Source organism: Hippocampus bargibanti, linkage group LG04, assembly GCF_051943395.1.
Source record: "Hippocampus bargibanti isolate YZ-2025 linkage group LG04, ASM5194339v1, whole genome shotgun sequence".
NCBI classification, from domain to species: Eukaryota; Metazoa; Chordata; class Actinopteri; order Syngnathiformes; family Syngnathidae; genus Hippocampus; species Hippocampus bargibanti.
This window is the reverse complement of record NC_142737.1, coordinates 29,483,333-29,555,421: the sequence shown is the minus strand read 5'-3', so window position 1 is coordinate 29,555,421 and position 72,089 is coordinate 29,483,333. Positions and strand designations below refer to the sequence as shown.

General features: G+C 43.8%; 1 protein-coding gene across 5 annotated transcripts; it reads left to right on the top strand.

Annotated features, from left to right (window-relative positions):
• The first annotated feature begins 13,620 nt into the window (after positions 1–13,620).
• lmo4lb (LIM domain only 4-like b) lies at positions 13,621–22,811 on the top strand. Of its 5 annotated transcripts, none has more exons than XM_088995068.1 (6): positions 13,621–13,796; positions 13,881–13,949; positions 14,603–14,859; positions 15,506–15,602; positions 16,396–16,554; positions 22,140–22,811. In XM_088995068.1, exons 3-6 carry the CDS (start codon positions 14,645–14,647, stop codon positions 22,146–22,148), a joined length of 480 nt encoding a protein of 159 aa, XP_088851194.1. In that variant the 5' UTR covers positions 13,621–13,796; positions 13,881–13,949; positions 14,603–14,644; the 3' UTR covers positions 22,149–22,811. The 5 variants fall into 5 exon arrangements, with proteins under 5 accessions (XP_088851194.1, XP_088851193.1, XP_088851196.1 ...); XM_088995067.1 differs by having other exon boundaries at positions 14,600–14,859; XM_088995070.1 differs by having other exon boundaries at positions 13,881–14,013.
• The last annotated feature ends 49,278 nt before the right edge of the window (positions 22,812–72,089 follow it).

Here is a 72,089-nt window from a genome sequence, read left to right as displayed (position 1 = left end):
CATAGTTTATGTGGGTGCAGTCATTCGAAAAAAGGGAAAAGGCATCATGAATGTTACACACAAAGGCCAATTATATAAGCTATCCTTCATGATGCAGAGAAGGAAGGTAGACATACTGTTGTGTAAAAAAGGAAATCACATGTTAAACTTGACTTTACATGCAGTAGAGACTTGAAAGGGTTAATCCGATCAGCCGGTGAGTGGGTGTGGCTGTGGAGTTAAATGCTGTCTGAACCAGGTGGCTCTTGTTAGCCAAGGGAGACACGCCGCCGGTGAGTCCACATGTTGCATTTCCATGTCTACCTTTCTGTTGATTTAAACTCAAATAATGTCAAAGTAGTGATTGAAATGATTGTGAATGAGTTGCATTCATGTCCTGTGTTTCTATTTGTAGGTTTATGACCTACTTCACTGCTCGTCTACCAAACAAAAAGAACCAATGTATTCAAAACTCAATCAACAATAAATAACGAGAGTGAGTTGAGTTGTATCAGTGTGTCTCTCTGGCATCCCTTTCGGTGGGAAAACGTGGAAACGTAAATTGACCGAACAGTCATAAACCGCCGCTCACTGCACTGGACTGGTGCAGCAGCAGCTTGCTCACCTGAAAGGCACAGCCAACCCAGCCCTGGCCGACCTAAAACTCCAGTAACTGACTGCAGCCGACCTGGAACTGCTGGTTAAGCTTAACCCCAAGCAACCAACTGTGCGACCCGGTACAGTAGTCTGTAACTGGGTTTCAGACCTCAAAAACAAATCAAATCAATTCATCTTTTGAAATTCCGGTTGATCTGGGGTAAAGGAGCCAATTGCACCAATAAAGTGGAACAAAGCCCCTCAACGAGGTCCCCACTGGTCAAACAGTCGGCTCTCCAGTCAACAGAAACGGAATTGAGATGGATGACTTGAAAAAACTCAAGAGTGCACGATCAAAAGCACAGGCCTCATTCACCAGAAAAGGAAATGCTTTGACGACTTATGTGGCGGCTGGACTCCTGGATCCAAGTGATGTTCCAAATGAATGGAGGAGCTTCAAGATGGACTTCTCTAAAGTTGTTGATGCCGGGCTGGAGTATGCCAACGCCCTAAGAGAATCAAACGATGAAACGGTCAGAGAGTCTGCAGTGGAGATCGACAGGCTGACCGCTGAGTGCGAGGCAAAGTTCCTTGAGGTGAAACGAGCCACACAAGAAGCCTTTTGGATTGGATATGGCAATGACATGTTCTCTGCCCAGTCTAAAATCGCTGAGTCTGCAGTTACTCAGGCTGAGGCGGACGAAGTCAGCCCTCAGCAACCAATCAAGGACCGCAGGCTGAGGAATAAAGGCCTACACAGAGAAGTCGCCGAACTCAGTGACATGTTGGGGGAATGGAAGGAGTTGATTCCTGCCTCTAAGGTAGTGGATCTAAGAATATGCTACCGAACGCTGAGTAAGAGGCTCCTGGCTTTGTCAGATAAGCTGGAAGAGGAGGAAAAGGAGGAGCCAAGTGGTGCAACACTGGCCTCCAACTTCGGAGCGGGAATGTCCAGCACAGACACCCTTTCTCTCCCAGTAGAGCCTGCGGAACCAAAGCCTGAACACAACACCAAGAAAGCGCTAACCTCCAACCTTGGAATGGGAATGTCCAACACAACCACCCAGCCTTTCTCACCACAACTCAGCCCCAGAACTGTGCAGCAAGGAGCATTTGATTTCAAGCCTCAAATCAGCCTTGAAAGGGCGCGGCTACCCACTTTCTCCGGCGACATGAGGGACTACTACAGGTGGAAGGCCGAATGGGTGGACCTGCAGCAACTAGGCAACCCACAGGGAGCAGAAGCTGTGAGAAAGTTTCACCTACTAAGCAGCCTGCATGAGAAGGTAAAAAGGGAACTTGTTCTCTCCAGCTGTGGTTCCGCAGATGACGTGTTCAGACTGCTGGATAACAAGTATGGGAACAAGCAGAAGATTGTCTGGCTAATCACAAATGAAGTCCAGGCTCTTCCCTCTCTTAAAGGCAACAGCCCCAGGAAAACCATTGAACTGATTCAGGCTGTGGAAAGAGCACTTTGCAGCCTTCAGATCCTTGGAGAAGAGGATGCCGTCAATAATCGGGTGGTCTGCCAGTCTCTGGAGAGCAAGCTTCCCAGCACACTGAAAAAGGAGTGGATTGTGCACAGAACTAACCCTGCTAGCGGATTCTCTCCATCGAACCACTTTGACTGCCTCCTGGACTTTCTAAAGAAACAGGAAGCAATCCTGGAAGAATTGGACCAATTAGAGCCCACCTCCTTAGAAAAAGATGCAGTGGAGAAAAGTTCACCAGTCGTGAAAGTGAAGAAAGCCTCCACTAAATCTGCTGCTGGTCAAAAGGACGATCCGACTAACTGCACTGTGTGTGGCGACAACGCGCATGCTGGCAGGCTATTTGTGTGCAAAACCTTCAAGGAACAAGACCTTGCTGGAAAAAAGGCTCATCTGAAGAAGATTGGGTCATGCTTCAAATGCTTGCGGCCTCACACCAAGGATGGCAAAGGTTGTACCTCCAAATTCCTCTGCACAAAACCAGTCTGTCAGGAAGCAGGGGTTTCGGACCACAACTATCTCCTCTGTCCCGAGTCACCATCACCAAAAAGAAACAATTGTGAGAATCAAAGCAGCGAACAAGATGGAGAAAAGAGAATTGGCTTGACTAAGAGGCAGGAGGAGTTTCTGGCGGAACTCACACCAGAACAAAGAGAAAAGTGCAAGAAGGTATTCTCGAACAAAGTCTCATCAACTGTATGCACCAATGCTGGAGATGGACTGAAGGAATACCCAGTAGTGATGATGCTGCTGAAAGCAACAACAAACTCAGGCTGTCTAATTGGCACCCTCATCGACCTCGCTTCTGATACAAACTACATTACTTATGAAGCAGCCAACCGCCTTGGTCTGTCAGGTGAGAACATTAAGCTGATCATCCATGGGGTTGGGGGCATGAGTAAGACAGTTGTGACAAAGAGATATTCCCTCCGCCTGAGGGTGAAAACCCCCAAGGGAAAAGTGGATGAACATAAGATTCTCTGCTATGGACTAAACAACATTGCTGAGGTGAACCAGCCTGTCTCACCCAGGCAATTGCAAAAATTCTTCCCTGACATTGCCGCTGATGAATTAGTACGGCCAAAGAAAATAGACCTCCTGATCAGTCACCGCGAGGGTCGACTTGTTCCCCAGCCAACCAAGATTGTGGGGGACCTCGTGCTCTGGGATGGCCCACTGGGCAAGACTGTTGGAGGAACCCACCCCAACCTGATTGAGAGTATCGACCTGGCTGTGTACCGCTCGGACACTCACTTTGCGAGGACTATGAGGTCTGTCTCGATGGCATGTAAAGAGACAGTCTTTGTCCAAACAGCGGAGGAGAGAGCACTTGCCCAAAGCCTCACAGCTACAAACAAGGAGGTCCTCGAATGGTTCAAGTGGGACAACATTGGAGCAGCCCGTAGTCCTTTATGTGGTGGCTGCAAGCGCAGCAAGTGTTCCCTAGGAGGGAAGGAAATGACTCTCAGGGAAGAAAAGGACCTGGAGAAGATAAAGGACCGCCTCACTTGCGTGTTGGCTGACAAACACAGTGATTCCCCCCACTGGGACGCAGCGTATCCTTGGAAGGGTGACCCAGCAACACTGCCAGACAACCGTCAAGCAGTTGAGGCGACCTTCAGGAACACTGACAGACGTCTGGAGAAGGAACCTGTATGGAAAGCCGCACACAAAAAACAAATTCAAGAAATGGTTGCCAGAGGAGCTGCTGTCAAACTCTCTAATGAGGAAATCAATAGCTGGACCGGACCAACACGGTATAGAAGTCATCTGGTTGCACCTGATCCTCACTCCACTTCAACCCCTGTGAGAATAGTGTGGAACAACAGCCAAGAATTCCGAGGGATGATAACCAACAATCCCCTGTACAATGGTCCCGATGTCCTCAACCCAATACGGGGAGTGCTTCTGAGGTTCAGGAGTGGACAACACGCTGCACTGGGAGATGTGAAAAAAATGTATAACTCAGTGTGGCTGAAGGAAAAGGAAGTCCACCTACACCGCTTCCTCTGGAGAGACCACCCAGAAGATGAAATAGAGGTTTTTGCAGTTGTCAGGGTAAACATCGGTGACAAACCAACTGGTTGTATCGCCCAAGTCGCCATGAGGAAAACCGCCAAACTTCCCCAGTTCACTGACATTGTTGAAGGATGCCGCGTTCTAACTGAGGATAGCTACGTGGATAACATCTTGACATCACATGATGAACCTGAAACCCTGCAAAAAATCACCAAAGAGGTGGAGGACATTCCGAGAGCGGGGGGTTTCTTCCTCAAGCCATGGGTCCTGTCACACCAAAGTGGGAGGAGTAGTGCACCTGCTGACATCAGGGCCAAAACAACAACTCCACGGACCTTCGTGCTGCCAAACCAAATGAAGGATGAGGAGAACAAAGCCCTGGGTGTTGGCTATGAACCCGAGACAGACAAGCTTCGGGTGATAACCTCCATCAACTTCGCCAAGAAAAGAGGGAAAGTGAGAATGTGCCATCAGATTATGAGCGATTTGCTACCAGAGCGCTCACAGCGTGCCAATCCATTCAAATACACCACGCTTGACCTCTTTGGTCCTTTCAAAATCAGGGATGCCGTCAAGAAAAGAACTAGAAAGAAGGTCTGGGGCATAGTGTTCTGCTGCATGGCATTAAAAGCAGTTCATGCAGACCTTGTTGAAGACCAATCATCTGAAAGCTTCCTCCAAGCTTACTCTCGTTTCGTAGCCCTGAGAGGCCATCCAAAAAGACTCTGGTCTGACCGAGGAACACATTTCCTTGGAGCTAAACCTGCCTTGAACGAACTATACAAGCGCCTGGCCAGCCTGCAAGGAGCTTCCATCCAGTACAAAGCTGCCGAGAATGGAACAGAGTGTTCATGGGAGTTCCACCCGGCTGACGCACCTCATCGCAACGGAGCTGCTGAAGCCGCAGTAAAGCTCTTAAAGAGAGCCCTCTTGAGCCTCGGTGGGACAGTAGGCTCATTCACCTGGAGCGGACTCCAAACCCTCTTTTATCAGGCAGCTAACTTAACAAATGAAAGACCAATTGATGCGAGGGCACAATTACAAGAGGATTCAGAGTACATCACACCCAACAGTCTACTCCTCGGACGGACCGGACAAGGAGGCGATACAGGAGAAGTCGACTTGTGTATCCATCCCTGGCGCCGGCTCAAAGCCATTCAGATCAGCGTGGACATGTTCTGGTCAAAATGGCGTGAACTTGCTGGACCAAACCTATTTGTGCGGCCAAGATGGCACCACACGAAAAGGAACGTTGAAACCGGTGACATTGTGTGGATCGCTGACCAGAACGCTCTACGAGGGCAATTCTGGCTTGGACGGATCCAGGCCGTATACCCAGACAAGAAAGGACATGTTCGAACAGCAGATGTGAGGATTTGTGCCGGCCTGCCTGCCCCACTGGCAGTCAGGCAACGCAGGAAGGACTTGCCGCTGCAAACAACCGTAATCTTACGGAGAGACGTCAGGAGATTGGTGGTCCTCCTCCCCGTTGAAGACCAGCATGGCCCAGCTAGGCCTGACACTGGTTTCCCTGACTGACATCACTCTAGTTCTGCAGGCACTGCCCCAACGTCATTGCCCTCACACCTTCAGGGCTGGTAGGTGCAAGCCTAGCGCTGCCACCAAGTCCCATACTTGCACATACACGAAGTAAGAAGATGAAAACACGCACATAACCATACCCTGACAGTACACCCGCTTTGTCAAGGTAGGCGCCCGGACATTGACATTGACATCATCTCCTTCGTGTGCAGTAAATAAGAATGGACTTTTATCTGATGTGAAAAAAAAAAAAAAAAGTAATATGATTTAATGTTGGGTGACCTCTCTGATTCATCAGTCGGTCAAGTGGGAGGTGTTGTGTAAAAAAGGAAATCACATGTTAAACTTGGCTTTACATGCAGTAGAGACTTGAAAGGGTTAATCCGATCAGCCGGTGAGTGGGTGTGGCTGTGGAGTTAAATGCTGTCTGAACCAGGTGGCTCTTGTTAGCCAAGGGAGACACACCGCCGGTGAGTCCACATGTTGCATTTCCATGTCTACCTTTCTGTTGATTTAAACTCAAATAATGTCAAAGTAGTGATTGAAATGATTGTGAATGAGTTGCATTCATATCCTGTGTTTCTATTTGTAGGTTTATGACCTACTTCACTGCTCGTCTACCAAACAAAAAGAACCAATGTATTCAAAACTCAATCAACAATAAATAACGAGAGTGATTTGAGTTGTATCAGTGTGTCTCTCTGGCATCCCTTTCGGTGGGAAAACGTGGAAACGTAAATTGACCGAACACATACTGTGTGTCCAGGAGACCAGGTGGAAAGGGAGCAAGGCTAGAAGCTTAGGGTCAGGGTTTAAGTTGTTCTATCATGGTAAAGACAGAAAGAGAAATGGAGTTGGGGTTATCTTAAAAGAGGAGTTTGTTAGGAATGTCTTAGAAGTAAAGAGAGTATCAGATAGAAATGAGTCTTGCGCTAGAAATTGAAGGCGTGATGTTCAATGCTGTTAGTGGGTATGCTCCACAAGTAGGATGTGAGCTGGCGGAGAAGGAGACATTTTGGTTGGACTTTGAGGAAGTCATACAGAACATCCCGAGAAGTGAGAGGGTTGTAATTGGTGGACTTCAATGGACATGTTGGCGCAGGAAACAAAGATGATGAAGAGGTGATGGGCAGGTTTGGACTCCAGATGAGGAACGCTGAAGGACAGATGGTGGTTGACTCTTCTAAGAGAATGGAAGTGGCTATTGTGAATACTTTCTTTCAGAAGAGACAGGAACATAGGGTGACCTATAAGAGTGGAGGCAAAAGTACACAGGTAGACTACATTTTGTGTCAACAGCGCCATCTAAAGGAAATCAGTGACTGCAAAGTCGTGGTTGGTGAGAGTGTAGCCAGACAGCATAGGTTGGTGGTGTGTAGGATGACGCTGGCAGTAAAGAAGATGAAGAAACCAAAGGCTGAAGTGAGGACAAAATGGCGGAAGTTGAAAAAGGACGGAGGTAAGACAAGCACTGGGTGGGCAAGAGGTCCTTCCAGATGACTGGCAAACTACAGCAAACATAATCATAGACACAGGTGAGAAAGTACTTGGTGTATCGAGTGGGAGAAAGGTAGATAAGGAGATTTGGTGGTGGAATGGGGAGGTGCAGGAGTGTATACAGAGAAAGATGTTAGCAAAGAAGAAATGGGACACTGAGAGGACGGACGAGAGTAGACAGCAATACAAGATGCAATGCACGGATAAAGTAAAGGTGGCAAAGGCCAAACAAGAGGGCCTATGATGACTTTTATGCTCGGCTGGAGAGCAAGGAAGGCGAGACTGATCTTTACAGGCTGGCAAGAGAGAGAGACAAAGACGGTAAGGACCTGCAGCGGGTTCGGGTGATTAAGGATAGAGATGGCAATGTATTACCAGGTGCCAGTAGTGTGATGGCAGGATGGCAAGAGTACTTTGAAGAATTGATGAATGAGGAAAATGAGAAGGAACAAAGAGTAGAAGACGTGACTGTTGTGGACCAAGACGTAACAAACATTAGCAAGGATGAAGTGAGGAGGGCGCTGAAGAGGATAGAGGGGGGAAAGGCACTCGGGCCTGAGGATTTACCACTCGAGGTATGGAAGTGTCTTGGAGAGGTGGCGGTGGTGTTCCTGACTGGGTTATTCAACAAGATATTAGATGGTGAACAGATCCCTGAAGAATGGAGACGAAGTGTACTTGTGCCCATTTTTAAGAACAAATGAGATGTGCAGAGTTATACTAACTACAGAGGAATAAAGTTGATGAGCCATACAATGAAACTCTGGGAAAGAGTAGTTGAAGCGAGACTAAGAGCAGAAGTGAACATTTGTGAGCAGCAGTATGGCTTCATGCCAAAAAAAAAGAGTACGTCAGATGGAGTCTTTGCTTTAAGAATGCTGATAGAGAAGTACAGAGAAGGTCAGAAGGAATTGAATTGTGTCTTTGTAGATCTGGAGAAAGCGTACGACAGGGTGCCCAGAGAAGAGCTGTGGTATTGCATGAGGAAGTCTGGAGTGACAGAAAAGTATGTAAGAGCTGTGCAAGACATGTATCATGACTGTAAGACAGTTGTGAGGTGTGCTGTCGGTGTGACTGAGGAATTCAAGGTGGAGGTGGGACTCCACCAGGGGTCAGCTCTGAGCCCCTTCTTATTTGCTATGGTGATGGACAGGCTGACAGACGATGTTAGACAAGAATCTCCTTGGACCATGATGTTTGCAGATGACATTGTGATCTGTAGCGAGAACAGGGAACTGGTGGCGGAGAAACTAGAGATGTGGAGATATGCCCTGGAAAGGAGAGGAATGAAGATCAGTCGCAGAAAGACGGAATATATGTGTGTGAATGAGAGGGATCCAAGTGCAAGAGTGATGCTATAGGGAGAAGAGATAAAGAAGGTGGAGGATTTTAAGTACTTGGGGTCAACTGTCCAGAGCAATGGAGAGTGTGGAAAAGAGGTGAAGAAGTGTGTCCAGGCAGGCTGGAGCGGCTGGAGAAAAATGCCTGGTGTGATGTGTGATAGAATGGTTTCAGCTAGGATGAAAGGAAAAAGTTTATAAAACAGTGGTGAGATCAGCCATGATGTTTGGACTGGAGACAGTGCCACTGAAGAAAAGACAGGAAACAGAGCTGGAGGTAGCAGAGCTGAAGATGTTGAGGTTTTCTTTGGGAGTGACCAGGTTGGATAGGATCAGGAAGGAGTACATTAGATGGACAACTCATATTGGAGGTTTTGGAGAGAAAGTCAGAGAGGCCAGACTGAGATGGTTTGGACATGTCCAGAGGAGAGAGACCGACTATATCGGGAGAAGGATGCTGAATCTTGAACTGCCAGACAGGAGACCGAGAGAAAGACCAAAGAGGAGGTTTATGGATGTGGTCAAAGAGGACATGAAGGTAGCTGGTGTGAGAGAAGAGGATGACATTGATTCGCTGTGGCGACCCCAGAAGGGAAAAGCCGAAAGCAAAAGAAGAAGAAGATCCTTCATCATAGTTGCCAGAATGTGCAGGCAGTATTAGGATTGTCTGCATGTGAGAGACTACACCTAGTGAATATTTGTTGTCATGGACAGACAAAAGGAGACGGTATTTGAAGAAAAGTTATGAAGCAGTATCACGTTCTACTGGAAAAATCCAAAGAACTACTCATGGGACGCGTGCTGAGATCCACCTTGCCCATCTCAGAAAACCTACGAAAAACAAATGAAAGGGAGAAAGTGAGGAAGCTCAAAGAACAACATAAACAAAAACAGAACCAGGAAATCTGCTAAAAACAAAGGAAGGGGAGAAAATGAGGAAGCCCAAAGAACCACAGAAACAAAAACCATGACAGAGGAACACGGAACCTAGCTGAACTGGTGACCAAGTAAAATACAAACACAAAACAGACACATGGTCACAGAAACAGACTGTTCTGAGTCAGGTTCAACCAAGGTCATCCGATGCTCAAACAGAGGAAGGTGTCATTCCAAGGAGAAACCGTCAAGATCTTCTCAAAGAACCAGCCATAGCAAGTCAAAGAACAGAGACTGTTGGAACAGAGACTCTTGAAGGACCTCACAAAGCTGAGAGTCCATCCATTGTGAAACGTCTTATTCCAGGACATGCTATCCAAAAATTGTCAAGGACAGACTGTTTAAAACCATGTAACGTGTTTTCTTAAGTGATCATGTTGCTGGTGAAAGGATGATGTGAATGTTTCATTTATTGAAAATACTTTATTCAAGTTTATATTTGCTAATTACTGTGCACAAAAATACTGTGTGTTAACGTAACTAAATTCATTACATTTATTAAAAGTAAAGTATTACATTAAGAAAGGGAGATGTAATGATATGAGCAAATCGTATTTGCTTGTTCGACTAGCGATGCTTGACCATAGACCAAACGGAGCATGTGCTGCTCCGAGTCAGTCGTACAAGAGTCTACGAGAGGCTCACATGTCAATTGCCTTCTTCCTCCGATCAAGACGGCAGTCCTAATAAAGAACCTCAACTCTATTCAGAAATTTTATCATTTATCTAACCCACTTACACAAAGCAAAACATCCCAATTTGTCTTTTTTTATTGAAAATGTACAGCTCCATGCAGATCCAGCTAATACTTAAACAGTGGTAGAATGGCACACACCCTCTACCAGAAAATAATTTAAAAGGTTTCTGGCATATGCTAATTTTTACCATGGGTATATTAAGGATCACAGTCAGAAGACAGCACCACTAAAAAAAATGATCTCCAGCAAAACTGGTTTCCGTTCGAAAGACAAAACTGAGACCGCTTTTCGGGAATTGAAGGGATTATTCACATGTCCAAATGTGTCAACCCATCTTATTCCTAACCTGGCTTTGGTTGTTGAGGTTGACACTTGAGATTTGGGAGTGGGTGCGATACTTTCCCAGTGTTCCGCAGTCGACCAGAGAGAGACTCCATCCCTGTGCCTTTTTGTCCCAGAAGCTCACCTCGGCCCAAAGCCCAATACGACGTCGGGGTCCAGAAACTGTTGGTGATGGGAGAATCAAAATGGGGAATTTCGATAGAATTAATGGGTGCATGTTGTCTCCATCCTTTTCCTCTCCTCTTCCTCCTCATACTGTATTGTGGATGGTGACCTGGTAAATACTGTGCAAGAGAGATTGGACTCCACGTATCAGGGTATGGGGCTCTGGTATCTGGTTGACTGGGAAGGATACGGTTCTGTTGAGGGTCAGTGGGACCCCTGCTACTGGATTCTGGACCCATTCCTCCTCCGTTATTTTTATGCTGCTCATCCTGCGAAGCCATACAAGTAATCCAATATGGGGTGTCCGTTGTCTTTGTTTTGTTCTTTCAGTGTTTCAGCACCAGGTAAAGTCTGGGGCGTCACCTTCCGGCGGTGGGATAGTGCTGGATCTAAGTAATCATGCGGTACCTACTGTATTTAAGACATTGACCATGTGCCTCCCATGTCGGAATATTGCTTTTGATCACTGCTTTTTCCCAAGGTCTTTGTTATAGATCTTTCATTTATGTTTCCGGTCGCTCTCCTCTTCGTTGTCAATTCAGATTTGTGAGTATTTGTTTGTCAGAATCAGAATCAGAATCAGAATACCTTTATTCGTCCCACAATGGGGAAATTTGCAGTCCACAGCAGCAATTGAAAAGGGATGGGGTTGGGGTGGGGTGAAAGGATAGAAAACAAGATATTCTAAGCATAACAAAATAAAAATGTCAACTTTATACTGTGCAAATGTAAATGTGCAAAACCGTTCCATAAGAGAAAAAAACTGGTATTATTCTTAGTTTTGTTTGTTTGTGTCAACCGTGATTTTTTACTTTTATGTTATTCTTGGTCATCATTCTATTATTGTAAATTGGCAAGCGCTTAGTGTTCTCATTCAGTTTTTCTGGCTCTTTGATTCGTTAGGTCCTTTTTTGACCACTTAGTCTGTTCCTCACTTTTCCTTAAATAAAGTTTTTGTCATCACCATTAAACTGAATCTGCGTTTGTGGCATCTACATTACATTCAGTCTGCAATCAGACCCCAGCCTTGTCAAGAAGTTAGACCTGGACTGGTCAAAGCTGGCGAGTAACACAACTGATAGGGCGGCGAGTAACACAACTGATAGGGCTCAGAGTATGGTGGGCCTATCTTGGGGCTATAATAGGACGCATGATGGGAGAACGGAAGAACGGGGTTCCAAATTCATTGCCTACAACAGGGGTGTCCAAAGTCGGTCCTCGAGGGCCGCCGTCCTGCCTGTTTTCCAGCTCTCCCAGGAGCAACACACCTGATTCAAATGATCAGCTCATCAGCCTGCTCTGAAGCAGCTTCAAAATGGTCATGATTATTTGAATCAGGTGCGTTGCTCCTGGGAGAGCTGGAAAACAGGCAGGACGGCGGCCCTCGAGGACCGACTTTGGACACCCCTGGCCTACAACAGTACCTTTTAATGCGTAGGGACTCTCTTTTTCGGTTACAAACTGACCGTTGGGGTAATTCGCCATACAAACATCTCTAAACATCGCTCTTTAATCTTTGTTTACATTTTGGACTTCCTCATACGTCATATCCTGCCTTCCTTTACATGATGTCGCATATACATTACGTCACATCCTATCGCGTCTCACTCTCTCACGCTCTCTTCTCTCTGCCTTCCTCCTTCGCTGACCTCCGACAATGTCTCCGCTGTCTTCAAGATTAAACCAACTTTCTGTTCTACACCTGGCTTCCTGATGATTTAACCATCCTCTTCCATCACACCCGTCGAAGCAATGAACCAAGGGCGAACGATCAAAATAATCCAACGCTGACCTTGGAATCCCATCAGAGAAGCAAAAATTTATGTTGACCTCATAGCAAAAGGTTTGGGGGGGGCCACTGGTGTACACTGTTTACAGAATCAAAATGGGTGCTTGAACTTAGCAAACGTGACTTTGGGCGGAAGGTGGACGACGCCCCAAACTGGTTGCCAGGCAGTCGCTGGGCACATATTGAGACACTCAGTCATTCACACCCACATCCACGCTGTCACTGAGTGAGAATCAATGCTGCGCTGCCTGCATATAATTCAGTGTTCCATTGAACCATCAGACTTTAATTCGCATCTAGATGTTAATCCAAACACACAACCACGTGTTTGAATTCAAATCTGTTTCTGTATATACCTTTTAAGCTATAAATATCGTGCATAAATGGGCAAAAATAGGTCTTGCATTTCGACTGGAGCCACAAGATGCTAGTGTTGTTGCTGTTGAGCATACAACAAATCTATGGGGCTCTCCAGTGGATGTATTCGAAACTGCAACTATATTTGACAGAACACATCCATCTATCCTTCCATCCACCCACAAGTAATACTAAAAAAAAATAGAATGTCCTGAAAAAGTTCATTCATTTAAGTAATAAAACTTAAAATGTGAAATGAATATATTATTTCGGCACATAACATGCATTGCAAGATATTTCAAGGTTTTGTTTGTTAGAATTGTTATTATTATGGCTTACCACTCATGAAAAGCGCAAACTTGGTGTCGCAAAAAATCACATGAAATAAACAGAAAAATGAGTTTAATTAAATGAAATGTCAGCAATCAGAAAATTATAATTTTGCGGTTTTGGCACCCAGCATATTTTACAAAACCAGTAGACACTAATAAATTAATTTCACGTCTTGAAGTTGCTGGGGGACTACTCAAATTCTCATACTCACCGACGCTATCAAAAACTAAAAAAAAACACAGTGACTGCATTTGCCTCATCGTCGTGAAGCCTTTCCAGATGGACGCCGCTGGTGAGACCAGATCGTCTTTCAATGTTTGAGGTTGTGCATGAAGTAATAAAAAAAAAAATATTTTTTCCAAAACATAAACATACAAAATGTAACACATCAACCTTATATTTCTTTTTCATCGCTGAATGAATATGTGGGTAGAGTAATACGGACATGATCGGCCACGAGAAAACCATCAATCATTTGAGAATTTGACCACGCCCTCTGTTCAGCCATTGGTTGTTTTCCTTCCTCACGTCTCGGCGTCTACTGCAGCAATCGAAATAAACCCTTGCGCATTTTGATGAATCGGGTCCCTGTCATAAGCGTCAGAAACATTTGAAGGCGTGTAATCGGACGGACAACTGGAAGAGAAACTGGGAACCAAAGGAAGGCGCGTCGTGCCTTCTCCTCGTCTGCTTTGAGGAGTTCGTGCTCCAAGTGAGAGACTTTCCACAAACTATTTGCCGTCTACGCACCACCCTGCCCTGGGATTTTAATTCCTCTTTTGACACACTATTCTAGGGAGCAATGGACCCTAAAAATGGTCATGCCTAAATCAAGTTTCACCGACGTAAATACATCCAGATTTGGGTGAGAACCATTTTCTGACACGATTTGATTTCGAATGCAGTCGGAAAAGCTTTGGTTCGACTAGGTAACAAACACGACTGTTTCCTTTCTTTTCTTTCCGTCAGCGCGCGCGCGAGCTCTATAAAGTAAACCTTTCATTGAATGTGTGCGTTATCGTTGTCGCTGTTTTGTCCGGTTAAAAATGAAAAAGTTTCAGTCTTACACTGAGAATAGTTTCAGAAAGAAATGCTTTTACGTGAAACCTTTCTGCTTCAAAGGTGGCACGCTTCCAAAAGTCGCATTTGATTACTTTTCTGCTTTCTTTATCCAGAAAAAAACACACACTACTTTGAACATATTGTCTTTGTATAAATGCATTTTTTTCACTGAAAATGCCAAATTATACCACGTTTATTATACCGTGAGGCACAGTCTTGGGAAACCCACCAGTTGTTAAACTGCAAGCTATTTAGTATAATGGATTTGGATTGATTATGAAGTATAACAACATATTGAACTCGTAACTCCATTAACTATGAGAATCATCCACAGAAACGGAACTTTAATCCGAACATATGCTTGCCAACAAACTAAAATATATACCCCCATTAATCTGTCCATAATGGTCAGTTATGACACTGGTGTACACCTCACGCTTTCCTTACTTCCAGTAGGTGCTGTCCAGGGTCCAGGAGCCACTGAGGGCCCAAATCATTATGGTGAACAACCAAGCATCAGGCATAGCGCCGGCCCCAAGGTCATGTGCAGGATGTGGGGGGAACATTTCTGACCGTTTCCTCCTCTTCTCCATGGAGCGCTATTGGCATACTCGCTGTCTCAAGTGCTCCTGTTGCCAAGCCCAGTTGGGCGACATCGGCACCACCTGCTACAGCAAAGGAGGCATGATTCTGTGCCGCAGCGACTATATCAGGTGAGCTCTTATCTGGCGAGGTAGTAGCAAGAGGAGAAAGGAATTGGATTGTTTTTACAGGGATGAGAATTTTCCACCGATCAGCGGATTTCCGACGTTTTCAGACCAAAATGACCAGATAAAACTAAATACTTTATATATTCTAGCTTTTTTGCTATTCATTTCATTGGCTTGTGTTGGCGGAAAGCGCAATTTTGATTGGATGGTCTTGATTTAGGTGCCGTTGATGTCAAAACAGTTAAACGCCCCCTTTTGAATAAGTGGATGAGTAAAAACAAAATCAGATTGATTCGCCTTTGTGGAGAGAACATGTTGTAATTTGATAGATTCCAATTTGCAATGAAACAATACCATCAATGAAACAGTCGAATGTCAGTGGCACTCTGACAAGCTCCATGCTAACGTTAGCATCAATATACTTCTGTGAGAGGCAGCAGAAAGCAAGCGTGCAAGGTAATGAGCAGTGTGCAGGCTAGCTAGCAGTAACCTTGCGTATGTACCCGGCAAGTATATATATAGTGTGTGTGTGCGCCCCCCCCCCCCCCAACTTTTTTTTCAGACTTTTTTCTCATTTGTCATTCTCATCCCTGTTTTTAACATTGGGGCTGCATCAAACAATTTTCACCCCCCCGTTTTTAATTTGCAGGCTGTTTGGGCACAGTGGGGCATGCAGTGCCTGTGGCCAGTCAATCCCAGCCAATGAGATGGTGATGAGGGCACAGGGAAATGTTTACCACCTCAAGGTAAGTAAAGTCCCTTTGCTCCCACTTGAGCCTGCTTTGCCTCCTACTGTGTGTTTGACAGAAACCTCTGTGGTCTTTCTCCCCCGAAGCCTCAGACATAGACTTAGACAGGTCATTAGGTATGTTTGTGCTCTATCAATGAGACCAAAACGAAAGCCATATCCAAAAATTCTGCCATTGTGGACCATTGTGAAAGAAAATAATTGATTTCAGTTATGATGGACACTGTCTGAAATTTCCATTTCACACCAAACAAGCCCATTCATATTTTTTTTGTTGTTTTCATGCGCTTACCACTCATTTGTGTTTTTAATCTTGGGGTTATCTTGTTTGTCAACATGAAAAAGACTATACAAACATTCCTGACAATAATAAATGTGTTTTACATCACACCAATTATCCTTACAAGGGCAAACTACTTGACGTAGTTCTTGGAATGAATATTCTGGCTGTTTTTCAAATGAGATGTCAGTCGGCATGGCCACATGGCAACTTATATATCACCACTGCCCCCATAGAGCGTTTACACATACAAAGTTAAACCGGTGTAGCCCCTGAAAACAGCTTAAAATGGAGCAAATTTAACCCTGCTCAGGAGGTGGTTTAAACATTTAATCCGGAATTAATGGTTATTTGTGGTGTTATTGTGTGTGTATCATGATCCACTGAACACAATGAAATCTCACAATAGAACCAAACATTGATTGTACATGGCATATCGTTAAAGCTATTATGATGACACTGTGTTAATTTTATTGATATATGAGCCTGACATTTCATTTTTCTGCAAAAGTGTTTCAGCTGTGCCACATGCAGGAACAGACTAATGCCTGGAGATCGCTTCCATTACATCAATGGTACAATCTTCTGTGAACATGACAGACCCGGTGCGACCTTGCTCAACAACCACTTGCCACAACTTCAAAGCAACTCCGTGATGACGGATCAGAAGGTAAATTTATTCTTTACATGTCTAGCATATATATATATATATATATATATATATATATATATATATACACACACACACACAGTGATACCTCGGTTTACGAACCCCTTGGTTTACGAACATTTTGGTTTACGAACTTTAAATGTATGAAAATGTTACCATGGCATACGAACAATTTTTCGGGATACACACGGAGCTGCCACAATGAGTGATGTGTCGTTCGCGAACGAGCCCGTTCTCCTAACAAGAAAATGGCAGCCGGCTTGTTTTGGTTCTCTGTTCCCCGGCCCCAGTCGTCGGTTAAAGCCACGTGATTGGTCAAGAACGCAGCAGTGAGGGGAGGTGGTTTAAACATTAAAGAGACAGGCAGACGTCAGAGAGAGAGTGACAAAATGGATAGAAAACAGTGAAATTTGGACTCGTTTCAACTTTGATAGTTCAAAGGCAGAGTGTAGTGTAAATTCCCATCAATCAGGCTCCACAAATAACCCGCAGAAGCCATCTGTATACTTGATGCAAAAAGCTATCAACCCAGCTAAATAGAACACAATTGATGAAGAACTAGGTCAAATTATCACAGAGAAAGTACGGCAACTTCACTCGGATATCGTCAAGGGGCAATGTGGAAGTTCGTCATCCATTGATGATTTCAAGGCTAGCTCGGATGGTTTGAGAACTTTAGGTGTCGTACAGGGATTCATAGTGTCATTCGTCATGGTGAGGCAGCCAGTTCTGACGATGAAGCTTCCAAAGCTTACAAGGAATCATTCCTCAAGATGGTGGAAGAAGAAGGCTACGTTCCTCATCAAGTGTTTAATGCTGATGAAACCGGCCACTCCATTCCATCAAGCCATCAACGACCATTACAAAGGTAAATAAAACGACTTTATTATACTGTACAGTTTATTTATTTAATTACAATACCATAGGACATTTATTATACATAAAATAAGATATATTTATTAGTTTTAAGGCTTAGAAAATTAGAAAGTAGAAAATTATGTTTTATGGGCACCTGGGAACGGATTGTTCTTATTTTAATGGTTTCATATGGGAAATTAATGTTTGGGGTAAACACTTTTCTCCTTACACTGGGAACCAATTATGTTCGTAAGACAGGATATCACTGTTTTTACAAAAGGGCTTGTCACATGACACAGGAAACATTTAAACCAGGGGTGGGCAAACTTTTTGACTCGCGGGCCGCAATGGGTTCTAAAATTTGACAGAGGGGCCGGACCAGGAGCATTTGGAGGGAGTGTTTGGGCCGGAAATACTAAACCTGAAGCATTAAAGGACAACCGACGCCCCCGGACAAGTTATGTCCATAATTTGTAAAATCACTTCAAATGACTTCGACTGAGCGTATTTTAATAAGATTCCACCGCATATAGCTATAGTTTACGTTTTAAGACTCGCGCTGAATATTCATGAAGTCTTGTTTTCGAGTTGATGACGATCCCCATGTGACGTCACGTTTGGAACGCCTCTGACCGAGAAAGCGACACACAATGCATTTTGCGATACTTTGTTTGGTCTGAAAACTTCATGTTGATCCGTGTTGATGGCAAAATTAGAAGGAAAACACATAAATAACGCGATGGTGAATCGTTGTGTGTTGCACCAAGACTACTATTTGATACTAGTTGACACAAATTCCCAGCAGACAAATCAGCCCATTTCCAACGGAGCTTGGGCGCCATCTTCTGCATTTTCTGGGTGCTACATTGCTGTTATTGACGGCTCGAATTGAAATGGGAGGACTCCTGAATCAATTGCAAACATTTATGCTTTCCTCTTCAGAACGATTTGAATCCTATTCATTTCTGGATGAGTAACAAGAAAGCATCTTCTCCGAATCTGAAGCCATTGTTTTGATTCTCGAGCAAGGCAAGACGTCTTGGCGTGACGTCACGAACAAGGGGGTGGGACCTTCTGAAGCTGGCCATTTCCGGATTCATTTTGAAGTCATTTTATTGGTGTTTTTCATTTGACTAAAAATATCAGCCTGCGTGTTTTGGGTATTTTAGATGCTATGAAACGTTTTTCTGCGTTTTCTTCTAGGAAACAAAAAAAAAAAAATGGTGCCGGTTGTCCTTTAAACGGAGTGTGTACAAACCTCATAGCACAGTAAGAACACTACAACCCAATTTATTAACTGTCTTTCAAATGTGAAAAATATCCCTGATCAATTAATAAATTTGTCTCAAGGAATATGCAAGATATGGCATTTACAGACTATTTCGCAGATACTGGGAGGAGTATCTACCTCACTTTACATACGTCACTACCTCACTTTCCACACGACACTACCTCACTTTACATACAGAAATTACATGTATGGCATTTACAGACTATTTCGCAGATACTGGGAGCTGACTTTGGACTTTGAAATGGAAATAGATTAAAATAACATATGCACTGTGATTTATCAAGATTGCATCTGTTTTTAATAAGTTTCAATCGAAGGGGCAAAGTTAAGAAATCAACATTTATTGAAAAATGGAATCACTTTCAACATTCAAAACATATTATTACACAACGAAATATTCAAGCTCAATAATACCTACTTGTGTTAAATTCCGCCAAATCATAGATGGTTTGTCTTGACCGCGCCTCTACAAACTCGCCACGGACGCCCTCGCCTTCACGCGCAAACAATACATGTGTGCCGTCGCCAAGCACACAGACATAGGGTACCTGCAGTTGAAATTTGCATACTCGGCATGTGTATGTACGGCAGCCAATCAGAAGTCTGCTTCTTTCTTTCTTCCGGACTTTCGCAAACGTTCTAAGGTTGTGCAGTTGCATATCATTTTCCAAAATCGATGCACAGAAACTCAGCCCAGAAGAAAGTTTCAAAAGAAGCTAACAACATGTGTGACGCTACAAAACGTAAATTTATATCAAACCGTGACTGTAAAGTGTACGTGAGAGTTATGAAAGGGGCTTAGTGGCTCGTAGCAAGCAATGCAAACGTTGCATTGTGCGCCATGGTGACAAATGACTACTGCACTGAAATCTCCAGCCTTGGACATTTGCCGTGAATTAAGCAAGGTAACATTAGTGGTAGGTACAGCCTGAATTAATATAAAAAAACGTAATACTTTGTGACGTTTGTTTTTTTGCGATTGCTGGTCTAATCGTGTTTCAAGTTGTGAAAAGCGGGGCAGTCAACTTTTCAGAGTTGTCTGCCCTTTTGTCCGCTACCTTTTTGTCACGAGTTTCAGACACTGTTTTTACTATAATTTGGACAAGTTCAGCGGGACGGATTAAAAAGCCTAGTTTGCCCATGCCTGATCTAAACTATCAGTAGGACAAAATGGGCCTGATTACGCATTCATCAAATATTGTTTACCAAGTCGATAGAGAAGAGGGGCTCAGTTATGTGAAAACTGTGGCATAACAACAACTGTTGAGGGATAATTCAAGAAAAACTGTGCAAATTGCTAGATTAATGTGGATCTAAATTCAAGCAATCCAGCAAAAATCACACAATGTGTTCACAAGAGGTTGCTATGTGGAAAGTCGAGTTGACTTGGGGGAATGTTGCTGTGCCACATTCCACGCTGAGACAGCTTTTATTGAACGATTCCAAATATTTTAAGTTTGAAAAAAGCCACAGCACGCCGCCAAACAAAATTGTCACCAAAATTGCATGCCCATGTCAATTACTTATTTTCTGCTATTTTATTTGTTCGACTGTATCTTGTCATGAGCAGCTGGCATTAGATTGAGGGACAAGGATACATTGTTCATTGAAAATATATAGGTTTGATTCGCATATTTGTTTTGGCAATTTTTTTTTTACGTCTGATGCCCTTCCTGACACAACCCTCGCTTATTCCTCATTAGGGTCGCGGGGGTTGCTGGAGCCTTTCTCAGCTGTCTTCGGGCACGAGGCGGGGGACACCCTGAATTGGTTGCCAGCCAAACGCAGGGCACACAAAGACGTACAACAGTCACTCTCACACTCACACCTAGGGGCAATTTGGAGTGGTCAATCTGCCTGCCATGCATGTTTTTTGTAGTGTGGGAGGAAACCGGAGGACCCGGAGAAAAGCCACGCGGGTCCGGGGAGAACATGCAAACTCCACACAGGGAGGCCGGACTGGGACGCGAACCGGCGACCTCTGCACTGTGAAGCCGGTGTGCTAACCACTCGACTACCGGGCTGCCCCTATATATATATATATATATATATATATATATATATATATATATATATATATATATATATATATATATATATATATATATATATATATATATATATATATATATATATATATATATATAATGGGGAACAGAGAATGAGGTGCTGGAATGGGGAACAGAGGATGAGGTGATGGAAGAGGGACAATGATGGGAGGAAAAGCCCCTGCATGGGATGACTGAAGTGGCTGATCTCAAGAAGTCCTATCAGTGGCTAGAGAGGGCTGGCCTAAAGGACAGCACAGAGGCACTCATCCTGGCTGCCCAAGAGCAGGCCCTGAACACCAGAGCCATAGAAGCACGGATATACTGCACCAGACAAGACCCAAGGTGTAGGTTGTGCAAAGAGGCACCTGAGACAATCCAACACATAACTGCAGGGTGTAAGATCCTGGCAGGGAAAGCCTACATGGAGCGCCATAACCAGGTGGCTGGCATAGTCTACCGAAACATCTGTGCGGAGTATGGACTGGAAACCCCAAGGTCAAAATGGGAAACACCTCCCAAGGTGGTGGAGAATGACCGAGCAAAGATCCTGTGGGACTTCCAGATATAGACCGACAATGGCCAATGGTAATGGCCAACCAACCAGATATCGTGGTCATAGATAAAGGGGAAAAGAAAGCCGTTGTCGTGGATGTAGCGGTCCCGAGTGATGTAAACATCAGAAAGAAGGAACATGAGAAAATCGAGAAATACCAAGGGCTCAGAGAGGAGCTGGAGAGAGCCTGGAAGTTGAAGGTGACAGTCGTGCCTGTGGTGGTCATAGCACTCGGGGCAGTGACCCCCAAACTCGACGAGTGGTTGCAACAGATCCCGGGAACAACATTGGATATCTTGGTCCAGAAACGCGCAGTGCTGGGAACAGCACGGATACTGCGCAGAACCCTCAAGCTTCCTGGCCTCTGGTAGAGGACCCGAGCTAAAAAATGGGGGACAGACACCACCCATGGTGGGTGAGATGCGGATTTATTTATTTATTTATTTATTTATTTATTTATTTATTTATTTTTTAGTGTGTGTGTGTGTGTGAGGTGAAAAATGTGTAAAAATTAATTTCCCATAGGAAACCATTAAAATGAGAATATTCCGTTCCCAGGTCCCCCCAAAACATGATTTTCTACTAAATAAGCCGTAAAACTATACAAAATATGCCTTATTTTATGTGTAATAAATGTGCTATTGAGTCGGTGTGTCTCCCAAAAAATAGTTTGTATAGCAAGATTAAATTCTCGTGAATTTAACATTCGAAGCCGAATAGTTTGTTAGCCAAGGCGTTCATAAACCGAGGTATCACTGTACTCAAGAAATGGGTGAAATCCAATTACAGTTTACCTTAATGTGTCCTTACTCTTTTCCTGTCTTCTTTGCAGGTGTGCTAGGTAAAGTGTGTGCTGAAGCTTTAATTCCACTCTCCTGCTACTTTTGCCATTGTTGTGAGTGAATTCTGTTCACCACCACATCTTATTTGAGGAAGGGGAAAAATCCTTTTGTATGGGCTGGGAATGGGCTATAAGAATCGTCATGACCTTTCTCCTCCATATGCGGTCCCTGGTGTTCAGTACAAAAGTGGTAGATGCTTACACAAGCACAGACACTTCTGAACTTTGACAACAACTGTCATCAAAGAATGGAGCAAAAGATTGAATGATAGTTTGTTAGACTCCTGCAAATATGACCGTCAACATTTTGTGCCAAGCAGCATTACTTTCCCTAAGTATCAGTTTTAACTGATCTGTCTCTCTTATTCATCTGTCTGAGACCTTGTACTCCAGGTGTTGAATTATAAAACTGGATGTGTGTCAAGCAAGTGTATATTTCAGTCATAAAAAAAATGTATTCCTTCAGAAAAAAAAACTTGCTTTGGAAATAATGCTACAATCGTTTGAAGCAAGCACGATTGAAAAAAACCCACATAAAATATCAACTTTTTATTGTTTATATCTGTAATTTCTATCATGAATTGCATTCTTCATGATTTTCCTGGTTAATGTTTGGATGGTTTTATTGAGAGAAAATCCAATTAAAAAGAATTTCATGTCTGAGTTTAACGTAGCCTTTTGCAGCACCACAGTACTTCCTGAATCTGAGCATGTTGGGTGCAGCAATCTCTCTCTCTCTCTCTCTCTCTCTCTCTCTCTCTCTCTCTCTCTCTCTCTCTCTCTCTCTCTCTCTCTCTCTCTCTCTCTCTCTCTCTCTCTCTCTCTCTCTCGTTAGCCCGGAATGGTTAAAACATGGCTGATTACCCCGGGGAATGAAATTAAGGGGCTTGAGCTCTGACCATTTACAGAAGCAATTAAACATGAGCCCTGTATCTGTGCCGCTGGTGCTCCTGGGAGGCTGAACTTGGGGCATATCCTGTGGCTCGTTGGCTCCGTGGCTGACTGCCTCCCCTCTACCATAAAGACTCTTCTGAAAGCGGCCTAATTACAGGGGAGTGGTCCAGTCGAAATCTTGGGAATTTCCTCCAATCAGAGATATTTATTCATCATGCAGCAATTGTGCTCTTTGTCACCGCTCTGTACTGCACGACTGTTTGCTCAAATACTTTAGGCAATGTCCAAATAGCTTGAAGCCTGCGGAGGGTTTTAATAGCATGTACAAAGTTTTAAGTGGCATCCCAGTAGAGGGGTGAGGATAATCTTGGTGTGATAGTATGCAACGCGCAGCTAGCAGGAGATAGCATCTGCTCTACTTTTGCACCTTGCCCAGGAGCATCGCAGCCATCAAACTTGCAACTTAATGCGCTTAGCTCCTCGGAAAATGTACCACTTGTCATGGTAGGTGCTGATACGGCATCAATTATTTATTCCATGTCTCGATCAAGGGGCGTCATGCAAATTCATTAACGTATGCAAATGATCACAATTACAATCATCTTTGTATCGTGATGGCAAAGAACTAAAACCTCGGCACATTCTCTGCTCCCACCGCACCGCAAGTTACACTTTGAATTCAAACTAATAAAGGCTCATCTGCCTCTTCCTAATTAGCCCGAACGTTTTCAGATGCCAATTAGCAGGTCTCAAGAAAAGGCTGTATGCCATGAGGCGTTTTTATCAGAGCTTCTGCAGGTGTGGGGCTCACCATGTAGCCTGTGTCGAAGCAAAGCGTTAATTCCTGCTAATTAATCATATTAATACATGGAAATGAGAATAAATGCCTGAGCTCAACCACCGCACACTCTGTGAAGGCAAGAATGTTGCCAGGATATTATTATTTGCTCATAATGAAAAGTGTCAGGAGCCAGATACTCTTGTGACACAGTGCCAAGATGCAGTTTCAATGGCTCTGTCTTGACGGTGATGATGCTCTGCCTTTGCTTTGACCTTCAAGATGTTCGTTGATTGGGACCAACACTTAGCAGCACCTATGAAAGGAGCACAGGTTATTGAAAGACAAGGACACTTTACAGTCATAGACAAGTATAGATGCAAGAATTGATAAAATACAATTATAAATAGAATACAATAAATAAAATACAATTAGAAATCGAAACACGATATATATATATATATATATATATATATATATATATATATATATATATATATATATATACACACATATATATACACATATATATATATATATACAGTAAAGTCTCGTTATATCGATATCGGATATATCGATAGTCCCGGTTATATCGATACTATTTCTATGCACGCAGGGAGAAAATTACATGCAAACAGGGTCGGATATATCGATAGTCCCGGTTATATCGATATTTTTTCGTACTCCCTTGAATATCGATATAACGAGACTTTACTGTATATATATATATATATATGTGTGTGTGTGTGTATGTGTGTATGTATATGTGTGTGTGTGTATGTATATGTGTGTGTGTGTATGTATATGTGTGTGTATGTATGTATATATGTGTATATATGTGTATATATATATGTATATATGTGAATATATATGTGTATATATATGTGAAAGTTGATGGACTCGGCAAAACGACAGTATTTACGTCACAGCTCCGTTGACTCGATGCCGCCTGCACCCCAACCATCAACAAGGCCTAATTTCTCACAACCTATGCGTGTGAAATGAGCAGACATTTTGGGAGCTGATTTTAAACTGGCAGACGTCGTTTTTGCTGTGCTGCCATATATGCTGTTGTAACATGAGACATTGCTGCAACATGAAGGAAGTGATGCATGCAGGAGCCATAACTCGGCGCCTTGCGCATGGGAGTAGAGCTTGCACATAATGACAAAGAGTGAACAACTCCCCGCGTCTTGCAGGAATGTCAGTTAAGGGACAGCGAGAGAAGTTCTCCTGGCCAATCGGAACGCTTTGAATAATTAAAGTGATCGGCTTAATTAGCTCAATTACGTTAATTTGACCACGGAACACGGCCATATGGTGAAAGGAAACAAAAGAGGGGCGAACTAATTAAAAGTAAAATAATGAGGATTTTAATTAACTGGCTCCCCAGACAGCGGAGCGCAGGGATCAGGAGCCTGGTACTATAATTAAAGTGCTGTAACGCTGGCAATATCTCCTCCCTTTCATATATCTGTGAGGGCTCTATCCATTTAATTAAATCTGTAAATAAATTACCAACGTCGAGGGTTCCTGCTTGACTTAACACTGCAGACAATCCACCCACATCTTCTCAATAAGTGCTCACCTTACTCTAAGTGGACTATGCTAGTCACACAGGCATAGGTAGAGAAAGGTCACTCATAAACAATTTGTGTCAGTTGATTTCTATTCCCTCTCGTTTCCTCAGATCCTTTTCCTCCCTCCACCTCTGTGTGCCCCCCCCCCCTGCACGATGGGGGACAGAGCTTTCAGCTTTCAGCTGCTCAGCCCCCAAACTCTGGAACTCACTTCCTCCCAACATTCATAATGTCGATTCTCTTCCCACCTTCAAATTTCACCTCAAAACCCACCTGTTTAAAATTGCTTTCATGGTCTAGTTTAATCTCCAGTTTTCTTATTTGTTGTTTTATTCATGACTTTGTTGTTTTATGTATTGTTTTTATTGCTGGCTAGCTATTAGCTATCTATTGGCTTGCTAGCTAGCTTTCTATCTATTTGTCTTACTATTCTATTTGAGTTACTCCCGGGTTGAGTGAACGCTGGCGTGTATGGCTGCCGCTGCTCACCCACAGAAAAATATATCCCTTAACTATAAAGTGACCAGGAGTGGGCCAGGCAAGGATGACGCTGGCGTCAGTTCCGTGGGTGACGAGTTTATGCTATTCACTCTGTGAGATTCAACTTCCTCCATTGTCTGTCTATGTGACGGCGGCTGCCGTCTTTCAAGAAAAATGGTGTCAGAGTGACAGCTAATGTATTTGCATATCAAATTAATAAGCACTCCCATGTTCTGATTGAAGTGTTAACCTGTCAGTTGAAAGTCATTCCATTTACATTACCAATGGCAGTCAATATAGGAAACGTTGATCACTTCTTTCACCTCTTTTTCCCAGGATTTAGAAAAATGAAGTAATAATAATAATTAATAATAATAATAATAATAATAATACATGTAATTTACAAGTGCCTTTTTGAACACTCAAGGACACTTTACAATGAAAAGAACAATACACAGAACAATAAAACCAGACATTAAATGATAAACAATAAAATAGCTGATTAAACTAGACCATGAATGCAATTTTAAATAGATTAGGTTTTGAGGTGGGATTTGAAAGTAGGAAAGGACTCAATATTACGGACGTTGGGTGGAAGTGAATTCCAGAGTTTGGGAGCAGAGCGTAAATAATATTTAATAATCGTGAGGCTATTATCATAACTCATCTTGCTGAGAATGTAAAAGATCCTATTCATCCATTTCTGAAGGTAGAAGAGACAAGGTTGGCATGTCGGTCGACAAGTAAACACGGCTGTCTCATGTTGCAGGTTTCGATTCTGACTCTGGCCTTCCTGCGTGGAGTTTGCATGTTCTCCCCTACGGCTGTGTGCGTTTTTTCTGGGCACTCCAGTTTCCTCCCACATTTCAAAAACATGCATGGCAAGTTGATGGAACACTCTATATCAGGTGTGGCCAACCAGTCAGAGATGAAGAGCCATTAAATTTTTGTGTTGCACGCACGCACACACACACACACACACACACACACACGTGATCATACACATGCACACACACACGTGATCATACAAACTCGCAAATATGCATGCGTGATGAGCAACAGCTGTAGCGCCCGAATTTAAATGAAACCTAATAAACCACAAACACAAATATTTTGTTCCCCCCGTTTCTTCCTCTTAGTGCTCGCAGTTGACTTGGGACCAGATTGCTGGCTCTTGGTCAATTGTGATCGACGTATTGGGCACCCTGGACTTAATTCACTGACGAGCTTAGCATTTACAACTTAGCGCTGATGTCTGCGCATGAGCGGCGATCCAGTCATATGATTGGATGCCCTCTATGTGAATCAAGTAGATGGATTGATGATAGGCTGATGAGTTCGTTCTGTGTATTCAGAACCGTTGTTTGAATGGAAGCTCCATCGCTGAGGCGTGTGAGAAGGGCATGTGCCACATTAAACCAGCCAAAGAACCGCATGCGGCTCGCCAGCCACGGGTTGGCCACCACTGCTGTAAATTACCCTGAGGTGTGAACGTGGACGGTTATTTGTCTAGGCGTGCCTTAATGATGAATGAAATCAATAAAACTCAGTTTCCCTTGCCCGGACGGACGTGAGTTCACCTGGGCCCCATTCAGGAGCCAGGCCTGAAGGAGGGGCTCATTGGTGAGCGCCTGGTGGCTGGACCTACATGTAGGTAGAGGTTCCTTTTGTAGGTGGGATGTAGGTAGAGCTTCCCTTTTCACATGGGCTCACCACCTATTGGAGGGGCCAAAGGTGGAGACCCTGGTGGTCCTATATATGGCTACCGAAGGTAGCTCTAGGCATGTGGAATGTCAACTCTCTTGCAGGGAAGGAGCCTGACCTCGTGTGCGAAGTAGAGAAGTTTTGACTGTATCTAGTCGGACTTTGCATCCATAGACAGCCTGGGTTCTGTTACCAGTTCTCGTGAGAGGGACTCTCTTCCACTCTGGAGTTGCCCATGGTGAGAGGCATAGAGCAGGTGTGGGCACACTCATTGACCCAGTCTCTATAGATTGGGGTTCTCACCAGTAAATGAGAGGGCAAATGTACCTAACAGTAGTTCAGTACCCACCCTTTTTGAAGACCTTGGAGGACGTGCTGCAGAATACTTCTGCTGGGGACTCATTTTTCTGCTGGGTAATACAATTCTTACATGGGCAATGACAGTGAGTCCTAGAAGGGCGAGAATGGGAGGAACGCCGCACTCGATCACAACGCATGTGGTATTTGGATATTAGTCTTCTGTACTTGTCACGGATCGTCCATAACAAACTCCTTGTTCAAACATAATGGTAATCCATATGTGCACTTGGCACAGGACAACCTTGGCCAGAGTTCAATGATTGACTTTGTGGTTGTATCATCGGATTTGCGGCAGCATGTTTTGGATACTTGAGTGAAGAGAGGAGCGGAGCTGTCAACTGATCACCTAGAGCAGGGCTCGGGAACCTTTTTGACTAAGAGAGCCATAAAAGTAAAATATTTAGAAATGTTTTTCAGTGAGAGCCACACGCACGCACGCGCGCACATACAAACGCTCGCGCGCGCACATACAATCGCTCGCGTGCGCGCACACACACACGCGCGCGCGGCCACTTTTCAACAAAATATCAGAATGTATTATTTAAAATAACTTTGTGATAGTACTCACCGTTAACATGAATGGTTTTCCGTTCCTCGTGATTGGTCAAAATCCAGGCAAACGATCGGAATGAACCTGTTACCTGTTTCAACGTGACAGCCACTATCATCCAATCAAAATGGCGCTTTCGGCCATTCTAGGTCAGTGTCATCCAATCAAAATTGCGCTTTCCGCCAACTGCAGCCCCAACGGGAAATGAACGGCGAAAAAAACGACAATATGTATTTAGTTTTATCGGCGAGCCATATGCAATCATCAAAAGAGCCATATATGGCTCGCGAGCCATAGGTTCCCGACCCCTGACCTAGAGCATGGGTGTCAAACATACGGCTCGCGGGCCGGAACCGGCCCCCAAGGAGGTTCGATCAGGCCCGCAGGATAATTTAAAAGTGGAAAAAATGCATAAAAGACATGGAATTAATATTTTTATTTCGCTACAATTCATGGATTATCCGCTAAGGGGCGCACTCACACTGAGACAGACTGAAAATAGCAGATGGTATCAATGCGCCATTTGCTGCTTGTTACAACGTTAATACCTTGATCTCTAACTCTCCGCTACACCCTCATTAGCCAAAATGTCATTACCCAAATGAAGAAAAGTAGATAAGGAGTGTAGAATTTTCAAAGAAAAATGGACCACATCCTATTTATTTACAGAGATGCACAGAAAACCTTTGTGCTTGGTTTCGGTATTGAAGGAAGATAATATTCGACTCTACTACGAGACTCATCACAGTGAAAATTATGACGGGTTGCAAGGACAACTGAGAAGAGTAAATATTAACGAATTGCTGGCGGGTCTGAGGAAACAGCAATCAACTTTCATCCGGAGCCGAGAAGTCAGTGAAGCAGCGGTAAAAGCCAGCTACCTAATTGCTAGCGAAATAGCATTAGCATCGAAGCCGTATTCCGACGGTGACTTTGTTAAACGATGCATGATGAAGGCGGCTGAACTTGTAACTAAACTTGTCAAGTCATTTATTGCATTTTCCTTGGCAATTGATGAGAGCACTGACATCACTGGCCATATTTATTCGAGGAGTTGATGAGACATTGACTGTTACTGAAGAGTTACTTGAGTTGGTCCCAATGATGGACACCACAACAGCCGAGGACATTTTCGGCTCTGTTGTTGCTGCATTGGACAGAGTTGGAGTGGACCGGTCCCGCGCTGTCAGCCTGGCTACAGACGGCGCGCCATCCATGGTCGGAAAGAAAGCAGGTGTCGCGACAAAGTTCAAAGACAAAGTACAAGCCCTTAACGGAGGAGATCGTTTCTGGACATTTCACTGTATTTTGCACCAGGAGGCATTGTGTTGCAAGTCGCTGAAAATGGACCACGTCATGGAGGTGGTTGTTCGCACTGTAAATTTCATCCGGTCCAGAGGTCTGAACTATCGTCAGTTTGACAAACTTCTCAGCGACAGCAACATTACCCACAGCCTGCCATACCACACTGAAGTGAGATGAAGTGAGGCGCTGTGCTGAAGCATTTCTTTGATCTACGAGAGGAAATCGGACAGTTCATGGAGAAAAAAGGAAAACCGGTGTTGGAATTACAATCTCAGGAATGGCTATGGGACATTGGCATTCTTGGTTGATATTACTGAACACTTGAACAATCTGAACAAAATGTTGCAAGGCCGCAAAAAAGTTGTCACACAGTTTTCTGACAATATACATGCATTTAAGTTGAAGCTGACTTTTTGGGAGATGCAACTGGCAAATGGCAACCCTGCTCATTTCCCCTGTCTGAGAGATGTGTGTGTGACCAGACCTGATGCGGACATGAAACAGTACAACGACAAAATTGCAGGACTAATGCGGGAGTTTGAGAAACGTTTTCAGGTATTTGGTGCACTTGAGACAGAATTTTCAGTTTTTCGCTCACCTTTCACAGTTAAAGCTTCTGATCTGCTGGTCGAAATTCAGCTAGAGATAATTGATTTGCAGTCTGTGGCAGTTTAGAAGGGCAAATTTGCCTCTGTAGCTCTGGACAGATTTTATCAGTATCTACTACCAGGGTACCCCAAATTAACAGGCCTGGCTGCTAAAATGTTGTGCATGTTTGGGACAACTTACCACATTTACAATCACTCTCCTTAGTTTGTAAGGTGTACACAGGGATTACATTTAGATTTTATATGTGTATGTGTAAGTGGTTTAAAAATTCCTTTCTTTAAAAGTATCATTTAATCTTAAAGTGCATTACTATATTTTTCAGTACCAATTAAAGTTTTGCGCCTTTGTACAATCAGTGGGATCAGTTGCAATGCATATTTGTGAATGATAAAAGTAAATTGCACATTTGTCTAAGGAAATGTGAGGTGTTTCATGAAATGTTTTGTAAAAGGATAGTTAATTAAATTTCAATATTTTCCTAATGTTCTTGTGCTTCTTTACACCAAAACAAAGGAAAGACATGATATTTGTGTTATTTTTAGCAGAGTATGGTATAATTTTAATGGTCCGGCCCACTTGACATCTCCCTAGGCCGTATGTGGCCCACGATGCGAAATGAGTTTGACACCCCTGACCTAGAGAGTGGTGAGTAAGGTCCAATGGTAGTGGGAAAGATGCCGGTCTGACCTGGCAAGCCCAAATGTATTGTGAGGGTTTGTGGGGAGCATCTGGTGGAATACTGTCGGAAGCAGTTTTAATTCCCACCTCTGGCAGAGATTTTTCGATGTCCTGGGGGACATTGAGTCCAAAAAGGCCGCTACAGTCCTTCATTGTGGAGGCGATAAATCTGAGTTGTGGTCATAAGGCGATTGTTGCATGATGTGGCGGCCACCCCCGTACTTGTTGGTGCACACAAGCAGGAATAAATGCTGTCAAGCTGAATAAGGGATCATCTCGGTCCCTTTATAGCCTATGAGACCCTAGAAGCAGCTGAAGGATCAGGGGAGGCTATGGAAGCTGACTTCCGGAAGGACGGCTTTCAGAAAATTCTGGTCCACCTTGCAGAGTAAGGATGGGCGCTGCGGACCTCAACTTGGCACATTGTGAGTTGGTAGGAAGAGTACTTTCAAGACCTCCTGAACTGCACCAACATGCCTTCTTTGGAGTCCAGGAACTATGAGCTGGGCTCTCTTATCTCTGTGGTAGAAGTAACTGATGTGGTTAAAAAGCTCCCCAGTGTGAAAGCCCCAGGCTTGGATGAAATTCACCTGGAATTCCTCAGGGCTCTGGATGTTGTGGGGTTGTCCTGGTTGAAATGCATCTGCAACATCTATGGTCATTGGGGAAAGTGCCTCAATATTGGCAGAGCAGGGTGGTGATCCTTGTTTTTAGAAAGGGGACTGGAGAGTGTGTTCTGATTACAGATGGATCGCACCCCTCCCATCTGAAACAATGGGTGTCAGTCAGAAAACGTTGCAGTGCTCCCTCCAGGTCGGGGAGGCAATCTTGCCCGGAGTGGAGGAGTTTAAAGGACAACCGACGTCTCTGGACAAGTTGTGTCCATAATTTGTAAAATGGCTTCAAATGACATCTACTGAGCGTAACAAAGACCGCATATAGCAATATTTTACATTTTAAGACTCGCGCTGAATATTCCGGAAGTCTTCTTTTTGAGTTGGTGACAAGTCCTCACGTCACGTCACTGAAGGAACGCCCATAACCGAAAAAAGGACACATTGTAGCAGTCCAAGGCAAGACGTCTTGGGGTGAATCCACAAACAAGGGGGCGGGACCTTCTGAAACTGGCCATTCCGGGTTCTTTTTTTTTTTTGCAGATTTTGGACACTTTAAGTCATTTTTATTGGTGTTTTGCATTTTACAAAAAATATCATACTGCGTGTTTTGGGTATTTTAGATGCTATAAAACGTTTTTCTGATGTCAGTTAGGAAACAAAAAAGTGATGTTGGTTGGCCTTTCAGTATCTTGGTGTCTTGTTTGTGAGTGAGGGCAGGAGGGAAAAAGGAGTAGCTCTCAATTTACCGGTAATGACCAGCTACGATAATGACCTATGGGTCATGACCGAAAGAACAAGATGCTGGATACAAGTGGTCAAAATGAGTTTTTTTTTCCGCAGGGTGTCTGGGCTTTCCTTCGAGATAAAATGAGAGGCTCAGTCATATGGGAGGGGCTCAGAGGTGAGCCACTTCTACTTCATACCGAGAGGAGCCAGATAAGGTAGCTCGGCCATCTGATTAGGATCCCTCCTAGGCACCTTCCTGGTGAGGTGTTCCGGGCATGTCCCACAAGCAAGAGACCCCGGGTCGACCCAGGACACGCTGGAGAGACTCTGTCACCCAGTTAGCCCGGGATTACCCCGGGATACACTGGTAAAAGTTGTAACAAGTGCCTGGGTAGAGAGAGGTTCCTACTAAAGCGGCTGCCCCTGTAACTCAACCCCGCATAAACGTTGGAAATTAGATTTGATTTCTGTGTGGAGTTTGCATGCAGTCCCCTGTGACTGCGTGGGTTTTCTCAGAATACAGGCGAACAACCAACTATCCATGCCTAGGGACCATTTAGAGCAGGGGTCCCCAAACCTTTTACTGTGAGGGCCACATAACTTTTCCCTTCTGTGATGGGGGGCTGGTGTCAGTTTGTAACAGAAAAAGTGTGACGATCGTAGGGGAGCTTTAAAAAATTGTTTTCCAGAAAGCCACACATAACCAAATAACCCTTTCCAGGTTCTTTACAGAAAAAAAGTGAGGAAACAAATAATAACACTATTAATGAAATAAATAATAACTAAGTAACCCTCTCTGAGGAATACGTCTGAGGAAATAAATAACACTATTTATGAAATAAATAATAACTAAATACCTCTCTGTGTTCTTCATAGAATAACAGGAAATAAATAACACTATTTATGAAATAAATAATAACTAAATAACTCTGTGTTCTTCATAGAAAAAAAGCCATGGAACATTAACTTTCTGTTGTGTCATGCACAATCTCAACAGATAAAAGTTCAGCTCAGTTGTCAGAGCAGAATCTCTCTGACACATATGCACAGTCTCTTAAAGTTCTTGTGTTCCTTCCTTATAATCCTTTTGTGGGTTCCAGTAGGCTTGTAGACACCGCTGTTTGCAGCTCTCTCTCATCAACTTCCCTGTGAAAACCACAAAGGAAGCAGGTGGAGAAAGTGAACTAAGTGATACAGCACCTACACAGCACAATACATTTCACTACCTGTATGGCTGTAAAGATGGATTTTATCCCAGTAGATTTTATTATGATTATATTTGTTTATGCTCAGAATGACTCATTCAAGTCAGAAAAGTGAGCTTACCTATGTATGTTCATCAGTGTGAACTGTGGGTCTAAAGAGTTTGATGGTTCTCTTTATTTGTAAGTAGGTTCGTTGTCAGATCTCCCAGGCAGGTGACGCGCAGAGCTTGATCGTGGCGTGGAGTCGAGCAAGTCGTGTTGTGATGTCCGGCCGACACCCGGCGTGAGCCGGGCGTGCCTGTGCGGGTCTTTGCAAGTCTCTTTGAGTCTGTGAGTCCGAGATGAGTCTGATTCTCTCTGTCCCACGACAGCTGCTTATATACCATTTTCAAGCGTGTGATATGTGTCAGGGTGAGACGCACATCAAGGAGATCAAGGAATTGAAAGACATTAAAGCTGCGGTGCGCACCGGTGATGCCACAGGGCTCCCCTCCTGGATCCGAAGTCGGTGAAAGCGATGAAGGAAAAAGAAATAACAGCGACACGGAGAGGCCAGGCACGATGACGAGGCCAGGCACGATGACGGTCGATCACCGGGCATGGCAGTCGTCAGTGGGGAGGTTGCCGAGGAAGTTTCGGTGGTGCCTGAAGTCGTTGTATGGGAGCACGCGCAACGTGTGCTCTACGACTGCCAGTTGGAGTCGATCAATGGAAAATTTCCTCGCGGCCGTCGAGTCGATTCCGGAAGGTCTTCTCACCGCAGAGTCGTTCACCTGGGGTCGGTCGAGTCGGGGAATCGATGAGGGAGTGTGAGGACGAAGGAGCGTGGGGTTGGTCATGCTGCCGGGCACGGACAGGTCGGTCATCGGCGACGGTGGAGCTGATCGCGCTGCCATGGCTCTCTGCAGGACGCCGAGGAAGCACGCTGACGTCGGCGGCCGTGTCGGCCATGAAGCGTCTTCCCGAAGTCCGATCGTGGACATAAGCGATGTCCGACGATGTCAGATCGTGGACATATGCGATGTCCGATCGTGGACATAAACGATGCCGCGAGTTAAGAGTCGCCAGGCGAATTGGACGGTGTTGGCCATCAGGGTGCGGCAGGTATCACGGTAGGGTCGGGGCGCCCACGGGTGGTGGCGGCCCATCGGGAGCTCGGCTCGAGGGGTTTTTCTGTGAAGATGCCGGGTTCACGGGTGGCTGGGAAATCTGGGTCTTTCCATTTGGAGAGTTGATTGGGCTGAGGAGGAGGGAAAAAATCCTCCTGGCTGGCTTGCCAATAAAGAGTTTGATGGTTCTCTTTATTTGTAAGTAGGTTCGTTGTCAGATCTCCCAGGCAGGTGACGCGCAGAGCTTGATCGTGGCGTGGAGTCGAGCAAGTCGTGTTGTGATGTCCGGCCGACACCTTGCGTGAGCCGGGCGTGCCTGTGCGGGTCTTTGCAAATCTCTTTGAGTCTGTGAGTCCGAGATGAGTCTGATTCTCTCTGTCCCACGACAGCTGCTTATATACCATTTTCAAGCGTGTGATATGCGTCAGGGTGAGACGCACATCAAGGAGATCAAGGAATTGAAAGACATTAAAGCTGCGGTGCGCACCGGTGACGCCACAGGTCTGCATCTGGCTGGTGAGAAGTTGAATATCAGTTTCCATTCTAGTTACAACCAGTCTCAAGCACTGATGCAAATGTTTTTTCTGTCAATCTTGATCTCATCTGAGATTTCAGCAGTTTCATGCGAGAAAAGCTTTTCTCGCACCTAGACAAGCTGCCAAAAACTGTGGACATTTTCATTGCGTGTTTGTTCAATGAGACTGTTGGGCTTGAATGCGTCTTTCAGAACATCACAGTTCTGTAATTCTTCTCCAGGGTTTGGTCCACTTTGTGTGTAAAATATCCTCTCCCGTTGTAGTCCCTTTGAGACTTTGGAGGGCTGTCAGCTCCTCGCATATCTCAAAGTTTGCGCTAACTCCACTAATAAAAATGAGCAGTTGCGCTGTGTCTTGGACGTCCGTGCTCTCATCCAGTGCTAATGAAAAAAAGGCAAATTCTTTCATCTTCTGCTGCCACTGGGCATATACATTCATCCCGATTTCTTCACAGCGTCTGGTGATTGTAATCGCCGACAGACCTACGAGATTATATGTGTAACGGAGTTGTGCACAAGATTATTAAATAATGAAGGAAGTGATGCAACGGCGCACAGTGTGGCACCAGGTCCCGCCCATAGTTTCCAGAACAATCTGGATGAGATTTATGGTGAGTCACATTTCTCTAATGGTCTGGATTAACACGCATTTTCATGATAATATCTTATTTTGTTTCCCCTTTTGTACTGTCTAGTGTTATCTAATTAGTTCCCTTATTCATTTCGAGTCCAGATTACTTTTTGTGTCATTATTTAATTCACGTTTTGTCGAGTGGAACTTTGAAGCACATTGGCTTCATAGTGCATTTCTGTTGCGCAGTTAATCACAAGACAAAACCCATGCGACTTCACCCATCCCTTCTGCCATACTGTGTTGCAGGTAATAATTGTTTCATTTCGTTTTTATTGTACAATATTTAGTTTCTTGTGTCGTGTTTCATTTGCCCGTGAGTGTTCGTGGCGGGTTGAACTGTGCGCCATTACAAGCGCACCGCGTGTTCTGCCGATGTCTCCGCTTATGATGCGTTCAGGGACATCATGTAAATAACAGTGAACTTGTGTTGTATTCTCTTTTTCTGTAAATAACTACTATACGATCACACGTTGTTCATTCTGTATTGTTAGCCACAATGTTTTGCATATGCAGAACAATCTGGACGAGATTTATGTTAATCACAAGATGAAACCCATGCGACTTCACCCATCCCTTCTGCCATACTGTGTTGCAGAAATAAAAGAAAGAAAAAGACACATCCATGCGTCTGGTCTCATTAAGACGGCAGCATCGTGGAGATGAAGACAGTCACTGTTGCGACACCCGTCACATATGCATCTTTCTTCTTGGGACACAACTCCTCCGCGACAGCATCCATACATTCCTTAACAAACTCTCCGTCCGTGAAAGGCTTACTGCTGCTTGCTATCAGCTTAGCAAACCGAAAGCTGGCCCGAACGGATGCCTTCTTCAGCTGAGTTTGGCGTACAAATGTATTCTGCTGAGATAGTAGTCCACTTTTCGCTTTGAGAGTTTGTCTGCTCGTATTTTCCTTGCAAGCTATCGTACTTGTCTTTGTGACGGCATTCGTAGTGTCGGCGAAGATTGTATTCTTTGAATGCCGCCACCGCCTCTTGACAGATGAGACAAACAGCCTTTTCTTTGCATTGAACATAAAAATAATCGTTTGTCCACTGCAGGTTAAATACCCTGCATTCTGAATCATTTTTTCTCTTACCTAACCTTTTCACCATTATTCCGTTTTCTATTTGACAGGAAGGTATACAAGAGAAAACGTGTTTGGGACCAAATAAAGCGCCAAACTGAGCGCACCTGAATGTACCACCGGACCTCCCTCCACTTCCTCATACTTCATTTTCTTGTGTCGTGTCGCATTAAGACCGACTCATTTAGCGTTCTATTGTGAGCAGGCGTGTTTGTATTGTTCAATCACGATTATAAACAACATAAATTGATTATATTGATTAAAATAGGAACAGATCGAAAACCGACCATTGACTTGGAAAAAAGATTTTTTATTTTTCTGGAGGCTAAATAGGAAAAAAATCTGATAGCATATTGTTTAGGGGGCCGGTCCAAATGTGCTGACGGGCCGTATACGGCCCGCAGGCCGTAGTTTGGTGACGATTGATTCAGAGTGTTCAATTAACCTGCCATGCATGTTTTCGGAATATGGGAGAAAACTAAAGTATTTGGGGTAAACACACACATTATGCCCGGAATCAACCCCTTGATTTCTGTACGATGACGTGGACAAGTTAACAAAGTGAAGTTAAACTTTAATTTTCAAAAATGTTTGGTTTGCGAATGATTTGCAGTCTTTAACAACCAGAAGTTTCTAACTCTTGGACATCAATCACCAGACAAATGTATTTCAATCCTGCTGACACTATGCTGACTACTGCTTTCTTCATTTCATGCTTGTTCTTAGGGCATTTATTCTCAGTCCGATTCAGAGCAAACAACTTGACTTGGTTATGGCATAACTCAGTGATCCCCAACCACCAATCCATGGGTCATTACCGGGCCATGACCCATCTGGAACCGAGCCGCACAAAGATGAGGCTACGAGCTCCTGCGAATCATCTCCTGACATGTTTGTTTGATTGATTGCTATCATCTTTCTGATCATCACACTATTTGTTCTTTATATTATTGGATTATGATTTATATTTGTTGACATTTTATTGTTGTGTCTAGATCACATTTTCATTTTATGTTATGTTGCCTCGTATCACATTTTAAGTCATTTGATATATATATATATATATATATATATATATATATATATATATATATATATATATATATATATATATATATATATATATCTCATCTCATCTCATTTTCCGTACCGCTTATTCCTCATTAGGGTTGCGGGGGTTGCTGGAGCCTATCTCAGCTGTCTTCGGGCACGAGGCGGAGGACACCCTGAATTGGTTGCCAGCCAATCGCAGGGCACACAAAGACATACAACAGTCACTCTCACACTCACAACTAGGGACAATTTGGAGTGGTCAATCTGCCTGCCATGCATGTTTTTGGAGTGTGGGAGGAAACCGGAGGACCCGGAGAAAACCCACGCGGGTCCGGGGAGAACATGCAAACTCGAACTAGCAACAAGGAAAGCAGCTACGACCAAATACCTCCAGCGGGTGAGGCAAGTCCTAAGAAGCCAGCCCAATGGCAAGAACAAGACCCTGGCAATAAACAGCTACGCCCTGCCAGTGATCAGATACCCTGCAGGAATAATAAGTTGGCCAAAGGAAGAGAGTCAGACCACGGATGTTAAGACCCGAAAACTCCTCACCATGCACGGAGGGTTCCATCCCAAATCCAGGACCCTGAAACATTACACAAACCGTAAGGAAGGAGGCCGGGGACTAGTGAGTGTGAGAGCCACTGTCCAGGATGAAACATCCAAGCTCCATAAATACATCAAAGAGAAGGCTCCAACGGATGATGTACTCAGAGAATGTCTCAGACAATGGGGAACAGAGAATGAGGTGCTGGAAGTGGGAGGAAAAAAATGATGGGAGGAAAAGCCCCTGCATGGGATGACTGAAGTGGCTGATCTCAAGAAGTCCTATCAGTGGCTAGAGAGGGCTGGCCTAAAGGACAGCATAGAGGCACTCATCCTGGCTGCTCAAGAGCAGGCCCTGAACACCAAAGCCATAGAGGCAGGGATATACCACACCAGGAAAGACCCAAGGTGTAGGTTGTGCAAAGAGGCACCTGAGACAATCCAACACATAAATGCAGGGTGTAAGATGCTGGCAGGGAAAGCCTACATGGAGCGCCATAACCAGGTGGCTGGCATAGACTACCGAAACATCTGTGCGGAGTATGGACGGGAAAGCCAAAGGTCAAAATGGGGAACACCTACCAAGGTAGTAGAGAATGACCAAACAAAGATCCTGTGGGACTTCCAGATACAGACTGACAAGATGGTAATGGCCAACCAACCAGATATCGTGGTCATAGATAAAGAGCGAAAAAAAAAAGAGGAAAGCCGTTGTCGTGGATGTAGCGGTTCCGAGTGAGGGAACATCAGAAAGAAGGAACATGAGAAACTCGAGAAATACCAAGGGTTCAGAGAGGAGCTGGAGAGAGCCTGGAAGGTAAAGGTGACAGTCGTGCCTGTGGTGGTCGGAGCACTTGGCGCAGTTCCTGGCCCCTGGTATAGGACCCGAGATAAAAAAAATGGGGGACAGACACCATCCATGGAGATGAGACGAGGATTTTATATATATATATATATATATATATATATATATATATATATATATATATATATATATATATACAGTAAAGTCTCGTTATATCGATATCGGTTATATCGATAGTACCGCTTATTACAATACTATTTTCATTTCCCTTGCACATTTCTAGTCTTTTTATGTATAATTAGTACCGTTTAGTACGATACCCGGTTATTACAATAATCCGGTTATTACGGTGCTCCTTTTCATCCCCCGCCGGCCATTTTTGTTGTTTATATCGATATATCCGTCGCGCCATTGGTCAACTTGGTCACGTGTCTTGTTACGTGAGCCGCCATCGGTCGCGCCATTGGTCGACTTGGTCACATGGCCGCCATTGGTCGCGCTATTGGTCGACTTGGCCGTGTGACTTTGTCACGTGACACGCCATCGGTCGCGCCATTGGTCAACTTGGTCACGTGTCTTGGTTACGTGTCACGCCATCAGTCGCGCCATTGGTCGACTTGGTCAGGTGACTTGGTTACGTGCCCAGCACCCGTGTAGCAGAGCCATTTTCATTTTCAGACGCTAGCTCGTGTGTAGCAGACGAGATTGAAGTGTTTGTGTTAAAAGGTAAAAATAGGAAGCAGAAGAAGATTGATGACTTTTTTAAATTGTATACATAATACAGTAAGATGTAAGTGTTGCAGTTTCCCTGTTGTGTTATGTACATGCCCACTGTACTGTATATGAATGCAATCGTTTTTTGCAACAATGTTTCTTGTTTTGTCTGCTGAAGCGCGATGATTTTGAAAATTATTAACATTCCATACTGTGTATTAAAGGACAGCCGATGTCACTTTTTATTCAAATGCAAATAAAAATGACTTCACGTCAAGACGTCTTGCATTGCTTGTGAATCCAAACAATGGCTTCAGATTCGGATAATATGCTTTCTTGTTACACATCCAGTTATGAATATGTTTCAAATACACTGTAGTTCTGAAGATTAAAGCATACATGTTTACAATCATTAAAGAATTATATGTGCCATTTTGAGGCAACATTGGGGGAACATCTCTCACCCAAAAAAAAAAGGAGCTAATGGCCAGCTCCGTTTCTTATATGGCGCTTGGCTGCCCTCTTTTGGCGGCTTTTGTTTAATGCAGTTCGGCGCAGGATCGGATATATCGATAGTCCCGGTTATATCGATATTTTTTCGGACTCCCTTGAATATCGATATAACGAGACTTTACTGTATATACATCCCCACTGTCCAGACGTGGGAACCTGGGGATGTGGAAGTGAGGCGCATCACGCATACCAAATTAAGAAAGACCTGAATTTGACCATTGCCCTTTCACTAAAACAAATGATACAACCATTTTACATCAAGGGACTACTTTCTGTGACCAATCTGTCAGATGATTCAAGGATATGGCGATTCTGTGGAAAGAAAGAAAGAAAGAAAGAAAGAAAGAAAGAAAGAAAGAAAGAAAGAAAGAAAGATGAACGAGTAAACAAGGAAGTCACATTTCTAGTTGAATACTCTAAAAGACATGTTGATCAAATGTAATACATCAATTTAAAACTCCTTCCTAAGTAAACATTTGTCTTGTACCATTAAAAAGCTAATTGACCTCATTTACACTGCTAAGGATTGAATTCCTCCTCGAGCTTCCATGAGGGTCAGATTCTTCCTACTGGGAGATCGGGTGGGGGTAGGGAACGTGGTTGGCTTGGCAGGCATCACCGTGATCATTAGAGGAGATACCAACATTAGATTACCGTCTGGGGATGGAGCTGTTTGTCTTAGGACTGTTTTTTTTGTTTTTTAGCTGCGAAAGGCCAGGCATTCGTCAACCCCCCACTCCATCAAACCAGGTAGAACACACGTGCATTCATTAGCGCCCTTTAATGAGGAACAGATGCAACTATGTCACCTCTCACGCAACACTTCACTCCCCCTACCACACACACACAAACAAACACACACACACACACACACACACACACACACACACACACAAACACACACATGCATGCTTACATACATACATACATACATACGGCGCCGCGAGAGTGGCTGCCTTTCCAGCAGCTCCTATGTTTTGCTTTTCTACTTTCATTTCTTTCATAACTTTGCTGCTGTGAAATGTAAATTTCTCCACTGCGAGACTAATAAAGGCAAATCCAATACAATCCAATACATACATACATACATAGTGACCCAAAAAATGGCTCCCAACTCTAATTAAGCCCTGTTTCTTAGTGTTTTTTCCAAATGAAACGAAACTTTGGTCATAACTAGTTTATTATATTCAAAACATCACATCAAAACACTCGGGTCTTTGGCCCTTTTTCTCCGTTCTACAGCATATGTTCTAGATAGCCTGAATTTAGCTCTGTACATTTCTTGAGGCGCAGCACAAAGTTGTCCACGACGGTCTTACAAGCTGGGGGGCTTAGGTCCGGTCTATGGGGTGCCCACTCAGAATCACTGCAGAGACTGATCACTCAGCCTCCGAAGTTCTTTCTCAATGAATCTCGGGACAGGTTTGAGCCATAATATAAATTATGGCTCATTCAGTCTGTGCTATCGGGACAGGGTCTTTAATAGCTCAGATATGTAAGCCACATTTCTCCCATTTAGATGAATGACGAGGATCATTTATCATTCCCATTATGTTCACAGACAAGTTCACTGTGCTCTTGAAAGACACACCAGTTGTGTAGCGCATTTGAGAGAGAGAGAGAGCGAGAGACAAAGCGAGAGAGAGACCGAAAGAGACCAAGAGAGACCGAGAGAGACCGAGAGAGAGTCCGAGAGAGAGAGGGGCAGCCCGGTACTTAAGTGGTTAGTACACCAGCTTCACAGTGCAGAGGTCGTGAGTTCAAGACCTCTTGGTCATGAGTTCGAGACCTCCGGCTTCCCTGTGTGGAATTTGCATGTTCTCCCAGGGCCCGCGTGCTTTTTCTCCGGGTCCTACGATTTAACTCCCACATTCCACAAACATGCATGGCAGGTTGATTGAACATTCTAAAATTGTTCCTAGGTGTGAGTGTGAGTGAATGGTTGTTTGTCTCTGTGTCCCCTGCGGTTGGCTCGCAACCAATTTAGGGTGTCCGCCGCCTAGTTCCCGGAGTCGGCTAGGATGGGCTCTGTGTTGTGTCTGTGTTGGAGACAAAACCTCCGAAAGCGCATGTTTCCGAAACAACAAGGTTGATTGGTGTCCAATTTTGCACCATGTGAGTTTTCCTACTGCTTCTTACCAGAAGGCCAGGTTTTGAAGTCACTATCCACTTAGTGGCCGTTAAAGTTAACTCACAAATGCCCAACCTTGTTTTCTAATTGTAACCTCTAAAATGAGAGAACAGGAGAAGGCTGCTGTTGTGTTTGCGCACAGCATGGGACTGCATTTCCCCAAAACTGTTCATAGTTTGAGTTTATTTGAACATGTGTTTCCATTTCAAACAAAAACACAAATTATATATTTATTCTGCTGCTATGACTGCTACTACTAATATAATAATAATACATCTGTGTAAGCTCTCAGTCGTACAGGAGTGGTCCATCGATGAGAAGGTTTCTTCAGCCGTCATCTGTACAAATTTGAAGGTTTCGGACGTTTCACCTCCTATCCAAGAGGCTTCGTCAGCGAACTAAAGTCTGACTGGTCGTATAAATAGGGCCGATACGACCAGTCAGACTTTAGTTCGCTGACGAAGCCTCTTGGATAGGAGGCGAAACGTCCGAAACCTTCAAATTTGTACAGATGACGGCTGAAGAAACCTTCTCATCGATCTCATTTCTAAGGCCATTTCAAAACGCTCAAGGTGATTTTACAGTCACAGAAGAAGTTTTGCTTTGGGTGAGCAGCGGCAGTGTTCACTCAACCCGGAAGTCACTGAAATAGATAGAAAGCTAGCTAATATATAGCTAATAGCGAGCCAGCTAGATAGCTAGCCAGCTAGATAGCTAATATCTTTTAAACTGGCGGCCAGCTCTCGGAGGCCTGGTGCTTCAGAACTTCTTTAATTTACAGATGATGGAGGCCACTTTGCTCATTGGAACCTTGAAAGAATCAGAAATTTTTGTGTCCCCGACCCAAACTTGTTGCTCTCGACAGTCACCGTCTTGGAGGTCCCAGACAACACTACTAATACCACTATCAATCCATTTTGCTTATCCTCACGAGGTTTGCAGGTCGCTTCGAGCCAATCTCAGCCATCATCGGGCAGTAAGGGTGCTAACCCGTGAAATAGTTGGGAGCCAATTACAGCATACACACAGACCAACAATGCACTCACTATCACATCTAGGGACAATTTGGAGTGCAGAATCAACTTGCCATGCATGTTTTGGGAATGTGGACGAAAACCACAGTATCAGGAGTAAAGTGACGATCAAAAATTGGTGTCAATCAAAAATCTCTCCAACAATAAACTCCAACTAGTCCAAAATTCCTCAGCCCGGATCATCATATGTGAGCCACATTTCTCCCATTTCTCCCTCCTTTCACCACATCACTCCTGTCCGCCAGCAGCTCTACTGGCTCCTTGCCAAACTTCGTATTGAATTCAAAATACTTCTGTTTACGTTCAAAGCCATCCATAACCTTGCCCCCCCTATCTGTCTGACCTGCTTCAAATCTCCGTTCCCTCTTGGTCCCTTAGATCTTCATCCTCCCTTCACCTCTATGTCCTTCAGCCCGCCTCACCACGATGGGGTGCAGAGCTTTCAGCCGCTCTGCTCCCAAACTCTGGAATCCACCTCCACCCAACATCCGTAATATTGACTCCCTTCGTACTTTCAAATCCCACCTCAAAACCCATCGGTTTAAAATTGCATTCATGGTCTAGTTCAATCAGCTATCTTAGTATTTTGCATTTTATTTATGGTTCGATTGTTTTGTGTATTGTTTTTTGATTGTAAAGTGTCCTTGAGTGTTCCGTAAGGCGCTTGGAAATTAAATGTATTATTATTATTATTATTATTATTATTACAGTGATACATCGGTTCTCGACCATAATTCGTTCCAGGACCCTGTTCGAACACCGAAACCATCTCTTTGCTCCTGTCACTTGCGAGTTGACAGCGGGAGGCGGGGCTGCCTCTCCCGGTCGTTCTCCGCCTGCTGTCAATTCTCTAATCACGGAGACGGGGCATTTATACGGTTCGCGATCACCTCGCCAATGCCGGATGATTGACTCAACTCGCCACCGTACCTGGACTCTTCCTTTGATGCGCGAGTGTATCCGAGGTATTTTCCCTGCTTCCCGTAAATTTATGTCATCTTCCGGGATTGCGTAATTTTGAACCCTCGTGTGCCATTTGCTTTTTGGCGTAGTAAGCGCCTCGGATCACCCCCTGCCTTCTTACTCGCTGTGTTTTCTTTTATTTGTGAATAAACATCCTGCTCGGGTAGTACGTGTCTGCTTTGGGATCCCAAGCATTCCACTACGTTCCGACGAGTCAGCTGCCGTCACTCTCGCTCGGAACGTGACAGCTACGGATGACTCGGCGACAGGATGTTCTTTTCTCTTGAAATATCTATCCAATGACAATTGCTCTCACTCCCACAGCCACATCACTAGATTTCACAGCCTCCTTATTCTTTAATATCGTACTGATCGTAGATTTCGCCATGCTGTATTCCCTAGCCATATCAGACACTCGCACACCTTCATATTTTTCTTTCTTAAATGCAATAGTTGTACGCACTACTTTTCTTTTGTCACTTTTAGCAGCACATACTTTCTTTGGAGGCATGATTACGAAGAGTTTTAGCCCCTATATATAGGTGATATTAAATGCTAGAGCAAAACGCAGCACGTCCGCAAGCGACAACATTTGGTCACGGAGAGAGCGATACACCAGTACGCCGCTCAGCACCCGACCCTCGCGTACGCACTCACGCGCCGTATTGGCGTTCGAACACCGATTGGTGTTCGAACTACGAAGCAAGAATATCTCGAATATTTTGTTCGAACTCCGATTTGTTCAAACCGTGAGGCGTTCCAGAACCGAGGTACCACTGTATTATAAAATGTTTTTCTGGACCAACTATACAGCTGCTATCGTATTTTAATCACTTTAGCTCCGTTTGATACTTCTCACAGTTTTTCCTAGAGCGGTACCACTGCACAATGTTTCACTTACATTACAGGTTGTCTTTCCATACTTATTTCTTATGTCCTTGTTATGATACTAGTGCAGCGTGTTCTACCGTAGGTAAAATCCTTGTGTGTTCTACATACTTGGCAAACAAAGGTGATTGTAAATCCAATTCTAAAATAAAATAAATTAACAGTTATTTTATTTTGTCGTTTTACATGTTCATTGTGATTATCAATGTTGGTTCATTTTAGAAAGGTAAATTGGATTGGATTGGATTGGATTGGATATGCCTTTATTAGTCTCACAGTGGAGAAATTTACATTTCACAGCAGCAAAGTGATGAAAGGAATGAAAGTAGAAAAACAAAATACATGAGCTGCTGGAAAGGCAGCCACTCTCGCGGCGCCGTCTTGAAGTCAAAAGAAGAAAAAAAAACTAAATAACAAATAATATGACAGCATAGAGACAATATGACAAAACAAAGACACAGAGAGACATTCATTCTTCAGGACTTGCTGTACCCTCTTTGTGATGACATGAAGCAGTTCTAGATGAAAGAGGAGAGGATCAAAGCGTCTTTCCACCAGTGGATCAGGGACATCATGGTGGAATGTGCACGTCGACTACAAGCTAAATGTTGAAAGCAAACACACAGCTGTAGCATCCATTGACGAAAAGAGATTCTCTCACATCTCCTGTTCCACATAAATCTGCTTCAATTCCAAGCCGCAACAGTTCCACATACGCATCGGCGCTCTGCGCTGACGCTCCTTTCTTCTTATTGCGAGTTCCTCAAGCCATGCATCCATCCAGCCGCAAACTGTCCAACAGCACTGACCTTTCCGTTAAACAAAGCGGGGCTGTGAAGATGCTGCCCATTACAGGCGCAAAAAAGCACAATGGCCCCTTTGGTGTCCAGCGATGGCAGTCGAATGGCTCCGACATTCCTCCCAATCAAAAACAGTACTGGCATATCCATGCTGCCGAAAAGGCGCAACCGCTCAGCACAGTCTCCTCCTTGATGAATGTCGTGGTCAAAAATGCTGAAAAACAATCTGTATCCGTTCCACACGATGCACAACAACACAAAGTGACAAAAGAAAACACAAAACAAGACAAAAACAACCAAAAAAAGCAAGGCTCACGAGAGCACTTGCTGTGGCTGCCTACTCGGGCGCCATCTTGGACTTCTTACAGAAATTACAGTTTCAGTTGGGATTTTAAAATAATGTATTTTACTTTGTGATGAATTTTTGTTTCAAATCTAGGTTTAATTTAGTTAATTTTCATAAAATATAAGAACCTTGCTGCTGTGATCTGAAAATCGGAGGACACTCTATCCTTCTTGCTGTATATTTAAATTCAAAAATGAAAAGTGGCGGTCCACTCATATTACACGATGGCAATTTGAACCAAAAAGTGACATTTGCATTGTGCGAGTACAGTGAACTGATGTTATTGTCCTTTTGTGACTTATTTTTCAATGAAAATATTTTCTTTCTAGGCAACCAAAAACCACTCAAACCTCTCTGACTTACTGAGAGTCAACTGCACAAGCAGGACGTATGCGCTCATTGGTAGACGTCAAGCTGAAATGCCAGATGGTTTGTGTGTATGTGCCTGCATGATGTGATCGCACACGTCAGTGAGCGAGCAAGAGAGAGAGAGAGAGAGAGAGTGGTTTGGCATTTCAGACAGAGATATCATTGCAGAGGGTGATGGGTACACAGTGCACTTTCACAGAGGGCGGGGGCCATCTAGCCTCTCTCAAATACTGGCAGCTTATGGTTTTCCTGACTCAACCTGCACACCTGCCATGAGACAATATTAGACGAGATGATGGGGAGGGTGGGGGACTGGGGTCAACAGCTCCGCCAGGTGTCTGTTCCTGGTTTCCTGGCTTGATAAGCGTGCCTGGTTCTGTCCTCATCAGTAAAACTTTCGCCTTCTGAAAATGCCAGTGCGAGGCTGAGGGCAGATGGTGCTCAATGCAGCTTCACCTCAATGAACCCCGGGAGAGCACATGCTTTTTATCAGCACCCGTTCACCTGCACAGTCAACACAATAGGGAACCACCGATGTGTTTCTGAGGTTGAGTGAAGTTGGGGGAACACAAATGCAATGGCAGACAGGCAGGAATCAGTGCCTTGTTTTCAATGCAGCAATGCCTTAATAATAATAATAATAATAATAATAATAATAATTAATAATAATAATACATTTAATTTCAAGCGCCTTTCAAAACACCCAAGGGCACTTTACAATAAAAAAAATAAAAACAAAGCACACAACAATAAAACAATAAGTGAAATGATATAATTTTAAACCGATGGGTTTTGAGGTGGGACTTGAAAATAGGGAGGGAGTCAATATTAGGGATGTTGGGTGGAAGTGAATTACAGAGTTTGGGAGTAGAGCGGGTGAAAGCTCTGCATCCCATCGTGGTGAGACCTTTTTGCACTTTAGTGTAAATGCGGAATTTTAATATTGATGACAAGTAGTTTTTTTTTTTTTTTGTAATTCCGAGTGGATTATAGTAAAGATACGACTGAATAATAATAATAATCAGAATCAGAATCAGAATCAGAATCATCTTTATTGCCAAGTATGTAGAACACACAAGGAATTTGTTTCCGGTAGAACACGCTGCACTAGTATCGTCGTCAAAAAAAACTGCTAAGTGGCACTATACAGTTCCATTTTGGCTACTGTTGTTAATAATAATAATAATAATAATAATAATAATAATAATAATAATAATAATAATAATAATAATAATAATTATTATTATTATTATTATTATTAATAATAATAATAAATTTCATTTTACAGTCACAGGATAAGTTGTTCTGTGAGTGAGCAGCAGCAGCCACACGCACCAGCGTTCACTCAACACGGAGGAAACTCGGATAGAATATTAAGACAAATGGATAGCAAACTAGCTAGCAAGCCAATAGATAGCTAATCGCTAGCCAGCTAGATAGCTATTGTATGGTATTACAGAAAAGACGAAGAGAATTAACTTAGCACAATATTTCTTACTAATGTCTGCATAAACAAAAGTCAAAAGAACAAAAAGTGATCATTCAGCCAGCTGCCACCACTAATCAATAGGCTCATCATTTGCACGGAATCAGAGTCGGTGAGGTGAATGTCACGTATGAATTTTGTATTCAAAAAGCAAAGTTGTTGTCTTTTATTTTCTTTGGATTAACACCAAAGGCAAACAATTTGCCCGTCCAAATTTCAAGATGTGGGCTGCTAAATGCCTAATTGTGTGTGTGTGTGTGTGTGTGTGTGTGTGTGTGTGTGTGTGTGTGTGTGTGTGTGTGTGTGTGTGTGTGCGCGTGTGCGTGTGTGTGTGTGTGTGTGTGTGTGTGTGTGCGCGTGTGTGTGTGTGTGTGTGTGTGTGTGTGTGTGTGTGCGTGTGTGTGTGTGTGTGTGTGCGTGTGTGTGTGTGTGTGTGTGTGTGTGTGTGTGTGTGTGTGTGTGTGTGTGTGTGTGTGTGTGTGTGTGTATGTGTGTGCTCGAGCATATACTTAAGCATGTGTGTGTTTTCTGTAATTGCGTAAACCAATGAGGACTGATAAGCCAAGTGGAGACAGACAGCAACCACTTAAAAGATGTCTGCATTGATAATAATCGGAGAGTCTTGTATGACCCACTTTGCTCACAGAATGTACCCATTCACTGTATCCTATTTGCAGCCCATGTTTGAGTATCATGTGACCTGTAATGAGTCTTAAAAAAAATAATAAATGAGGAAAACAAGTCAACAAATTGATCTTGTCAGTGCAAGGATGAGAGTAAAGCTTAAATTGGATTTGGATCTGTGAGATTTTATCAGGACCCTGTTTATGAAATAATGAAGAACATACATATTCTTGCAACTCAGAATCAGAATCAGAATAATCTTTATTGGCAAGTATGTAGAACACACAACAAATTTGTCTCCGATAGAACACACTGCACTGGTAACTGGTGGTTATTATTATTATTATTATTATTTCATTACAGTAGGTTTCAGACGCTATTGCAGCAGTAATGAAAGACGTGAGCTCTGCTACAATTTTTTTTATTGTGACAGAAACACCAAAGCCGGTTACGTGACTGGGGGATCTTTAATATAGTATGGCATGTACAGTAATTTTTAAAATCATCACGCTTTAGCAGACAAAACAATAAACATTGTTGCAAAAAACTATTGCATTCATATACAGTACAGTATAGTGTACATGTACATAACAATGCCACAAGAAAACTGCAACGCTTACATCTTATTATGCAATTTAAAAACATCTTCAATCTTGTTCTGCTTCCCATTTTCACCTTTTAACACAAACGATTCAATCTTGTTTAACATTTCTAAAGAACCTGATGCATTTTCTCTGGATTCTAAGTATGATTGTACGTCCGTAACACATTGCAACGCTTGTGTCTTTGTTGGTTCTTCATCCTCGTCATCCTTGTCATTGTGGGAAGCTTATGGGGCATACTTGGCTTTAATTTCATGTTGGATTCTCCTCAACAGCCACGATTGCCTTGTATTTCCTTCTGAGGTCACAATTCTTTCGTTTTGCTATGGTTGAAGACGGTAGCAATATGGCGTCTGCTCCACTGCAAGACACGGGAGCTGTTCACGTAACCAAGTCACGTGACGAAGTCCTGTGACCAAGTCGACCAACGGCACGACCGATACAGATTTCGATAATGGTGGTACTGTGTAGAAACCCCTAAGCAAATATCGATTCACCTTAAGTATATCGATATAAACATTGCAAAATGGCCGGCGGGAGATGAAAAAGAGCACCGTAGTAACCGGATTATCGTAAAAACCACGAATCGTACTAAAGGGAACTAATTATACATAAAGACTAGAAATGTGCACGGGAAATGAAAATAGTGTCGAAATAACCAGTATTATCAATATAAACGATATTTATATAATGAGACTTTACTGTAATTATACATAAAAAGACTAGAAATGTGCACGGGAAATGAAAATAGTGTCGTAATAAGCAGTATTATCAATATAACCGATATTGATATTTCCTTCTAATTTCGACGAAAAAAAGTACCGAAAATGCATTGTGTGTCGCTTTCTCTGTCACGGGCGTTCCCTCCGTGACATCACTTAGGGGATCGTCATCAACTCGAAAACAAGACTTCCTGAATATTCAGTGCGAATCTTAAAATATAGCTATATGCGGTGGATCTTTGTAAAATGCGCTCAGTAGAAGTCATTTGAAGTGATTTTACAAATTATGGACACAACTTGTCTGGAGGTGTCGGTTGTCCTGAAAGCTTAATGTAAATCCCCATGCGGAGATCAAAAATTTGGGAATGTGGATGTCTGTAGAGCGTAAGCGCTCAATCGTGGTTCCTCATAGCATCGCATCCATACTTTTGAAGAGATTTTATCGAGGTGGGTTAGTAACTTGAAGCAGCTATGATGTTAAGCACTTGTTGAAACTAATCCCCAATGGCACTGTTCTGAAATCGCGTGACCTTGACAGACAGCAGAAAGGAGACGAAAAGTTAATTGATTGCATGTTGTCAGAGTGCATAAATTGTCAACTGTGTATCATCCAGTGTTTGTGAGTGGGTGGTTGCCCCTCACCCCATCCCTTCTGCCTGTGTTTTTGAATTAGCTGATGAAGCCATCTGCATTTCTCTCTGGAGAACCAGAGCTCCCTCGCCTCCTTGTCCCTTTATTTTCTGCTCCTGCAGTAATGGGAAAATTGTTCTCTCTTTCCACTGTAGTTGGGATTGGCGTTGTAGACACAATTAGAAGTGAGAGTTTCTTTAAGAGGCTATGCTGTCATTGGCGTGTGACCCATGGGACATGCCGTTCCACCAAACTCCCTCCTCCGGAACAACCCTCCTTTTTTCTGTTTGGACTCAACAACAACACATCCAGGAGTGAAAAACAAACCTTACGGTGAAGTGCAGGGGTCAGGGGGTGTGTGGTCTCCTAAAGCACATTCCACTCCATACAATTTTTACATTGGAAAGAGGTCATACTGTACTTATTTTCGAGTCTTGGTTTGTAATACAATGTTCTTTTGGTGTCACCCCATGTTTCAAACTAGAATAAATAATAATAATAATAATAATAATAATAATAATAATAATAATAATAATAACAACACTTTTCATTTCTAAGTGTTTTTCAAAACTCTCAAAGACACTTTACAATCACAGGATGTTTTTTTTCTGTGGGTGAGCAGCGGCAGGCACACGCGCCAGTGCTCACTTAACCCGGAAGTACTCAAATAGATGGAAAGCTATCTAGCTAGCGAATAGATAGCTAATAGCTAGCAAATAGCAAGCTAATAACTAGGAAATAGCCATTAGCTAATGAATAGATAGATAATAGCTAGCGAATAGATAGCTATTAGTACTTGAGACGTGAAACTAAATGGCATAACAACACATCACAATGGCAACAGATCCTGCGTGTTGCAACAAAGTTTTACTTGAATGTCATGTAAGAAAAACATACTAATGTGATGCCTCCTGGATGTGAACGGTCCACGATTCCTGACTGGCACTCCACCGATCACATGGTACCAAGATAATTCAAAAATTTAACATGCGGTTTGATGTACCGGCATTCAGGTTAAGGTTTAAAACAAAACCTCAACAAGGAAATGTTGGCTGTGCGGGTCCTCGGGGTAAGGGGTAGTGCAAATATTTGACTTGCCCCAGAGTTAGAAAACTCGGCCACTAGCCATCAAAAGTTGACCACCATGGCTGGATAATTTTCGGACTTTTCAGGCTGTTCTCATGTGAACCTGTTTCCTGTCTGATAAAACCTACCCAAAATTGATTCGCATTACGGATCCATGCGCACCAAATCCAGCAGACATTTAAACAGCTTCTTCCCCCAAGCCATTAACTGTTTAAACAGTAACCCAAATAGAACTGTATAGTGTCTCTTTGCAATTTTTTGATGATGATACGAGTGTGGCGTGTTCTACGGGAAACAAATTCCTTGTGTGTTGTACATACTTGGCAATAAAGATGATTCTGATTCTGAACACCACATTGTCCACTGTTTATGATGACATATCATTATCTAAACAGACTTCAATCATCACTGAGATGGCCATGGCTTAGGGATAAATCATGCTGTTCTGGAGCCCCTCAACTAATTACTGTTGAAAGGTCCAATATGCCTTGCGGATAGGAAGATATTGTGCTTGTATGCAGACACAAATATGAAGGTGTGGAAGAAGGCGGGGGTATTATTTACAAGTTGAGTGAAGTGGACCATCACAGAAAGAGTCATGCAAAGGCAAAGGAAGTGATGGAGGGAACGATTAGAGAAGAGCAAAAGGGGGATGATGGAGGGGGAGGCAAAGGCAGCATTCTTGAGAAGAACTCTGTAGCATTTTCAGTAACGGGACACTGTTTCAACAAGGGCGCCGTCAGAGATGAGGAGCAACAAGCCAGTTTATCATAAGATTCTTGTTGTCAACCAAACGTTTATCATAAGCTTCTTGTTTTCAACCAAATGTGAGTCCCTGTTGCAGTGCATCACGGAATAAAAGGGAAAGAATGAAAAGGAAAAAGTAGTTCAGAACTAATATGCTTCATACTCCTCCAGTTCAGTCCCAAAGAACAGCCTTTTAGGGCCCAAGCCCAGTGTCGGTTGTGTTCTGTTCAGAGCATGGTGCGAACAGGCTATAGTTGAGCCCATGTGTTTGATTTGGGTAGTTATTCCCTCAAAGCCCACTTTCTTAAGCCTCAGCCGAAGACATAACATGAAATCTAAACTTTGCCTTCAGTGCAATATGCTCCCAAGACTTGTCTTCTCTTAATCAGAATCAGAAAACCTTTATTCGTCCCACAATGGGGACATTTGAAAGCAATTTGAAAGGGGGATGGGGTTGGAGGGGGTGAAAGGTAGAAACAAGATATTCTAAGCATCGTAAAATAAAAATGTCAACTGGGTGCCAGTTGAAGAATGACAAATTTTCATCAAAGATGAAATACACACAATAATAATAATAATAATAATAATAATAATAATAATAATAATAATAATACATTTCATTTTTAAGCGCCTTTCAAAACTCTCAAGGTCAGGATAAGTTCTTTTCTGTGGGTGAGCAGTGGCAGCCACACGAGGCAGCGTTCACACAACCCAGAATAACTCAAATACTGTAAATAGAAAGCTAGTTAGCTAGCTAATAGTGAGATAATAGATAGCCAGATAGTCAGAAAGCTAGCCAGCTAGCCAATAGCTTAGCTAACAGATAGCCATATATTGAGAAAGCAATTACCATAATTTCCGGACTATAGAGCGCACCTGATTATAAGCCTCTCCACCTACATTTTTAGAGGAAAATTGATTTTGTACATACACAAGCCGCACCTGTATATAAGCCGCATGTGCCCACATTAAAACATGTAAATATATTCATGAAGAAAGACGGCACACAGAGAGCGTTTTAAAAGCTTTAATGCCTGTGACGCGGCAGTGAAACGGTAGCAACATTGTAACCACACGCTAGCGACACAATAGCAACACAGTATAACAGGTGTGGTAAACGAACATACTAGTGAAAATCGCGGTAAGCCGTGTTCATCTTGCTCCTTTGAACTGAAGCCATCCAAGTAATCGTCCTCAGTGTCGGAATGAAACAGTGTAGTATAGACGTCGTCACACACTACCTCAGCCTGTCTCTCGCTGTCAATCCGGAATTTTCTTTTCGGTGGCGATTGTTTTTGCTTTCAGTCTGATCTGCACAGTCGAAACAACTCGACCATCTGCTGTCTGGGTGTTACCCAGTCTTCTAGAATGTTTTCCAGTTCGGGCCACCTGCTTTTATTACCTCTGAAAGCTTTTGTTTGTCTTTTTACGTTGCTCCAGTTCTTCCCACTGCCGTTTCCAGCCTCTCACCATCGATTCGTTTATGCCAAGTTTACGGGCAGCAGCTCTGTTTCCTTCTTTATCGGACAGCTCGATTGCTTTTAGTTTGAAAGCTGCGTCATATGCCTTTCTTTTTGGATTTTCCATGATGAGGGTATGTTTACGCTAATTTAATTTATGCACAAGACAAAAGGTTGCCGTCTTCCTCAACGCACATATTCTACCGGTCTTAATATTACCTTTTCTACTCGAGGGCCCCTGGCGGCCGGTAGAAAAAAATACATAAATTGGCCGCAGGTTTGAAAGTTTGGAAAAAAAGTAGCGCCTGATAGTCCGGAATTTACGGTAATTGCAAATGTAATTAGCCAAATTAATACTTGGAAACGAGGCACTGTTTTTTTGAATACCTGGTGGCAAATCATTTGCAATCAATAATATCACAACACAAAGACACAGAGAGCCATTCATTCTTCAGCACTTTCTGTAACCTCTTTGTGACATGAAGCAGTTCTAGATGAAACAGCAGAAGATCAAAGCATCCTTTTCAGCAGTGGATCAGAGACGTCATGGTGGAATGTGCACATCTACATAATGTAATGGTATGGTGCAAATATCCTCCAACTTTAAATGGGGGGGTGCCTTCTTACTTTGATGAGATTGTTATTTAGTCAATTATGCACACAGAAAATATAGAGGTCAATTATCTGCATGTTAACCCCGGTGTGACATGCCAAACAATTTTTGTTCAATACCGAACACTTTTGCCGAACATTTGCATTCTTGAACAAACCCAGAAATCAACGTTCGTTTTCTCGGAAAATATTGCTTGTTCAATGGGCGGAATAATATTTGAGTGAAATAATATTCCTGTTCATCCTGATGATATGTTAACTCTCCGAGGATAGACAGATGGGTTGGAGCAGGTGGTGGCATGTGCGGGGAAGCGCCAGGCAGCCATTGAGTTGACGGTGGAAAATTTCCGAATATCGTCCATAACTTCCCTTAAGAGATGGTCATAACTGCAAAACAATATTCGATGACATGCAGGACTTAGAAGATAGTGCCTTTGTCTGCTGCTTTTAGGACCATGACGGAGCAGTTTATCACTTTGAATAAAAAATATCTTGTTTATAGCATATTCAACTTAATAGAAATTGAATTGATTTTCAAATCATTCTACTCTGCTTTTACAGTACAGTGAGACCTCAACTTACGAACTTAATTGGTTCCCAGACAGAGTGTGTAAGGCGAAAAGTGTGTCTCTCAAAAAAAAAGATTTCCCATAGGAAACCATTAAAATTGGAATAATTCGTTCCCGGGTTTCCATAACATAAAATATACTTTTCAACTAAATAAGCCTTAAAACTAAACACAACATATTATTTTCTATGTATGATAAATGTGCTATTGTATTGTAATGAAAGAAATACACTGCATTGTATCATAAAGTCACTTTATTTACATTTGTGATGGTAATTTATGGCTTGATGGTGGCGTTGGAGGTCGAAGGTCAAAGGGAATTGCTGTTTGGAAAGAGAGGCGCATTACATGACGACTGTAATTAAAGAAATAAACTGTGCTGTAAAATAAAGTTTTATTTACCTTTTTGATGGTCGTTGATGGCTTATGGAAGGAGAGTCACCTTCCATAAGGATTGTTGGTAACTTAACCTCTGGTGCTGTTCGGTCGTGTGCTTCCGCCGAAGATCACTCCGCCAGCCGTGGTGGGTGTGTATTATGAAAATAGTGCTTATTATAAGGTTTAATTATCATAAATTTGACGTTTGTAAGACAAAAAGTTTGTAAGTTGAGGTGTTTGTAAGTTGAGGTCTCACTGTAATTGTCTTGAGCACAATATCCCAACTTGGGATGGAATTGGATTTGTAGAACAATAATGCTTTTAAACATTGTACATTTATTAACTGAAAAAAAGTTAAAAATCACTGAAATCAAGAACTCATTGTGCTGTCATTTGTTATAAGGCTAATTAACCCTTATAACTGTCAAGTAAACCAATTATTATAATAATAATTATTTAATATATATCATATCTAATAATTGTATTTTATTTATTTATTTATTTATTTATTTATTTTCGAGGTATGGAATTGTCTAGGAGAGGTGGCAGTCGTGTTGCTAGATCAGGGGTCGGGAACCTTTTTGACGAAGAGAGCCATAAAAGTAAAAATATTTAGAAATGTTTTTCAGTGAGAGCCACACCAGTGACGTGCAGTCAGTGAAGGCAGGGGAGGCAGTGCCTCACCTGTCATCATGGAAAGCTGTCATGGAAATATCAAATGAAAAAATAAATTAAACAGTTATATGTATTTAGTGATTTGTACTTTAAAGTTCTTGTCCATTTAACTTCACCGTTTTATGATTTTTTTCTAAATCGCTGAATTTTCACATTTACCGTTCAAATACTAAGTAGAGACGAGCAGTGAGGCACCAGCCGGCTGATCCTCACCATGGATTGCGCAATCACGATGCTTACTGTGCTGTCTTGCTCTGCAGTGAGACCGCATTGCTGTCCTTCTGCATATCGCTATTAAAGCGTTCAAACACGTTTAGTATATGAACTAAATTTCTACAGTTTAGCTGGTGTATATAATGTACAGTCATTGTACATTATAAACACTGTACTACAGTGTTTATTTTGTTTTATTTTTATCAAAACTGTGTGCATAGGTGAGGCACACAGTTCTCCTGCCTCATGACAGGGGGCGCTGGTGATTACAGATTCTTCTTGCGACTCCTCGGCTGCAGAATAATAGAATTAGTGACAGCAAGCTACAGTAAACAGTTAGCAAGTTAATTGCAACCATCCAGTCATTTTTTCGTGTTGCTTGGCCTTATTTTCAGAATGGTGGATTACATATCTAAATTGAAAAAAAATTCTGAACTGGACTTTCAATCGAAGCAGGAGATAATAATTAAAGGAAGACCAACACCGGACTGTATAGCTCACAAACGGTGAGGGATGAATGTAAATCTCCTGGACAGCTTCTCAGCTTTTTGGCCAAGAAGGATCTCATTGAAACTATTCCTGAAACAACAAAGTTGCTCCAGCTCGTGCTCACTGTTCCAGCTACTACAACATCAGTGGAGCGGTCATTCTCAGCACAAAAGACTGAAAACATACAGTCGGAAGAGGACTGATCAAGGACAACTTTCTTCACTGGCAGTGATCTCCATTGAGACAAAGAGACTTGGACTTCATTTATAAGTAAAGGTAACACGATAATAACATTTTTTTAAATTATTTTTTCTATGCTACAGTTTGTATACAGTATATAAAGAATGCTGACATGACATTTTAAACAAAACATGTTAACTGTTGCCAATCAAATGGTGAATAAGCTACTCTGTAAATCTGACTGTGATGACGTCAGTGCCTCACGAGCCATGAACCTCACCGCATGTCACTGGACACAGTCATTGGAAGAAGGGTTCGCTGAACGAGCATATGAAACTGGTGGGGTTCGGTGCCTCCAACAAGATTAAGAACCACTGCATTAGACGCTTCGGAGAGAAAATCAGAGAGGCCAGACTGAGATATTTGGACATGTCCAGAGGAGAGAGAGTGAATATATTGGGAGAAGAATGCTGAGCCTTGTACTGCCAGGCAGGAGACGGAGAGGAAGACCAAAGAGGAGGTTTATGGATGTTGTCAAAGAGGACATTAAGATAGCTGGTGTGAGAGAAGAGGATTCACAAAACCGGATTAGATGGAGGACACAGCTCTTCTCTGGGCACACTGTCATACGCTTTCTCGAGAATTAAAAAGAAATACAGTGGGGCCTCGGTTTACAAACACCTTGCCTTACGAATTTTTCGGTTTACGAACGTTAAATTTATGAAAATTAAACCTTGGCATACGCACTACTTTTTGGGATACATAATGGAGCGCTGCCCCACAATGGCTGGCGGGGTAATCTTCGGCGGAAGAACACCAAAGCACACGACCGAACAGCACCCCAGCCGGCCTACCTTTCCACATTCCCTTTCTCGGAGTGCACACATCGATCGTCTTCAATGATTTTTTTATGGATACTTTTGCTGTTACAGGACCGAAAAAGACCCCACCATAGGCTCGTGTTCAGCCAAAGAAGACACAAAACAAAATTACAGTCAAGGAGAAGAAGGAGATCATTGAGAAACACAAACGAGGTGTGCGTTTGTCTGACTTCACGGTCCAGTAGCAATATGCTAAGTCCACCATTGCTACCATCCTACCAGCAACAAAGAAGCTATTAAAGGTGTTTCCGTGCTTTCAAAGCAAAGGTCTCGGGCAATAGAAGTGTCACGGTTTGCAAGGTGGTGATGGCGGTTGCGGATCCCAAAAAGCAGGCAGGAGGGAGCAAGAGGTTGTGTTTGACAAATTGTATTAAAATAAGGTCAGCAGGAACTGTAAAGTGACACTGTAAAGCGACCAGCACCTGCGAGGCAGAAGGCAGGGCTGACAGCGCTACCCATTGGTCGCCAATCAGAACGTGGCCGTCCGCCAAGGTTTGGGACGACCAGAACCTGTGCGAGTGCATGCGGGGCCAACAGCGCCACCCGTTGGTCGCTAACCAGATAGAGACAGTACCCCCCCTTCAAGGGACTGCTTGCAGAAGTCCCAACAGTCTCCCAAAAGGTCCAACTCGCCAGGGAACAATGGTGGAGACGGCAACCGACGCATCTCCAGCATACGATGGGCGGCGGCCCGATGGGAACGGGACTCGGCCTGAAGTGGACGTGGACGCGGCACGGATCGTCGTGGGCATGAGTGCGATCCCTCTAGCACGTTCACGTGACAACGCATGGCTCAACGCGGACGTCGCACTGCCAGGCGCAGAGTGGCATCCTGGATGGCCGTATGGGAACAGGTCTCGGCCGGACGCAGACGTGGGCGTGAACTGCCCGGCACCGGGGAAACAAGACCAGTCCTTAGCCGGGGATCTGTGCAGGTGCAGGCGGGGCCGACAGCGCCACCCGTTGGTCGCCAACCAGATCATGACAAGAAGAGGTTGAAAAACTTCGCTTAATTTGGATTAACGAAAAGCAGCTAGCCGGCGACAGCGTGAAAATAGCAATTATATCTGAGAAAGCACGGCAAATTCACTCTGATATCGTCATACAGGAACCTGGAAGTTCGCCGTTTGTTGATGATTTTAAAGCGAGCAACGGATGGTTCGAGAACTTTAAGCGTCGTACAGGGCTTCATTACTCGTCATGGTGAGACAGCCAGTTCTGACAGTAAAGCTGCCGAAGCCTACAAGGGATCATTCCCCGAAATGGCGAAAGAAGAATGCCACGTTCCTCAGCAAGTATTTAATGCAGATGAGACCGGCCTTTTTTGGAAAAAGATGCCTAACCGGATTTTCATGACACAGGAAGAGAAGTCTGAGCCCCATTCCATCAAGCCATTGACGACGATCACAAAGGTAAATAAAACAACTTTATTATAATGTGCAGTGTATTTCTTTCATTCCAATACAATATCACATTTATTATACATAGAATAAGGTATATTGTTTGTAGTTTAAAGGCTTATTTAATTGAAAATTATATTTTATAGAGACCTGGGAACAGATTATTCTCATTTTGATGGTTTCCTATGGGAAATTAATTTTTGGGATAGACACTTTTCGCCTCACACACTTTGTCTGGAAACAAATTAAGTGCGTAAGCCAAGGTCCCACTGTAATGCAATTCCTTAAAATACACAATATCCTAGATTAAAAAAAATCACTGCAGTCTTAAAGTCTTTACTCCTACCGTCTGTAAAATACATTAGAAAATCCTGCTAGTGATTTATTAATCACTGGTTTAGTGGCGGACTGGAAGATGAGGTAGATGGGATTAGCATGTTGACTTCACAGTGCAGAGGTTGTAGGTTCGATCCTGGCTGCGGCCTCCCTGTATGGAGTTTACATGTTCTCTCTGTGCCTGCGTCGGTTTCGTCTGGGTCCTCTGGTTTTCTCCCACATTCCAGAAACGTGCATGGAAGGCTCATTAAACATGATAAATCATCCCTCAGTGTCAGTGTGAACGTGAATGGTTGTTCGTTTCTGTGACCACTACGATTGACTGACAACCGGTTCAGGGTGTCCCCTGCCTACTGCCCAAAGACAGTTGGAAATGGCTGCAGCACGACCCCGTGACTCTAATGACGATAAAGCAGTCTGGAAAATGGATAGATGGGTGAACGAATGAACAAATGAACGAACAAACGAACAATTGAATGAATGAATGAATGAATGAATGAATGAATGAATGAATGAATGAATGTATCTATGGCCTGCCAAAATACACAAAGAAGGGTTCCCCCTCAGACCCATTGTTTGTAGCATTGACTCCTCTACATACAATGTAGCCAAATATTTAAAAACTATCTTAGCTCCGTTGGTTGGTAACGCAGAATATCATGTAGAGAACACCACAGGGTTTGTAGAGAGGATCAAAGACCTCATATTGGAACCTGAGGAAACTTTGGCATCTTACGATATGACTTTTCTCTTTACATCTGTCCCAACCCCAGCAGCAGTCTCAGTGATGAGGACGAGACTGCTGGCGGATGTTTCTCTGCATGAAAGAACGAAACTTAAACCGGATCACATCTGCCAATTAATGAAAATCTGCCTTAATACTACATATTTTCAATTTCGGGAGAAATTTTATAAACAAATTCATGGTTGTGCTATGGGCTCACCAGTTTCACCCATAGTGGCTAATCTGTACATGGAAGAGATGGAGAAACAGGCCCTCACATCCTTCCCGGGGACAAAACCTAGACACTGGTTTAGATATGTGGACGATACTTTTGTCATAATTAAAAAACAAGAAATTCAATCCTTCACAGATCACCTCAACTCTGTAGACATCAACATTAAATTTACTCGTGAGGACATTAAAGAGAACCAACGAGCCTTCTTGGATTGTAAAGTAATTATTAAAGAGGACAGAGCGCTAAAAACAGAAGTCTTTAGGAAGGCTACACACACTGACCAATACTTACTTTTTGACTCTAACCACCCTTTACAACACAAACTAGGAGTTATCAGAACCCTCCAGCATCGGGCTAAACCAGGGCTGGGCAAACTTTTTGACTCGCGGGCCGCATTGGGTTTTAAAATTTGACAGAGGGGCCGGGCCAGGAGCAAGTTATGTCCATAATTTATAAAATCACTTCAAATGACTTCGACTGAGCGTATTTTACAAAGATTCCGTGTTTTTGAGGCAAACGGGCGGGGGTGAATGTCGCACCCAAAAATGGCCACCGCTGTTGTGAGGAATGAATCAGCCCGTTTCCACAGGCTGATAAATCCACAGCATATAGCTATAGTTTACGTTTTAAGACTTGCGCTGAATATTCATGAAGTCTTGTTTTCGAGTTGATGATGATCTCCATGTGACGTCACGTTTGCTCCGCCCCTGACTGAGAAAGCGACATACAATGCATTTTGGGTACTTTGTTTGGTCTGAAAACTTCGTGTTGATGGCAAAATTAGAAGGAAAACACATAAATAACGCGATGGTGAATCGTTGTGTGTTGCACCAAGACAACTATTTGATATTCGCTGACACAAATTCCCAGCTGACAAATCAGCCCATTTCCAATGGAGCTTGGGCGCAATCTTCTGCATTTTCTGGGTGCTACATTGCTGTCATTGGCGGCTCGAATTGATATGGGAGGACTCCTTGAATCAATTGCAAACATTTATGCTTTCCTCTTCAGAACTATTTGAATCATATTCATAACTGGATGAGTAACAAGAAAACATCTTCTCCGAATCTGAAGCCATTGTTTTGATTCTCGATCAAAGGCAAGACGTCTTGGCGTGACGTCACGAACAAGGGGGCGGGACCTTCTGAAACTGACTATTTCCGGATTCACTTTGGAGTCATTTTAATTGGTGTTTTTCATTTAAGTAAAAATATCAGCCTGCCGTATTTGGGTATCTTAGATGCTATAAAACGTTTTTCTGATGTCAGTGGGAAACAAAAACAAAAAATGGTGCCGGTTGTCCTTTAAATGTAGTATGTACAAACCTCATAGCACAGTAAGAACACTACAACCCAATTTATTAACTGTCTTTCAAATGTGAAAAATATCCCTGATCAATTAATAAATTTGGCTCAAGGAATATGGTGTTTACATACTATTTCACAGATACTTGGAGGAGGAAAGGGAAATAGATTAAAATAACATATGCAATGTGATTTATCAATATTGCGTCTGTTTTTAATAAGTTTCCATCGAAGGGGCAAAGTTAAAGAAATCAACATTTATTGAAAAATGGAATCACTTTCAACATTCAAAACATATTATTTCACAACGAAATATTCAGGCTCAATAATACCTACTTGTGTTAAATTCCGCCAAATCAGATGGTTTGTCCTGACGGCGCGCTCAACAAACTCTCCACTGACGCCCTCGCCCTCACGCACAAACAATACACGTGTACCGTCGCCGAGCACACAGACGTAGGCTACCTGCATTTGAAATTTGCATACTCGGCACGGCAGCCAATCAGAAGCCTGCTTCTTTCTTCCGGACTTTCGCAAGCGTTATAAAGTCGTGCAATTGCATGTCGTTTTCCAAAATAGATGCACAGAACCTCAGCCCAGAAGAAAGATTCAAAAGAAGCTAACAACATATGTGACGCTACAAAACGTAAATTTACATTAAACCGTGACTGTAAAGTGTACGTGAGACTTATGAAAGGGGCTTAGTGGCTCGTAGGAAGCAATGCAAACGTTGCATTGTGCACCACAATGACGAAAGTCGACTACTGCAGCAAAATCTACAGCCATGCACATTTCCTGTAAATTAAGCAAAGTAGCATTTGTAATAGGTACATTCTTGATTTTAAAAAGACTTTATACTTTAGAACAATGTTTTTAATGTGATTTCTTGTCTCATTGTGCTTCAAGTTGTGAAAAATAGGCCAGGCAACTTTTCAGTTATCTGCCCTGTTGTTCGCTCACTTTTTGTCATGAGTTTTAGACACCCTTTGTACTATAATTTGGGTTCGGCGGGCCGGATTAAAAAGCCTAACGGGCCGTATGTGGCCCGCGGGCTGTAATTTGCCCATGTCTGGGTTAAACTAATATCAACTAGCATTGAAGGTAGAGAAAAGGAGTCAAAACATATCAGGAGAGCACTCACTAACTGTGGGTACCCTCAGTGGTCTTTCAACAAATGTCAGAAAGAAAGAATAGGGAATGAAACCAAAAACTCTGAAGATACAAAACGAGAGGAGTAGCAGTACCTTACATTGCAGGAGTTTCTGAAAAATTACAAAGAGTCCTTTGGCAACATAAAATTCCTACTTATTTCAAACCGATAAACACGTTAAGGCAAAAATTAGTGCATCCAAAAGATAGGCTACCAAATGAAAAACAAAGTAATGTAGTTTATTCAATACATTGTAAGAATGAAAATTGTAAAGAGCAGTACATTGGGAAGACAACAAATTCTCAAAAAAAGACTTTATCAACATCGCAGGGATAATACAAGTGGGCCTCAATCGGCAGTACATTTGCACCTAAAAGCTAGCAACCACTCATTTGACGACAATGAGGTTAAAATCTTAGCGAAAGAACATAGATGGTTTGAAAGGGGGATAAAAGAAGCGGTTCTCATAAAACAACAAAATCCTTCATTAAACCGGTCTGGTGGGGTGAGGTTCAATTTGGATCGTTCATACAATAGCCTGCTTAAGCAAAACAGGTTAGGCAACATTCGTAATGCTGATGAGGTGATACCGGTGGGAGTGGGGCAAATAGGCCAGTCGTTAGTCATGAATGTAGGAACAATCAGTGGGGCCACAGGGAGTGGTCCTCTGCTCCCCCCAACCTGAGAGTAGGGACCTATAATAGCTGTGTCCGGCGCCGCCATGTCCGGACATTAGGGATATATAAATAGGGCCGATACGACCAGTCAGACTTTAGTTCGCTGACGAAGCCTCTTGGATAGGAGGCGAAACGTCCGACACCTTCAAAAAGTAAAGATGACGGCTGAAGAAACCTTCTCATCGATGGACCACTCCTGTACGACTGAGAGCTTACACAGACAAACAACAAATATGTAATAACTTGACTTGTAGTTGATCTATTGGAATCAGAAATGGCTTATATGAAAGGCAAAGCCCTCTAGATTATGCGTAGACGTATGAATGCAGTCCTCTGAGCTCACAGGAGCCATACACTATATCAATTCTTTTTCTAAGGCATCGTGATTTTATGTTCTGACGTATTGTAGCATATTTGTGTATTCAAAATGAAATATATGTATAAATTCTACATTGTATTTGTATGTGACAGGCAAAATCTGACCTTTCTGTTTATTTTAAAATAAAACTCAACAAATGATACAAAACTTTATTTTGGTATAATAAGCATAATCTAGAGGTCTTTGACTTTCATATAAGCCATTTCTGATTCCAATAGATCAACTACAAGTCAAGTTATTATTTGTTGTTCCTTCAACTTGGATAAGCGACAACACTTTTGTTAGGGACTGTATGCCCTGCAACTGGCTGGCAACCAGTTCTGGGTATACCCCACCTTCTGCCCAAAGTCAGCTGGGAGGCTCTAGCAAATCCAGAACCTTAATGAGGATAAGCGGATTCAAAAATGGAGTATATACTATACAATGGAGGATAAATTAGGCGTCATTATACATATATTCATGCATTCCCCAGACAACTTCGAAGAAAGCAATAAATAGTGACAGATTGCATACAATTAAAAACAAACAAACAAGACATGAATTTTAAGGGGACAAAGCACATTCTTTTGGTAACAACATGTTTGAAAGAAATGCAAATAATTCCCTTTCTTTTCTTCTGCCTAGAATATCAGCGCACATTATAACATTGCTATGACAAGTGCACTTAACACGACTAGCATCTGGAGATCGTGCGTCTGAAAAGCTTAAAGCAGCGGGCAAATAAGAGTCTGGTGTGAGTCGATAAACACAGTCAAACACCTCGGGGGGTCCCCCAATTTTCCCACAAACCACTCCACTCCCTGGGTAGAGGGAAACAATGACAGGGCATCAATACCTGCAATTGGGAGAAGGTGGAACAGGAGAGACGGCGACCAAAATCACACAAGTAGGTCAGCTCTCCTCTAGACAGTAAATGGGTGCGCAATTGTTTGCATCAATTGAGAACTGTGGGAGACGGAGGACACGATGGGGAAAGGGTGCCATTAGGACCACATTGGTAGAAAGTGGGTGCCTGCGAGGAGAATAGCGTGTGGAGGCTTTTAAAGCACGAAGGGGCGGGGGGTAGAGGTGTTTTCAATTACCCGAAAATTCAGAGCAATTTCCTCCTCTTTCTGACCACACCGCCAACCGAGAAGCTGATGGGAGGCCTGAACAAAAGACGCGTGGGGATCGCAATTGTTTGACTGTGGCTTGCTTGGGAGGAACAGGAGGGTGCCGGTTTTCATCCATCTGCCTTGTTCAACCTTTCTCTGTCACCTTGCAGCGAGGAGTCCATTTTTTCGTCCCTCGGTTGCTGCAAATATTAACATTTTTTTATTGAGCAACTTGCTCAATAAAAAAGTCTCAGTTGATTGACACACATGCCAGTGTTTAGGGACCACCGGTCAAAAAAGGGTGAGCTGGGAGAAATTATTTAATTCGATGAAAAGTAGTGCAAATGTGAATGATTCAGAATTGATGAGCACATTTTACACATCAATTCTTGAATTCAGTAATGATTGTGGTACGCCTGCCATGGGAGTGGATGTGATTGACCGTAACCGGGTGTTCACTGCCATGAATCGAAGAAGCCTGAAGTTAAAATACGCAAGGCTGTCTGAGTTCCCAAACAAAACGCACGCAAGCACCTTCAGAGCACTCAAACTTCACACACCAAGTATGAAATCAAATTATAAAACGGATTATTCAAGTTATGCATTTGCAATGGATTCTCTTGGTTAATATGTTCTTTGATTGGAATGTAATTCTTATGGACTGATTTCGAATTCATGACATTTTCTCTCTGTCTCTCTCTCTTTCTCTCTCTCTCTCACACACACACACACACACACACACACACACATTCTTGTTTCAATGGTTTTGTGAGGTCGCGATAAGTCCAGATAAAGGAGTGAGGACCGCCGTTGCTGATAGGTTTAGAGAAGAACTAGTGTTACATTTGAACACTAAATGTCACCCCATTTCCCATTTCAACTTCATTAAAAACAAAGAAATAAAAAGTGGACTTGAAACTGAAATAACAGCAGGAGTGGGGTTTCTGAATGGGTACATTCAAAGTCCTCACCCCTGTATTTGTCACGTCACTCGAGGCTCGAGGGCTGGGCTCGAGTGACGAAAGGGCAGCGGGGAGTGTGGATCCAAAATACACGGCGAGACAGATACTCTGATACAAAAGTCTTTACTGAGGCACGCATGAAAAAATAACAAACAGGGAAGAGTGGAGGAAGATTACTAAAAGACAGCAGACCTGGCAACACGGAAGTGGAAAAGGCAATGTCCAAAAATACTCCGACAGAGACGGTAGTGAGCGGCAGACAGATATAGGCAGAAGGCACAATCAGTGAATGACAATCAGCTGTGGGAACCCAGGTGAATGATGATAGGAGGGGCCGTCTCCCAAGAATGTCGGAGGAGGTGACAGGAGGGGCGGGGCGCGCCCCGGATGGCAACGAGATGTGACAGTGCCCCCCCCTCAAGGGACGCCTCTCGGCGGCCCCCCAGGTTTGGATGGGTGAGCCGCATGGAACGCCCGGGTGAGGGATGGGTCGAGGATCCAGGAACGTGGGACCCATTGACGTTCCTCAGGTCCATAGCCCTCCCAGTCGACCAGGTACTGCACTCCTCTGCCCCTGCGCCTGGAGTCCAGTATCTCCCGCACGGTGTAGACTGGTCCGTCGTCCAATATCCGGGGGGGAGGTGGGGGGGCGGGCGTGGGGGCTAAGGGGCTGGTCTCCACTGGCTTGAGGAGGGAAACATGAAAAACGGGGTGGATCCTCATGGTGGGTGGCAGCCGGAGCCTCACCGAGACTGAGCTGAGGATGGCCTCGATGGGGAAGGGACCCGTGAAGCGTGGGCCCAGCTTGGCTGAAGACCCTGCCAGCCTAAGGTCCCTCGTCGACAGCCACACCTCCTGCCCGACCTGGTAGTTGGGTGCCTGTCTCCGGTGACGGTCCGCCACCCGCTGGTTCCGGGATGCGGTGCGTGTCAGGGCGTCCCTGGTCTCCTTCCAGACTCGGTGGGCCCGTCTGAGGTGATGTTCAATAGACGGGACCTCCACCTGGCCCTCCTGAGTGGGAAACAAGGGCGGCTGATAGCCACAGGCGGACATAAATGGGGACCGACCTGTGGCTGCGGAGACCAGGGAGTTGTGGGCGTACTCCACCCAGGGTAGGTGCAGGGCCCACGACGCCGGGTTGTGGAGGCACACGCACCGGAGGGCCGCCTCCAGGTCCTGGTTCTTCCTCTCCGTCTGTCCGTTGGTCTGGGGATGGTATCCAGACGACAGGCTCGCCGATGCCCCTAGGGACCGACAGAAACGTTTCCATACCTTGGACACGAACTGCGGTCCCCGGTCCGACACGATGTCCGTCGGAATCCCGTGGAGACGGACGACGTGGTTAACCAGGAGTTGAGCCGTCTCGATGGCGGACGGCAACCTGGTTAACGGGACGAAGTGGGCCGACTTGGAGAATCGGTCCACAACAGTAAGGACGACCGTCTTGCCACGGGAGGGGGGGAGGCCTGTCACGAAGTCGACGGAGATGTGGGACCAGGGTCTAGACGGTACCGGTAGCGGCCGGAGGAGTCCTGCCGGGGGCTGATGGGAGGCTTTCCCACAGGCACAGGTCGGGCAGGCCTTCACGAAGAGGGTGATGTCCCTCCGGAACCCCGGCCACCAGAATCGTTGGGCGATGAGTTGGATCGTCCTGTTGACCCCCGGGTGACAGGCAATCCTGGAGGTGTGCCCCCAGACGAGCACCTCCGTGCGAAGAGTGGGGGGGACGAACAGGCGATCCTTCGGACAGCCCCTGGGGATGGGGGTCGTCCCCTGGGCTTGCTGGACTTTTCTCTCAACCTCCCACCTCAGGGCACCCACTATGCGCTGGGCCGGCAGAATGTCGAAGGTGGTGCCCGCGTCGCGGGTAGCCAACTCGTCCTTGAGGTCGGTGTTCAATCCGCGACGAAACACCCTCCTCAACGCTCGGTCGCCGTAGCCGCTGCCAGCGGCCCGGATGCGGAAGTCGACGGAGTATTCCGCGGCTGAACGGGCCCCTTGGACGCAGTCCAGTAGTCTCCCCTCCGCTTCGGACTCCGTCACCGGATGATGGAAAACCCGGCGTAACTCGGCGACGAAGTCCGGGTACGAGGTGCGCAGCTCCGGTCGGGATTCTCGGATGGCCAGCACCCACGTCTCGGCTTCTCCCGTGAGCAGGCTGGTGATGAAGGCTACCTTCGCCTCATCGCTAACGCAGGCGTATGGATGTTGCTCAAACACGAGCGTGCACTGCATTAAAAACTGAGCGCAGCGCCCGGTTTCGCCTGCGTAGCGGGAGGGAAGAGGAAATTGGGGAGCGTGCCTACTCACGGGCGGGGAAGACTTGGCCGTGAGAGCGGAAATGCGTGCCTCCGCCGCCTCGAAGCGTTGAGCCAGCCTGGTGGTAATTTGGCTGATTTCCGCGATGGCTCGGGCCAGCTGGCTCGAACGCTCCGCTTGCTCGGTGAGGGCGGCGAGATATCTGTCTTCGCCGGCGGGATCCATAGGTAGTCGGAGTATTATGTCACGTCACTCGAGGCTCGAGGGCTGGGCTCGAGTGACGAAAGGACAGCGGGGAGTGTGGATCCAAAATACACGGCGAGACAGATACTCTGATACAAAAGTCTTTACTGAGGCACGCATGAAAAAATAACAAACAGGGAAGAGTGGAGGAAGATTACTAAAAGACAGCAGACCTGGCAACACGGAAGTGGAAAAGGCAATGTCCAAAAATACTCCGACAGAGACGGTAGTGAGCGGCAGACAGATATAGGCAGAAGGCACAATCAGTGAATGACAATCAGCTGTGGGAACCCAGGTGAATGATGATAGGAGGGGCCGTCTCCCAAGAATGTCGGAGGAGGTGACAGGAGGGGCGGGGCGCGCCCCGGATGGCAACGAGATGTGACAGTATTGAATTTGGTTAAAATATTGTTTTACTTTTTGTGGTATGAACTTTTTCCTCTCATTAAACACGCACACACACACATAAACACACAGCGAGTAAAAAGTGTGTATCCAAGTGAAATGAAAATACGCACCAAAAAAATCATTTTGGGTGAATTTGTGAGGACCTTTCTGAAACTTTAACAGATGCATGCATATATAGACCCTCGAGAAACCGTAGAATGAAAAAGTTGTGAGAACCGGCCAAAAGGACCTCACTTGTAAAAAATGTCCTCACTACATTGGTATAAAATGTTAGTGGTCCTCGCGAGAGCAGTCATACACACACACACACACACACACACACACACACACACACACACACACACACACACACACACACACACACACACACACACATACACATTCAACTGGAACCGTGGACTTGGGCAAAGTGAAGAAAATTTAATAGGTTTAATTGTGTGATTGTTGCAACTGTTATTTGAAGCTAAACAGAAAGTTAATTGTACCACAATTTACAATGATCGTCGCTTTTGTCTCTGCAAGTGAGTCATCACAATAAGAATTTCATCTGAATTTTTTCACATCAGAAAGTTTTATTATAAAGTCGTAGCCATGTTTAATTAGAAAATGATCATGACTTAAATTTAAAGTATTTGTGGTTCTTCTCCAATAATCATTTAATGTGGAAAAAAATCAACCAACCACCCTCAAACTGGAGCAGATATTCAACTCCAAGGTGGTCATGGTGGTCTAGATCTGTAGATTTTCTGCCATTTTCACATAGATGCAATATTCTAGACCACTTTATAGCCAAGTGTTTAAATTAAATATATGTTCTGTCACGTTTTTGCGAGGTGGTGATGGCGGGTTCGGATCCCAAAAAGCAGGCAGGAGGGAGCAGGAGGTTGTTTGACAAATTGTATTAAAATAAAGTCGGCAGGAACAAAATGTAAAACATCAAAATGATCTGAATGGAAAAAAATACAAAGTAGCAACAGAAAACCAAGTGTGAAAGTCCGCCAAGGTTAAACAAACACGTACACGATGCATGCTGCAACCAAGCAGCAAACAAGCAATGAATCGGCCCCGGATGATCGTGCCAGGTGTCCTTTTAAGTGTCATTGATTATAACGACCAGCACCTGCGAGGCTGCCGGCAGGGCTGACGTCGCTACCCGCCAATCTGATCGGGACGACCAGCACCTGCGCAGGTGCAGGCGGGGCCGACGGCACCCCCCGTTGGTCGCCAACCAGATCATGACATGTACAAACTGCAAAATAATATTTAACATTCAATTCTGTCAGTCAATCAAAATTATTCCTACACAACGACAAGCAAACAATATGGCTGAAAAGTAACTGTTTATCATACCACCCAAAGGGTGTTCCGTGAAATAAAATGCATGCATAAAACAATCTTACGCACACACATATTCATAGGATAGGCAGGAGCAAACCTCTGTCAAAAACAACATTTACAATTGTGAATTAAGAGATTTCAGCATCATTGCGTTTTTAAATAGGATTTGAATAAATGAATCATTGAGGTCTTTTGGGGTTCAGGGGTCACTCCTGAAGACTTTCTATGACTGTGGTTGCTTCAGCCATCCATTACAGAATTGTCTGCTGGTCAGGCTGCATCACCACTCGGGACAGAAAAAGACTGGAGCGCCTCGTCAAGAGGGCCAGTTCTGTCCTGGGCTGCTCGCTGGACTCTCTTGAGGAGGTGTGCAACAGACAGACGCTAGCTAAACTAAAAGCTATGATGGACAGCCCCTCCCACCACCTCCTGCCCACTCTGACAGCACTGGGTATCCCCTTCAGCCAGAGACTGTTACACATGCGCTGCAAGAAGGAGAGGTACCGCCGCTCGTTCCGAACGACTGCTCTCAGGCTTCTTATTATGTGAAGGGAAAAAAAACTACCGTTTTGATGAAACATTTTTGCACAGTTACAATATACACCTCAGTCTTCTGACATTTTTATTATGGTTAGAATATCTCGTTTTTTATCATCCCCACCCTCCCATTCTCATTCAAATTGCTGCTGTGGACTGCAAATTTCCCCATTGTTGGACAATCTGATCTGATTCTGATTGACGAAAAATGGCATCCGCCATCTGTGGCAACTGATCACGGGTTGACTTTTGGCAAGTAAATGTAGCATATTCTTGTAAATTAGCATGTGAATTTTAGTCAACAAAACTTTTGTGGATGGGATAATAAATAAACGGGGATATACGCACGTGGTGCTCACGCTGGCAACCGCATTGAAAAAAATTCTGTCTCCACCCGCGAATTGGGGCTGCTTTTAATAACTTAAAATAAATGAGAATGTTACTTTTTTGTGAAAATGTGAAAAACCAGACTCTGACATGACCGCAGTCACATCGGGCAGCAACATATTTTAATACATTATTTGGCGAA

Bases quoted from the DNA above. Each gene is read 5' to 3' on its own strand.
- lmo4lb (XM_088995071.1), top strand. From the start codon at position 14,645: ATGGTGAACAACCAAGCATCAGGCATAGCGCCGGCCCCAAGGTCATGT. The intron at 14,860-15,505 runs GTGAGCTCTTAT...TTTAATTTGCAG, and splicing joins TGCCGCAGCGACTATATCAG to GCTGTTTGGGCACAGTGGGG. The intron at 15,603-16,395 runs GTAAGTAAAGTC...TTTCTGCAAAAG, and splicing joins GAAATGTTTACCACCTCAAG to TGTTTCAGCTGTGCCACATG.